A 72,089-nucleotide genomic window follows, 5' to 3' on the forward strand; every position below is an offset into this window, starting at 1 on the left:
GCCGAAGCCGGTAGCCTTGCCCATTTACAACCTACAAACATCCCTTATCCTGCTTTTCTATCTTCTGCACCTGGCTCTGCTCCTTTCCTTCTGGGCCTTTATTAGGGGGAGGTAACGAAATTTACGATGAGGCGGTCCGGGTCTTGAATGAAAAGTTGACATGAGATTATGATGGAAAAGTGGGAACCCCTCGTTCGTAATGTTTTGACATCAGATATTGTCGACGATTCCTGTGTACACCAAATATTTATTGTTTATGACACAAAGTTTTGGGAATGTACTAACATGTGAAGAATTCGCCTAAAGGCCAAAATTTAGTATATAAGGAGCAACCCTCTTTGTACAATTCGAACAGGCTCCTAGTTACTGCCCATGCGTAGTTTCTGTGACTTCTGTGTCCCTGCAGTAATAAACCTTTGGTCTTTGACGCCACCATCGAGAAGCCCGTGTTTCTGTTCATTTGTGCACCAAGGCAGGTGGAACTCCGGGGTCTTTGGGTGTTGTTCCCTGACACCTCTGGACGGAACCAAAAAGTCCAGAACTCCAAAACCAGGGTTGATCTCAGGGTTGGATGCCCACCAGGGTTGATCTCAGGGTTGGATGCCCACCAGGGTTGATCTCAGGGTTGGATGCCCACCAGCGTTGATCTCAGGGTTGGATGCCCACCAGGGTTGATCTCAGGGTTGGATGCAAACCAGGGTTGATCTCAGGGTTGGATGCCCACCAGGGTTGATCTCAGAGTTGGTTGTCCACCAGCGTTGATCTCAGGGTTGGATGTCCACCAGGGTTGATCTCAGGGTTGGATGCCCACCAGCGTTGATCTCAGGGTTGGATGTCCACCAGGGTTTGATCTCAGGGTTGGATGCCCACCAAGGTTGATCTCAGTGTTAGATATCCACTAGCATTAGTCTCAGGGTTGGATGCCCACCAGGGTTGATCTCAGGGTTGGATATCCCCAGGGTTGATCTCAGGGTTGGATGCCCACCAGCATTGATCTCGGGGTTGGATGCCCACCAGCGTTGATCTCAGGTATGGATGCCCACCAGGGTTGATCTCAGGGTTGGCTATCCACCAGGGTTGATCTCAGGGTTGATGCCCAACAGGGTTGGTCTCAGGGTTGGATGCCCACCAGCGTTGGTCTCAGGGTTGGATGCCCACCATGGTTGATCTAAGGGTTGTATATCCGCCAGGGTTGATCTCAGGGTTGGATATCCACCAGCATTGGTCTCAGGGTTGGATGCCAACCAGGGTTGATCTCAGGGTTGGATGCCCACCAGTGTTGATCTCAGGGTTGGATGTCCACCGGGGTTGATCTCAGGATTGGATGCCCACCAGCGTTGGTCTCAGGGTTGGATGCCCACCAGGGATGATCTCAGGGTTGGATGCCCACCAGCGTTGATCTCAGGGTTGGATATCCACCAGGGTTGATCTCAGGGTTGGATGTCCACCAGGGTTGATCTCAGGGTTTGATATCCACCAGCATTGACCTCTGGGTTGGATGCCAACCAGGGTTGATCTCAGGGTTGGATGCCCACCAGTGTTGATCTCAGGGTTGGTTGTCCACCGGGGTTGATCTCAGGGTTGGATGGCCACCAGCGGTGGTCTCAGGATTGGATGCCCACCAGGGATGATCTCAGGGTTGGATGCCCACCAGAGTTGATCTCAGGGTTGGATGCCAACCAGGGTTGATCTCAGGGTTGGATATCCACCAGCGTTTATCTCAGTGTTGGATGTCCACCAAGGTTGATCTCAGGGTTCGATATCCACCAGGGTTGACCTCAGGGTTGGATGCAAACCAGGGTTGATCTCAGGGTTGGATGTCCACCAGGGTTGATCTCAGTGTTCGATATCTACCAGGGTTGATCTCAGGGTTTGATGGTCACCAAGGTCGGTCCTAGAGTTTCTTGTGGCCCTCCACACTAACCACCCAGTTTAGTGGGTTCTATTACAGCCCACCTGGAGCACATCAAATTATATTCAATGTCACAAGTGTTTTCAAAGGGCTTTTTCAGTGCCAGTTAGTTTTTCGAGTCCCTGAAGCAGTGGGTCCTTTGTATGTAAGACTCTACATCTTTAGCACAATATTATTGTCCCCCACACCCTCCTCTAGATCTATGCATCTACCTGTGCATGGCTTATCTGCTCTCTTTCCAATTGTAACAAACAAATGTCCCTCTGGGGAGGATGGGGTGGGGTACAGTAACAAAGAAAACCCCAGAAAGGCCTGCAGTAGCAGGAACAACAAAGCAATTTATTTATAACAAAGCAATCTCGTGTAATGTCAGGCACTTCAATTTAAGATTGTTACCTGAAATGACTGAGATTATACCGTTATGTGATATTACCTAATTAAGACTCGTTCAGGTAAAGATCCAACTGCAGAAGCAACAAACCAAACACCAGCAACTGTTATTCGCATTAGGCATGATTTTGCAGTGTGTTTATATTGCTAAGTGAGCCGTTGCGGCATAAATGGATGGTAGGACAAATGTCGGCCTATAAGTAATGGTTAAAATTCTGCAAAGGACATATTGCATAATAATGCATTATTTCGCTTTTTTGGGGGTAGGCGCAGTTTTCACGTATTAATTTCCACTAACACAATTGCACAGATTTCGCAGTTTCCTAGTTTGAAAGCTACAATATGCTCAGGTGCAAGGCAGGAGTCTCTGCCGCTGACGCGCCATCCCTATAGACATAAAAAGGGATACCCAGGATGAGCAGTGTAAAAAGGAACAGAGAAAATAGTGCCTCCAAGGGTGTTTGCACTGATTCCCCACTCTACGTGTCCTTGGTTGGGCCTCACTGCTAAAGCTGATGTTCCCACAGAGAGGTGGAATAGTTGGGTCCAGGGGCAACCTTTTTCATAAGTCACCTGAAGGTGACATATCTCCAGCACATGCTATGTTCCTGTCCTCCCCTTTCCACACAATCCGTTGAGGATGTGGTAGGTCTGCATATGGGAGAGGCACCTTGAAGAAAGCATGACTATGGGACCCAACTCCTCACAGTACTCTAAGGAGCAACGAGCTACCTAAAATTAAGACAGGATACAAGACTTACGGTCTTCACTAACACCAGGGGTTCTGTAAGTATTGACTGCACAAGACCCCAAACGTGCATGCTTTAGTACACATGCAAGTTTAAAATATTTTTCGGGTCCTGAAGAAAGCCAATCTGACCCTGAGGCACAAAAATATGGCTGAAACATGTCGACCCCATCAAGGATAAGTAGGAGCAATTTAATATCCAACAACTATCCACCACTATTTTTTAATATTGACCCAGAGTCCTACAAATATAATCACAACCTGTGGAAAGGAGTCTCGAGCCAAGTTGATCCTTTTCACCTCACGCTGACACACACATACAGCCACAAGATCACGCTGTCAAAAAAAACCAGCTCTGCTGTAATCAGGCATTGCAGCACACCCTGGAAGCACTCGGCATCCAGCGTGTGAACCCAATGATGAAGCATATCACCTACTAGGTAGGGGAGTGAGGGTTCTTCTAAACACACCTTGTATTTTACAAATCAATCACACTTTGGAGAACAAAAAAATAAGGTTGCTGTAAAGACATCAATGATATAGGTTGAAGACTCGTTCTAGTATTGTTGAGTATACTCCCATTTCCACACACTGGGAGGCAATCCAAGAGATGCTCCATGAGGTAACAGAGCTCCTGGACATAGGCACTGGGGAGGCCAAGGCCCTAGGCATAGTCAAACATGAGAAGCGCACAGTTTACAGGGCACGCTTTGCTAGCCCAGCATTGCTCCACACTAAGCACACTATCACCCTTCACTGGTGATGGCCTCAACCCCAGGTTGGAGGCTTGACATGGAGTGGTACAGATATGTTGGAAGGCTGAAGGCTAAGCCTTATGCTTTGATGAGGACCGGCATATCCGCAGGTGCCCCATCTCTCCTGTGTTGGACGCCCTCCACGACCACTTCCTCCTACTTACCCAGAATGGCAATTTGCCTCCATGAATTCTCAGACCCCCTCCTCTATCCAGATTCCCAGGATGTACCCCCTCTGGTACTCTCTCTCCCCCTAGCCTCGCCACTGTTGGCATGACTATTGCCCATCTAAGACCCAGCCTGGGCACTAACAGTGACGCGTTTCGAACAGCACCCTGGTCTCCGATCCCCTTTCCAGCCTCTCGTGAATATGTTTCCCCCTAGACACACGGTCTGCACGCGCCACCATTGAGCCACCCGTGTAACCCAGTGGCACTCCCAGCCCCCCTGTTGCACACAGAGGCCCACATACTGGATTTCTCATCCACCTGTATACTACAGCTGATACATGGACACTCAAGAAAACACTGCAACTCTTGACCAGTCAATGTGTTATTACTGATTGTTAAAAAATGCAATAAAAACACTTGCTAAAAAAAGTCACCTGAAAAGTTATAAACCTGATAAAAGAAACCCACAGAAAATGGCTTATAGGACAAACCAAGGGACAGAGGGAAGGCGCTGGTAGCACAAAATGACTGCAAATTGCAACTCTACTTATGCAACCAGTATTTTACTTTGGAAACTGACCAATGTACTAATAAGTTGGCTTATAAAATGCAGATTTGGATCGGGGTTGGGAGGATGACCTGTCTAAAGAAAATTCATATTTAAAGTATCTGCCCCGATAGGATTCCTCACTCTTGTCAGGTGTCCCATTGCTATCTCATAGTCCAGTGTCTAGCTGGTGAGGTTACACCCTGCCAGACAGCTGCAGAAAGTGAGGCAGAAGAATGGCCACACAGACTGGGTAGGTCTTCCCTCCGATGTTGGCATGAAACTGAAATGCTGGATCAAGGAGCCAGTACAGACACATACATATTAAAGAGGGATGGGTTAAGCAACGAGCCCTGTGGAACCCCACAAGGCAGGACATAAGGGGTCGATTTAAAACAATCCAGGGTCACAGTTTGTCTTCTTTCTATCAAAAAAGACGATAGTAAGGACAGTGCCAGACCCGTAATCCCTAAATCTTCCAAACGCTGTTGCAGCAGTTTATGATCAACAGTATCAAACGCTGCAGACAGATCCAGGATGATCAGGGCAGCAGCACCACCTCTATCCATCACTGTCCTAATCTCCTCTGTAGCCTTAATCAAGGCAGTCTCCGTACTGTGTTCCGGCCAAAATCTGAATTGGGAGGAATTGAGTAAATTATTTTCTTGGACAAATTGAGCAAGTTGTTTATTCATGATTTTCTCCACTATCTTAGCTGGAAAAGGCAGCCTGGCGATAGGACAGTAGTTGCTTGGGTCAGATGCAAGTTCCGTTTTTTTATCAATGGAATGATCGATGCGTCCTTCCATAAAGCAGGGAAAATCTCCGAGGTGAACATGGTATTAAAAATTTCAGTGAGGATAGGACTGACCTCCTTAGCTACATCTCTCAGTACTGCGAAGGTCAGGGCTCCAACAGGGAGCTAGATTTAATTTCCTTAATACAATTTTCCACCAGCTCACTAGATACCTGGGAGAAGCCCTTAAACATATTTTTGCCAGGATTAAGGTTAGGGGTTTCCTCAAATAACTCATATGTGAGGGCGGTCCAACGGAATAATAGATATTATTAATGTTATTAACTCTTTGGCAACCATGCCATCGCTATATACACAGACAACACTCAAAAGGTCCAGGAACAGCACAAGACTTTCCTTTCTGTGAAAAAGAAGCTTTGAGAGATGAACCTCAAATGCATGTTAATATACCCAGCGAAGCTTCCAGTCATAGCAGCTGGCAAATCACTTTTTTTTAACAATGTGAGTAAGAATGGTCCTGGCTGGATATGTCTGACTGGATGCTAGCACATACACTGGGCAGTCCAGACTCATTCCTTGTTCGTACATGAGGGGGTTTGAGAGGATGCCTCAGGGGAAGGAGCGGGGGCAGGCATGATTCACGTGGAATGGCTCACATTGTCGTCCAAGAAGATGGTACCATAGACTCCACCGCAGTTGAACACATTGCTCGATATGACCCCCCATTAGTGGCGGTTATGCCAGGTCTCCCCCACGAACCAATGGCATGGTGCCTGAAACCATACTGTTGTAGCCTGGAGAGCCCCTCTCTGCTCTGCTTGTTGTCATCTTTATAAGTTATGGGGGGACTCATTTATGAGGGTTTAGTGCAGGGCAGCACCGCAAGGAATGCAGCACACATAGAAAAAGGAAAAAACAAGACATGAAAACATGTCTCCTCGTTGCGCCTCCCTATCATCACCCCTGGGGTGGCTTTAGAATCGGACACATTCGCAGGTTTACAATTTCTCGTAAATTTGGGAATGCTTCAGATTCCATGGGTGTTGCATGGGAACACCCACAGCAACACCCATGGAATGACCCTCTCACGCAGTGTTCTGCGTGAAAGGAGCACATATTTACAAGGCCATGAAAAGCCACGTATAGTGACTTTATGTGGCCATGTAAATATGCCACGGCACATTGCGTCACTGGAATATCAAAACATTGATGTTTTGGTGCCGCAAAAGTTCTTCAAGGGGCCTCATTAATGAGTCCCTGAATGGTATGCCATGCCAATTCACCTTCATCGTCCTTAAGGAGGGATCCTTGCTCTCAGGTGTACGAGTTGGTTGGGGCACATATTAAGTTGGAGGGGCGGTAATTTTGCACAGAGATATACCGCAATGGGATGGATTGGGATTCACCAGTCCCTGGCCTCTAGCCAGGATATGCTACATGTTACATGTGTAAATACTGATTATTGCTCTCTGGGCATAGTTAGTCCTGGGAGCATTCTTCTCCTTATGGGGGCGCATGGTGTCTTACACTGTTGTATGTTGGTTGAAGGGGTGGACACTAGGGGTAGATAGTGGGCCCCCCTTGGGGTGACTCATGTTAATGTCTGTTGGGACTCTGGGTGTAGCATTGGTCATCTTGACACTTTGAAGCAATTGGACTTGTATGCAAAAGCACTTATTTTATACATATTCGGGTGACGGTGTTCACTTTAGGTTTTCTAAGTTGACCTTCTATGCCAACATATTATAGGGGGGAAAATTGATTCACATGTACGCTTACAGTCACAATGGTTAGTCCAGGCACATATAGGTTTGTATGTTGGAATGTGAGGGCTCTGGGTACCTACAAAAAAAAAAGTAGTGTCGTTCCTGAAGCGGAATGCTATTCATATCGCATGTCTACAGGAGTCACACTTCTCGGACATAGGGACATAGAGGCCTGCAAATTGGCTAACAGAAGGAAAATCAGCTTTATTTGACTAATTATTCAGTAAATGCCAGGTAAGTCCTTATTTGGATAGCGCCTGGATCCCTTTTGATCTGACCTATGTGGAAGCCGATGTTGAGGGGCAGTTCATACTGATATTGGGGAGACTCAATGGTGTAGACATAGCCCTAGAAAGTACTTATGCACCTAACATAGATGATGGGCAATTCTTCCCCAATAAATGTTGTCTCACCAGCCTTAAAGGGCCCAGTGGTCTGGGCTGGCGACTTCAATTGTGTCCTGGATGGTGAGCTTGATAGAAGCCCTCACCTCCTGCATGCCAAACCTAAAATGACACGTTCCCTACAGGAGACAGTTCCTAATTTGGGATTCTGTGATATATGGAGGGCCACCCACCCTACAAAGACAGAGTGTACCTGCTATTCCCCTACTCACAGCAGAGACAGTAGATTGGACTGTTAGCCATTTCAAACACAGACCTACATTAGATATGGTCAGTCCAAACATGAATAAGCACCCTTTACATCATTTGTGTGTTCTCCTGTTAGTGTCAATATGATGTCAAATATTTAATATGAAACGCCCCTCCCAGGGTCAAATGTTTTTCCACTGCTTTCATCTCACAGCCCAGAAGGGCCTTAAGTCAAACATCATTGCATTTTCACAAAGGCTAATATTCAAGTGTTACTGGAAATATATGTTTCCATCTCCTTTGGTGAGAACTGTTAGGGGTCAATATTTGCTCATTTTGGGCAACACCCTTAAATGTGAATGTGAGAAATTAAAAAATGCATCAGTACTTAGAAAGCATTTCTGACTCAACTCCCAAAAGAAATCCAGGTCTGAAAGGGGCGAGTTGGGTGTGGGCGTAGAAGAGGCAATAAGTACAGGTGGTACAGGTGGAACAGCCCAATGCTGACTCACATCACAACCAGGCTCCAAGCACCAGGTGAGTATATAGCTCTCTACCTCCTCTGTGAACTGTTGCACACACTATAGTTTTATTTTAGAGCTTTAACTACGGCCAAAGAGGTCATGACACCAACTCCCTAATGTCTAGGCTGTGCTGGGACCAGAGTATCATTTTCCTGGAGTGTCAGTCAAATATACTTTTATTTGATTTGTCAGTCAGTCAAATATACTTTATATGATTTCATTAAATAAAAATCATAAAAGGGTGGGAAAACCACCATAGATAAAACATGCAGAAGTATACATTGTTGTTATTATTAAAAAAAGGTATAAAAAAGGCAATATTTTAAGAAGAATTAACATGTAAACAGGGCAGTCAAGGGATTTCAAAACCAAATGTTCTAGCGCTGCTTGAGTTGGTTAGCAAGTGTTGAGTTGGCCAGTTATTTTGCCGCATTTTTTAAAAAGTTTCTGGTTATGCAGTACTGTGGGATAGATGAGCCACTGCAGGTTCTCATTTGTTCCTTCCTAAAAAAAACTCCTGAAGGCCCATTTTGCGTGTTACTATTAAAGCAGGACAAATGCATATTAGATGCAATAAAAACTCGTCCCAAGCTCCGCACAGGCGGCAGCCCTTTGATTGCCATGCGTATTTCCATTTAGGAGTTAGGTCCTTTGATGGATAAGACCCAAGCCTTAGTAGCATGAAAAAGTGCTTTTTCTGATGCGGGAAATGGTCTAGCAAACAAGGTTGGGGTTGCAACGTCTGGTATGTCTGTATCACGGACCAGGCGTGTCTTTTTTTTGCTAGGGCTGTTTTATCTAAAGATAACGAATTCTGTTTTATGGCTTTGTTAACCACAGATTTGAAGCCGGGGTATGTAGAGACTGTGAGCCAGGGCTCCTCTAACTTCAATGCCAAAAGCGAAGCCTTCAGAGCTTCGAAGATTGAATTTTTGATTCTGGCTTGCTTTTCAATTTCTATCCAACAATAGAGGGCGAGTGTGTGCTCCATTTCTACCCAACAATAGTGGGCGAGTGTGTTCGCCTGGAGTGTCTTATTCCTTGATGATCTTGGCTGTGCTAAAGGTAGAAAGTCAATTCTTCCATTTCCTCAATCTTTTGCTTCCTAATGAGAGTCTCCTCTCTCTCATTTCCTGTGGTAATTACTCTGCGGTAGGGAGATGCCCTTCTCTTGTTTCCTGTGGTTCTGGCTGTGATTTGAGAGACTCCCATCACACATTTCCTGTGGTTCTCGCTGCACTGCAGCGATTCGATCCTCTCCTCCTCTCCTGTGGCTCTGGCTGTGCTTTGGGAGACTCCAATCACAAGTGGCCTTCTGTCAATGGCCCTGGCACTTTTTATTTATTTAAATGTATTTTATTTATTTTACAAATTAAGCGCTGCAAGGCAAAGGGATCAGCTAGAATACATTCTGGGATGTGAATGGTGTTAATATGATTCAAAACACAATATCCTGTCCATTTGTTCTGTAGGGCAAACAGAGCCTTCAGAGACTGGAGAAGGTCAGAGATATTTTTGTTCCAGCAAAGTGGATGCAGGAAAGTTTCTGCTGAATTAGTTAATCGATTTACTGATAAAGAAAAGAACATAAATCACCTGAAAAGAGTGTTACACATATTTTACAGCACTTTACAATTTATAAGGAAATTGCTAAACCAGTTGCATACAGGTGTGTTGGTGACTAAGAAAAGCGATGATGGTAAAATAATGATTGTGAATGGCAAAGGTGGTTATTGGAGCATTGGAGCTGGCCGGTCTGCCCAAGGAAGAGATATCTGCCAGGGTGCAGGCCTAGTGGGCTGTGAAGGAAGCCGCCACTGAAGGGGCTGCCTTCTCAGCAAGGAAGGTTTGTTGAGTGGCCACCATGTTTAAATCACACACTCAGCAAACTATTCACATTGGGAAGACTCCCAAAAGGCTAGACGACCATGAACTGGTGGCAGTTTGGAAGGTGGACTACCAGGTTAGAGGATTATCCTGGCGGAGCAAGCTAGGACTCTTCCGCTGTACATCTGGCACTTCTCTGACTTGAACCAGAGCAGAGAAGCTGTGTGTGTGATGGAGCGAAATGCACTGGTCATTTGGAGCCCTCAGTGCTTCATTTAGAGGAGAGTGATTTAGGGCGATAAGATATATTTGGCAGATGGCCATGTGCCCTCTTCACTGTCACCCACCTCTATTAGAGATGGGGAACTGCTAAGTTTCCAACACAAACGCTCAGCCAACTTGGAATCAACATTCTGGCATCCCTCTGGCGGAAAATCGCCAGTTCCACAAGACAGGGCAGGAGAAATAAAACAAAGTCCAGGATGCTCCGTGAGAAGTCTCCCGACCCATCACAGATATTTTGGTATTGTTGTCCAAACACAAACCAAAAAATGCTGCCAACATGACAAGCAGACTGGCAAAGATGGATTATTTTCACCAATCTTCAAGGATCTTTAAATATGGAGGCACCAAAGTGGCTCGCGGATGAAGGGCCCTAGGGAGCCCTCCTCCCAGGGTCTCTACGATGCCCTTACAATACAGCAGGGGTGGCTCTAGGCTCATGGTGGCCCTGGGCAGGGAACGTGGATAGGGGGCCCCGGAAGAGGGGGTCCTGTCGGGGCGGAGCGCGGAGGCCAGTGAAGAGGGGGGGGTCAGAGTGTTTGGAATTGGAGCAGAGCCAGAGGCCGCCAAATCCCTGCCAGGGACCGCCACACAAATATGTATCCATCCTCAGAGGAATATTATATTAAGGATATATATTGCCGTGGTGGCCCCTGGGGTTTGGTGGCCCTGTGCAGGTGCACAGCTTGCATATGCCTAAGGCCGCCCCTGCCTACAGTAAAGCACTGAACGTCATTGCACACCAAAGACTTGTAAACATGGTGAAGAGTTCTGGGTCAGGATCCAGCTTGGTAAATTGGTTTATGTACAGGCTGATGGGAGGGGTCTGGCCATCATCATTATGGTGTACAGAATAACAGGGGGGGTCAGAGGGATTCGTTCTGGATCGGTCGCTCTTCAATACACCGCCGTTGGAGAGGAGCTGGCAAGTGAGCTGAGTGGAGTTGTAGGTGCCTTTGTACAACAAAGTCAACTGTAAAGCCACCCATGTAGGCTGGTGAAGTCTTGAGAGTCAGGACAAGCGAGAGGTTGGGTCTCAAAGGTAACCAAATAGGAGAGGGATGCTGGAAATCATGAGATTAAATAATCTGAAAGCAGTGCTTAATTTGAGCCGGTGGTTGCCTGTGGGGGCCAACAGAGCAAGAGGGGGGAAATAACCAAACCAGAAAAGATGGAAAACCCGCCACAAAAGGAGAAAGCAGAGAGCTGCAAGAATGAAACGAGGAGGCATGGAGTGTCTGGGAGTGAATTAAATAGAACAGAGGTGGGATAATACTATGTATGCAGCCTTAGTATTCAGAGCACCAACATATATTCCCAGCGGTGTAGCTAGGGGGGGAGGTGGCGGCACTATTGTGAGGGCGGCCGCCGTACGGCACTGGCCCGTTGTGGCTGCCTTTATAATTTTTTGGGGACACTCAGAGTGTCCCCAAATACATTATAAAGGCCGCCGCAACGGGCCAGTGCCGCACGGCCGCGGTTTGAACTGGCCACAGGGCACGCATCATGTCAATTAGGCCGGCCCAGGTGCAGTTGTTGACGCATTCTCAGATTGGCCCGACCATAACTCCGAAGGAGGACGCCTGACGTCAGATCCTGCATCAAGAGAGCGCAAATTAAATGTTGCAAGGTCGGAGGACTTACTCTGGTGCGGACTGGCCGGGCTGCCCACTGGTTTGCAGGCAGAGGCGTAGCTAGAGCTTGTGGCTCCCAGGGCTATCCTTTAGATTGCCGCCCCCCTGGGGGGTTGCTGGGGAAAAAGGAAGTCGAGCACCTGAAAGAGGTCCGAGAGACACGTAGTATTGCCCCTAATAGTTACCTTGATCATGCAAGTTACATGCACATGCATGACACAGTCCAGGTCTAGACAGCCCCGTCCCCAAAATAGTGCCACCTGTGGCGGACCGCCCCAACCTAGCTACACCGCTGATGGAAAAGCAGAAGGAAACCCAAAACTTACATCAGTTCTACCTACCCTGTTTTTGACATCTCACTCGTAACAACACAGCTTGTGCAGGACCCTTGTCCCCCGTCCCCCATCTGCCCCATCCATGACCTCTCAAAAAGGGGGTGGTGATGAACAGAGTGTCTGAATTAAGCAGACCACTCTTACCCAGTCAAGAGATCAGGGCTTGATCCATCACCGTTATTTAGCTCACTGCATCACCCCAGTTCAGAACCTGGCTTTTTGCAAATTAGTCTGACCCAGTGCCTCATGGGAACAGGGAAGACCAAACTACCGAGCCAATTCTTCACCGGAAAGGAGACAAGCTTCCGGGGACCGGTTTCTGGCATTTCAGCCGTCGTCGGCCCGGCTTGCTTGAATCCTGGTGGTGCAGTGAGCAAGGGACTCATGTCTGAGTATACCCTGCCACACTTGTGGTGGCCAAAAACGATTAAAAAAGGGGGTGGTGATGAACAGAGTGTTTGAATTAAGCAGACCACTCTTACCCAGTCAAGAGATCAGGGCTTGATCCATCACCGTTATTTAGCTCACTGCATCACCCCAGTTCAGAACCTGGCTATATGCAAATTAGTCTGACCCAGTGCCTCATGGGAACAGGGCAGACCAAACTACCAAGCCAATTCTTCACTGGAAAGGAGACAAGCTTCCAGGGACCAGTTTCTGGCATTTCAGCCGTCGTCGGCCCAGCTTGCGTGAATCCTGGTGGTGCAGTGAGCAAGGGACTCATGTCTGAGTATACCCTGCCACACTTGTGGTGGCCAAAAACGATTCAAAAAGGGGGTGGTGATAAACAGAGTGTCTGAATTAAGCAGACCACTCTTACCCAGTCAAGAGATCAGGGCTTGATCCATCACCATTATTTAGCTCACTGCATCACCCCAGTTCAGAACCTGGCTATATGCAAATTAGTCTGACCCAGTGCCTCATGGGAACAGGGCAGACCAAACTACCAAGCCAATTCTTCACGGGAAAGGAGACAAGCTTCCGGGGACCGGTTTCTGGCATTTCGGCCGTCGTCGGCCCGGTTTGCTTGAATCCTGGTGGTGCAGTGAGCAAGGGACTCATGTCTGAGTATACCCTGCCACACTTGTGGTGGCCAAAAACGATTCAAAAAGGGGGTGGTGATGAACAGAGTGTCTGAATTAAGCAGACCACTCTTACCCAGTCAAGAGATCAGGGCTTGATCCATCACCGTTATTTAGCTCACTGCATCACCCCAGTTCAGAACCTGGCTATATGCAAATTAGTCTGACCCAGTGCCTCATGGGAACAGGGCAGACCAAACTACTAAGCCAATTCTTCACCGGAAAGGAGACAAGCTTCCGGGGACCGGTTTCTGGCATTTCAGCCGTCGTCGGCCCGGCTTGCTTGAATCCTGGTGGTGCAGTGAGCAAGGGACTCATGTCTGAGTATACCCTGCCACACTTGTGGTGGCCAAAAACGATTCAAAAAGGGGGTGGTGATGAACAGAGTGTTTGAATTAAGCAGACCACTCTTACCCAGTCAAGAGATCAGGGCTTGATCCATCACCGTTATTTAGCTCACTGCATCACCCCAGTTCAGAACCTGGCTATATGCAAATTAGTCTGACCCAGTGCCTCATGGGAACAGGGCAGACCAAATTACCAAGCCAATTCTTCACTGGAAAGGAGACAAGCTTCCGGGGACCAGTTTCTGGCATTTCAGCCGTCGTCGGCCCAGCTTGCTTGAATCCTGGTGGTGCAGTGAGCAAGGGACTCATGTCTGAGTATACCCTGCCACACTTGTGGTGGCCAAAAACGATTCAAAAAGGGGGTGGTGATAAACAGAGTGTCTGAATTAAGAAGACCACTCTTACCCAGTCAAGAGATCAGGGCTTGATCCATCACCATTATTTAGCTCACTGCATCACCCCAGTTCAGAACCTGGCTATATGCAAATTAGTCTGACCCAGTGCCTCATGGGAACAGGGCAGACCAAACTACCAAGCCAATTCTTCACGGGAAAGGAGACAAGCTTCCGGGGACCGGTTTCTGGCATTTCAGCCGTCGTCGGCCCGGCTTGCTTGAATCCTGGTGGTGCAGTGAGCAAGGGACTCATGTCTGAGTATACCCTGCCACACTTGTGGTGGCCAAAAACGATTCAAAAAGGGGGTGGTGATGAACAGAGTGTCTGAATTAAGCAGACCACTCTTACCCAGTCAAGAGATCAGGGCTTGATCCATCACCGTTATTTAGCTCACTGCATCACCCCAGTTCAGAACCTGGCTATATGCAAATTAGTCTGACCCAGTGCCTCATGGGAACAGGGCAGACCAAACTACTAAGCCAATTCTTCACCGGAAAGGAGACAAGCTTCCGGGGACCGGTTTCTGGCATTTCAGCCGTCGTTGGCTTGGCTTGCTTGAATCCTGGTGGTGCAGTGAGCAAGGGACTCATGTCTGAGTATACCCTGCCACACTTGTGGTGGCCAAAAACGATTCAAAAAGGGGGTGGTGAATGACAATGGTTGGCAAAATGACTTATAGGCAGGAATTGCTTTAGATTGTTATATAGGCAGGGTGAGACTTGCCATTGATTGAATGTATTCAACATTTATGAATTGTTAGTCATTTTTCCTTTTCTTCTTTACTTTCTACAGCCCTGATGATGTCCCTTGTGGGACGAAACGCGTAGGCTGTATTTTGATCATCATTTGAACTGGCTGTATTTTGATCATCATTTGAACTGTGGCTGTATTTTGATCATCATTTGAACTATATATTTTGATAAATCATTTGCATTGTGAAAATAAAAAGAAAGAAGAAGCAAGCTTGCAGTGAAGAGTTTGTGTTTGGACTGATTATGTCTACATGTGACTATTAAATTATTATAGTGATGAAATAAGATACTCCTTGGGTTCTGTATATAATTCTCAGTATGAACCAAAGCATGTATACATTAGAGTTGCTGGCATGCATCCAAGAGAACTGAAATGTGCCATAAACTATCACTACTGACAGTGCCATCATGCCATCTAGATCATTTTACCATGCTCAGACCACTGTGAAATTTAGGGTCAAGGACATATTTAAGACCATGCAATCAGTCATGGGCCTTCAACCACATTTTCACCAGCATACTAACACCCTGAGTTCCATTCATTCAAACTGCACCAAATTTTTCAGCTGGCCCACTCACGATCCTTTACATATCGATCCAATGGTCAACCTTTCATCAAGCAAGTCCCACCATGCAGATGTCAACATCAACAGTTTAAAACATTTGAACAAGCTGAAGTAAAATGTGTGGCTGGTAGAGTATCCCTTAAATCTTTAATTTATTACTTGTCCGATTAGCCTCCGCGCTGCTTTAATTATCCATCCTATTACCACTTTTTATTCCAACCATCTCCTACCTGAGTTGTTTTCCATCGACTTTGTAGGTCTCTTGTTTTTTTAATTGAATACCCCTTCAATTTTTTTTCCAATAATTTTTGTTAAAGCTTTTCAACATTTACTTTATCAATACAATAAGTAAACGGAGAGAGAGTGTGCACATTCAGCAAGAATCGAATCATAATCAGTAAGTAATCAATTATCAAACAGCACACAAAAGACTCACTAAGCAAAACCAGAACTACAAAAAGCATCTGAGCGAAATTGATACTGTATTAAATAACTGTAGGGGACATTAAAACTCAATTATCAAACCATGGACTTTTGAGACTACATACATGAATAAAATATGTATAAAAAAAAAGACATCAGTACAATCCCCATTAGAGTCTAATATATACCTGTGCAAAGGATTCGAGCAGCCTGCCCGTATAATATAACCAATATCAAAACTAATCTGATCATAAAGTGCTGTACTCGTACAGGTGTAAGCAGAAAGATCAATACGGTGCAAAAACCATGCCAGCATTTAGGCTCAAAAGCAGGTCATACTACGCAAGGATCCGGGGCCAGCCAGAGAGCATAAACCTAATCCAAGAGAGTCCCCCATATTCTTTTTCCCTTCTGCCTGGACCTTCTTCCTTGGTGCTCATACAATGCGATTTCTAAATTCAGGATAGACAAAACGAGCCTCCTGCCATTGCTGAAACGTGTGAGGCTGTGGATCGCTGATGTGATGCACATACAAAAACAGCCATGGCCACATATATTAACCCCTTGGCCGCGGCAGTAATTCCGCTGCGGCGCTGGGGGGGAGAGATCTCCTAATTGACAAAGCGTGGAGCTTTGCCATCTCTGCATTACAGAATCTTTGAAAATTACAGGCAACATTGGATTGTCAAATAGGGGTGTATGAAAATTAAGATCTTCACAGCAACAAAATCTCTTTTTGAATTGCTTCCAGATTTGAAATGCCGTTAGCATAATTTTGAATTTAGTTTTTTTGTAATAGCTCGGTTCGATTAGTCTCACCAAGCATTGCCGCGCTTCAGCCCCCACAACCATTTCATAAATAGGATACGTAAATTCGTCCGTTATAAAATCTTGAAAGATTAGAGTGCCCATAAGTCTTAACAAACTGCCCAATAATATAGCCGAAAATTCGGCATCCCCCAGCCTCCCCTTATCCTGGGAAGCGTACACCATTTAAGGGATCTTCTAGCTCTCCTATAGCCCTAAAGAAACCTGGGCTGCCCTAGCGTGTCTCCTGGAATCCCCCAGCCCTGTCACTCACAAACCCAGAAACCGCAATACACAACCTAGCAGAGGCGGCTTGAAAGATTAGGCAAGCAAATACCTACTTTCTAAAGGTGGTATTTGCAAAATCAGAATATTAAAATAAACTTCACTAAAAGATGAGTCAAGGCATACTAAACTTGAATTTCTACCATGTTCTCTGAGTCGGTTAGGATTATGAAATGTAATAATTCTAACAGCCCATTCTGGCCTATGGAGAACCGGTAGCCTTGCAATAGTGAAAAACGAAATGGACTGTAATTCACTATTAGGACATGCCACACACATCAGGGCTTGTCCTACCTTATACTTACAATGCACCCTGCCTTTGGTTCTGCCATAGGGGTGACTAATATGAAGAAAAGGGAAGGTTTAGGGACTGGCAAGTGGGGGCACTTGTCCAGTCAGCATGACAGTACCAGACTGCACGCAGGCTATGCAATGGCAGACCTTAGACACATTTTACAAGGCTGCTTCTGTGGGTGGCACAACCAGTGCTGCAAGCCCACTAGCAGCATTTGGATTTACACACCCTGGGAACACTCAGTGCATTGTACTAGGGTCTGACAAGTAAACCAAATAGTCAATCATGGAATCACTAATTAATACATTCATTTACAGTAGGGAGCACTTGCACTGTGTCACTGGACACCAGTGGCACAGTGCCCAAAGCATCTAACACCTACAAAAACACATGAGGCAACAGCAAAAATTGAAGGGAGACCCACGCCAATGATGCCAGGTCTAATAACCACACTGTGCAGGAAGGTGCAGTTGGCGCTTTGACAGCTGCGTTCTGCATGTTAGGCGCTTCAATTAGCCTGACAGACCGCCGCCTTAAACAGCTGCAGCACCACCTGCTAGACCAGGATTTAACTCCATATCTGGCAGACGGCAGATGGCTTTGGTGGTCCTACAGCAGATGGCTAATTACACCATCCGCTGTAGGACTGCCAAAGTTGTAATAAGGCTCTAACAATAATGCTGTATTTTGAGAACATACCTTGGTCTCGGGTGAACATTAGTGTGGTTAACATTGAAAAGTTCAAACAATACACATTTAGATATAAACAGATCACACTTAATGACAGCTCCTGCAGGGAAGGAATAATCAGGGCATTTGATAACATATGGGGATTGTTTCTGGACCTCAACAGAGTCAAATGATGACACTTCCCTTGTCCTCAAATAAATGTTTACTTTTTTTATTTTTATTAAAGGTGTAAAGTTATGCTGGCTGTACAATATTATGTAGCATATTTGCTCATATATTGAACCGTATGTTCAAAGAATAATACAATCAGGTGCACAAAAATCTCCTAAAAATGAACTGGGTGCTACGAGAACTTAGTGAAACAAATTAGAAATCATAGCAGCACAAAGCAGAATGGTACAGCATGAAGGCGCTTTATGGACCCCAGAGATGAATTTGTCTTGTCTGCTGTATGGCTGCTGGTAAATATACAGAAGAATATGGATGATCACGTTTGGTGTATTCCTTGTCACAGAGAGGCTTGCTGGATCTCCCCTCTTTTAACATTTGTACCGCTTCAGCAGGATGAAGCTCCTTACAGTTCTTCTATTTGGATTCAGTATCTTTGGAGGGGTGTGGACAGATCCTGCATGTGACCCAACACCAGCAAGTAAGAACCTGTCTACTTTTAGTGCACCATATTTGTATTATTATTCTGATACTTTCTATTAACATATGAAATTTAAAAATCATGTTATCAGCATGGTTCTCAAGCCAAAACAGCAAGACACAATCAAACCTATTCCTGTGGCAAGATTGTAATTTCTAGCAAATTGGTTTTGATGTGTCTTGCATTCATGTGACTGTTGTTAGTATTTGCTTGTACTGAAAATTCAATGTTCAATTTCTAATTTGTTAGGATATTTGACTAAAATGTTTGCCAGTTTATAATTAAAAGTGTTTATCAATTAAAAATCAATGTCACAATCAACACCCAACATTGGCTGCTTTGACATATGTAGGTTACCAACCTTCTGAACAAAGTAATCCTAAAATCTAGGCAAAGCAATACACGTACAGTTCCTTTTTCAGACACTAATGTCAAAGTTTTGCTATGTTATTAGTTTATTACTGAGTGCACACATGCTCCAAAGAGCTTCTGAGGACTAAATAGTTGGCAAAACCACAAAACAGGGCATGCATTGCAGTGAGTAGTTCCTTTGCTGAAAAAAACCTCTGTCCCAGTCAGACTGGCTTTCCAAAATTCTGAAATAAGCAAATTATTATTATTATTATTATGCTGTTTTATTACGCGCTCAATTACTCCAGAGTATCCTGGCACGAAAATGAAAAGGAGAAACAGAATACAAGCAGAACGATGAGACAGATGGCCTTGGTGGCTCAAAGGAGGGGTCAACAACTCCTTTTTTACTATTTCATTACTACTTTTTTATACTTTCTCCTTTACTAGAAATGTGCAATATGGCCAATGCCGGCTAAATGTGCTTCCATTCCTTGATGCCTAATAGTGCATGCGCAGTTAAATTTTATGGGTACTGAAGCAAGTGAGTAGATAGTGTGAAATACCAGCATATGCACCATTGGCATAATGTACACAGTCGTGACTACTAGACACTGCCTGGATTCTACTTGAGAAATAAAAGAGACCCAATTTTTAATAATTCTCAAGGGAAAGAAGCCTATTTTAATAACAATAATAATTTGTGGATCCAGGGATATTTCTTGGTCCATTAGCAAGCCACAAGTTCACCACTCAGGAAACAGGAGGAGGACACATCCCAATGCTTCTGGACAAGTTTCTTCCATCCATTCAGATGGTGAAGCCACGACCACTAATACCTGTGTTATTGAGAGGTTTATCTTTAGACTCTTCTCTTTCATCCACTGGACTGTAGATACCAAGCATTTTGCAAAGTTGCTAGATTTAGTTGTACAAACTGAATATCATCAGGGTAGTTATTAAAGGACCATACTAAATAAATGGAACAGTTTTATTAATGATCACAGATATATACATTTACCAGACAGTTTAGAGCACTACTCCATTTCATGCCTAGAGATGGTTATTTTACACTACTGAGGTTCCATGAAGATAACTTGTAAATAGTCAAGGAGAAAAAAATCATCAATTTCAATATGATGCATCTCTCCAATACAACCTTGTAGTTTCAATGTGGGGGCGGATGTTGTCTGTCTCTCACTACCTCCACCAATAACCACATACACAAGACGGATCTATGACAGAATTTCGACAGACAGATTTTCGACCTACACAAATATCGGCGTAATTATATCGATAGCAAAAATATCGACGCCCTATGTACAACATGGTAAGTACCAAAATATCGAAAAAATAATATCGATGTTAAAAATATCGTTGTCAAATATATCGATTTTTTTTGGATTTAAAATAACATAAAAAATACTGTAAATAATACTTATTAATTACTTAAACATATTTAAATATATGTAATAATGGTAAAAAAAATAATAATACATATTTAATTAAAAATATAATATTTAAAAATCATATATAATATATACTTACTTAACAATAATTACTATTCCCACTCCAGTGGGTGCAACAGTAGGGAAAACTGACCCTGAACCCTAAAAATACCCCTTTACCCAAAAACCTAAAACTGACCCTGAACCCTAAAAATACCCCTTTACCCAAAAACTGAAAACTGACCCTGAACCCAAAAAATACCCCTTTACCCAAGAACTGAAAACTGACCCTGAACCCTAAAAATACCCCTTTACCCAAAAACTGAAAACTGACCCTGAACCCTAAAAATACCCCTTTACCCAAAAACTGAAAACTGACCCTGAACCCTAAAAATACCCCTTTACCCAAAAACTAAAAACTGACCCTGAACCCTAAAAATACCCCTTTACCGAAAAACTGAAAACTGACCCTGAACCCAAAAAATACCCCTTTACCCAAAAACTGAAAACTGCCCCTGAACCCTAAAAATACCCCTTTACCCAAAAACTGAAAACTGACCCTGAACCCTAAAAATACCCCTTTACCGAAAAACTGAAAACTGACCCTGAACCCTAAAAATACCCCTTTACCCAAAAACTGAAAACTGACCCTGAATCCTAAAAATACCCCTTTACCCCAAAAACCAAAACTGACCCAGAACCCTAAAAATACCCCTTTACCCAAAAACCCCAAACTGACCCTGAACCCTAAAAATACTCCTTTACCCAAAATTAATTAATATTACAATTAAATTACTTCCCACCCTATTCCCCTATAAACCCACAACCCGCTCTAGTAGTAAAACATATAATTTAGTTAAAAATATACATAAATTATCAATTAATTATTCTATTAATCAATTAAAATAATTCATTGCCAATTAATATTTAATAGCAAAATAAATTAATCATTAAAAAATAATTATTTAATTACAAATAAATTACTTCCCACCCTATTCCCCTATAAACCCACAACCCGCTCCAGTAGTAAAACATATAATTTACTTAAAAATATACATAAATTATCAATTAATTAATCAATTAATCAATTAAAATAATTCATTGCCAATTAATATTTAATTGCAAAATAAATTAATCATTAAAAAATAATTATTTAATTACAAATAAATTACTTCCCACCCTATTCCCCTATAAACCCACAACCCGCTCCAGTAGTAAAACATATAATTTACTTAAAAATATACATAAATTATCAATTAATTAATCAATTAATCAATTAAAATAATTCATTGCCAATTAATATTTAATTGCAAAATAAATTAATCATTAAAAAATAATTATTTAATTACAAATAAATTACTTCCCACCCTATTCCCCTAAAAACCCACAACCCGCTCTGGTAGTAAAACATATTATTTAATTTTATATATTTTTTATTTATAAAAACATATTAAACACATATTATAACAATTAATTTAAATACTTAACTAAAATTTCTAACACATATTAGTAAATCGAAATTACTTACATCGATATATATGCTATCGATATAAGTAATTTCCTTAGGGTCGATATTCTGGCCATCGATATTCTGGACATCGATATTCTGTCCCATCGATATTAGCAACTCGATATAGGTGTAAGTCGAAATTAAAAATTCGATATTTTGACTGTTTACCACACAAGACTACAAGGAGCATTGGTAGAACAAGGCAAGGGGAAAGGGTTAAGAGAGTAAACAGTTACACAGGACTGCATCAGTCTGGTTTGTAATTTCTGCTGGGTACCGATGGCTGCAGGTTGCAGTGGGTATCTTAATGCAATAGGAGCTGTCTTTATTAACCAGCAATGAAAATCTTGCATCTACCTGTGACTGTGAATGATACACCTTATTGATATTGCTGTGTTGCTAGCTCTCTGCATTTTTATGTGGAACTTATTTCTAAATCTCCAGGTATGTCACTATGCACTCTCTGCTAAGATGATGTATAGTTGCTTCCTTTGTCACTTATGTATCATAATATATAAATAGAATTTCCAACATGTCTTAAGAATCCATCTTTCCGTCATAGGATAAACCTCAAGTGCAATGCAAAAGTCTTACAGTCTTTAGAAAAGTTCAAGTTAAATATTCTGAATAGTTCAAAGTTTGTTTTCACGATACACATCACGACATTCAGAGTCCTTCGGTGTATTTCCCAATATCATGCAAAACAGCCTCCAAACACCCAAAACCATTATAGAGTAAGCTGGGCATGTTTGCCTTGCTTGCTCCCCTGGTGCACGATTATTCTGGGTAGTTACACCCCGACTCTCAAGGTTCACTGTCCAGCATTGGTGCGTTGTGAGAGCACTGTCCAAGTTCCAGAAGTGGCTCAGGTGTTTGTTGCAGGTCAGAACACACTGTAGTATCTGATCTCTGCAAACGTCTCAGTACCGCTTTATCCCAAGGCAATCATTGTGACAAGTGTATGAAGCATAACTAGTGGAGCATTGTGACAAGTGTATGAAGCACAAACAGTGGAGCATTGTGACAAGTGTATGAAGGACAATTAGCAGAGCATTGTGACAAGTGTATGAAGGAAAAATAGCAGAGCATTGTGACAAGTGTATGAAGGACAAATAGCGGTGCATTGTGACAAGTGTATGAAGGAAAAATAGTGGAGCATTGTGACAAGTGTATGAGTGAAAAATAGTGGAGCATTGTGACAAGTGTATGAAGGATAAATAGCGGAGCATTGTAACAAGTGTATGAAGGAAAAATAGCGAAGCATTGTGACAAGTGTATGAAGGACAAACAGTGGAGCATTGTGACAAGTGTATGAAGGAAAAATAGTGGAGCATTTTGACAAGTGTATGAAGGAAACAGCGCAGCATTGTGACAAGTGTATGAAGCACAAATAGCTGAGCATTGTGACAAGTGTATGAAGGAAGAATAGCAGAGCATTGTGACAAGTGTAAGAAGGACACATTGAAGAGCATTGTGACAAGTGTATGAAGGACAAATAGCGGAGCATTTTGACAGGTGTATGAAGCACAAATAGCTGAGCATTGTATTGTATTTGTATTTGTATTTATTTTATTTGTAAAGCGCTAACATTCATCCTGAAAGGACATCACGGCGCTGAGGAAAAGTTGCAGGTGATTTGACTGCAGCACTAGTTGAGAATTATTGATCTGGCCTGGGGAAGAGGAATGTTTTTAGTTGTTTCCTAAATGAAAGGAAGCAGTCAGTTGTTCTGAGTTTAGGGGGTGACTCGTTCCACTTTGTTGCGGCAATGTGAGAGAAGGCCCACTCTCCCATCCTGACAGTCCGAGCTCGGGTGATGGATGCTCTTCCTGACGTCATAGATCGTAGGTTTCTAGAGGGTTTATGAAATCCGATCATGTCATGTAGGATGATGGGGCCTGTATCGTGGAGTACTTTGTGTGAAATATACAACAGTTTGAAAATGGCTCGTTGTCGCATTGGAAGCCAATGAAGCTCACGCATGCAGTTTTTGGTTGAGTCGTATTTTCTTTTATTACAGATGGCTTTGGCAGCGGCATTCTGAACCATCTGTAATTTGGAGAAGAGGTAGTCTGCCATTCCCATAAACAGTGAATTACCGTAGTCCAATCTACTCATCAATAGTGATTGGACTAGTGTTTTCCTGCAATCTGTCGGAACCTAGGGGAAGACTCATCTAAGCATCTTCAGAAGGCCGAAGCCTCTGCCGCAAACTATGGAAACATGGGATTTCATGGATAAGTCCTTATCCAGTGTTATTCCTAAATTTTTGGCTTTGGTAGTAGGATTGGGAGGCAAGCCCAAGTCGCTCGGCCACCAGCTGTTGTCCCAGACCTGTGTGCCTCTGCCGAACAATAGAATTTCAGATTTGTCAGCATTTAGTCTGAGACAGTGGTCCTGCATCCAAGTTGCCAGTTCAGTCAGGCAGTTCGTCAATCTAGTTTTAGAGTCATCATTTTCATCAATGGTGACCATCAGCTGGGTGTCATCCGCATAGGAGCACATTTCGACACCCCACTTTTTACCGATGGTTGCCAACGAGGAGACGAACACGTTGAACAGAGTTGGGCTCAACGACGCCCCCTGGGGAACTCCGTATTTTATAGGTCGCGGAGGGGATGTATAGTCACCCAGGCGAACTGATTGGGTTCGATCCGCTAGGAACGATTGTAGCCATCCTAATGCTTTGTCTTGAATTCCTTTCTCTGCCAGGGTGTTCAATAATTGATGGTGGGGTACGGTATCAAAAGCCGCTGATAAATCAAGGAGTATCAGAGCGACTGTACTACCTTGATCCACCTTGGTCCTAATACTGTCTGTCACCGCTAAGAGTGTAGTTTCAGTGCTATTGTTTGTCCAGAACCCTGTCTGTGAAGCGTCCAGCAAACCGTTAACTTCCAAAAATGTGGAAAGTCGTCTGTTGACCAACTTCTCCAGGACCTTTGATAAGTAAGGTAACTGGGATATTGGTCTGTAATTGGCTGGATTGTTAACGTCTGCCCAGCCTTCTTTACTAAGGGGGTAACTAGGGCCTGTTTCCATGATTTTGGGAATTCGGCAGAACTAAGAGAGAGTTTAAGTGCTCTAGTAACTACTGGGCATATTACAGGGGTAAGCTGGGAGAAAATGTGATGTGGACATGGGTCAAGTGGTGAACCAGACTTGACCTCAAGCATGACTTTTTCTACCTCCTCTTCTGAAAAAGGGCTAAAACTGTGACAGATGGTATGTGCAACGGTTGGTACATATTGTTCGGTTTTTTACGTCCTTAGTTTTGGAAAGGAGGCATAGATGGTATCAATTTTTTCGCAGAAAAAATCATTGAGCTTGTTACAGTTCTCCTGTGAGGGAGTAAGATGTAAGGAGAGATTGGTTGGGTTGCATAATTCTCTGACAATTTTAAAAAGTTCTTTTGATGAATTTTTATTCTCGGATACTCTGCGTGTGAAGTTGATGGAGCAAGGATTCGCACGTAAAGCGACTTGCTCTTACTCATGAACCTCGCCTGACTTATAATCATATTAATCCAACTGTCCGTCATTTATTTAGCATTTTCCCCAACACGCGGGTGTCCCCGAGAGGCTTGCCTGTGTGTCTTTTCATCCCAACAATGCTTGCACTAAGGAAATGGCTGCTTTGCAGAAATCCAGTCTGCGCATGCGTCGGTCATACTCATGTGATGTGACGCACTCGCATTTTGGAGGGACTTTATTGCTCATGCGCACTGTTGCAAATATGGCCGCTTGTCTCTCACCACGCTCTCTGCTTGCCACCGCTGCTTCCGCCTATCTGTCTTTTTGCACTAAACTTTAATGCTATAGATATTATAAAATAAGGGGTGTGTTAAAATCTATCACGGTATACAGTGTGATAATTTTTATGTATGATTCTAATTTGTTCTCGCTTACTTTTCATGTACCGCGTCTCTGGGGGCTGGGGAAAACGTGAGCTGCGCCATACTTGAAGCTCTTCTGAACCCTGTCACGTGACATGAGAGAAACCCCACTGCGCAGAAGCTAAACCCAGCCAGCTGGCTCCTGAAGCTCGATGCGCCTGAGAACCCACCTTGAAGACACGGCATTTTTCCTTGACTGTGCAACAATGTATCTGTAACATGCTCTCTCTCATTGTCTTCTGTATTCCTATGCCTGGGAACGTGAACCCAAGGGGCGGGTATGCAAAATTTAATAATAATGATGTGAACACTGAATTCTAGGAGGTGACAATGACCAAATCACCTCTCCTGACCAATCATAATGTGGGAAACTGTCACTTGCAACATTAGTGGGTGGTCTAAGGGTCCCCAAACCGTATAACTGGCCTAGTGTAGCATAGAGAATTTGTCCGACTTGTCCGAGTAGCAGACCTGTCACTGACCCTATGAACTCTATAGGTGATCAATCTAGAGTGCTGCGGAGCACTCTGTCCATACTTTCCACAAACTCCTAGGGGTGGAAATAGTCCTCCTATCTAGGTAATTATCAATCTGTGGGTTTACATCTTCCTAACTCTCTCTCTCTTCTCCTCTTAATAAAGCACTCTTGCCTGTGATATTGCTCTATCACCTTTGAATGCAAGTTATATGCAATTGTTTATTTAGAATTGCTCCACTTCTCTCCCCACCTGTAGGGTATTATCAAATTGTCGCATTATATTAGTGTGTTCCATTTTTTCCCTTCCCTTTAGCATGGTTGCAGTGAACTTAGTAAGAATAGCTTAAGTAGCCTAGTTTAAATATACGTTTTAGATCCTGTTCATGTCCCAGGCCCTAGTATAAATTTACAGTGAATAGCTCTGTTTCTAATACCCTTACCCTGTAGTGTTCACATTTACCCTAAATGGTACTTGCCCTAATCCATAGTTATATTGTGGCATTAGTTCTATTGATTGATGTGTTACTTTGTATTTGGCTTATCATCTTGGCATATTCATTCTGAAATTTCTTGATAAATCTTTAAAACTCATCAGGTGTCTGTGGTCATTTACAGTATAAGGTGTGGATAAATGTACTTGGTATATAAAAGGTTTTATTCCCTTTAGGAATCTTGTCACCTATCCACTGCTAGCTCCTGATCTGTCAGGAGTAATGTGCCTGTGGTAAGTCAGGTACATGAATAGTAAGTGGTGTAAGAGTCACCCCCCGAATTACTCATAGTAGCGTGTAAGAAATCACCCGGTTCACGCAAACTCAGTCCTCCTATGCACGCCAGGGCCCAGTGCGTGGAAATTGGTAAATTTGTGACCCGGGTGACCTGCGCGCTCTATCAAAGTAACCCTTTTTTGCCTTTCTGATCGCTCTGTGATAGAGTGTTTGAGCTTTCCTGAAGCTGCCTTTGGTCTCATCTGTCTTGGATACTCTCCATTTATGCTCAAGGGAGGTGCAGTTTCTTTTTAAGAGTTTAAGCTCAGGTCCGTACCATCTCTCTGATTTTTTGTTGCCTGGTTTGTGACGGGATTGGGTGGTCGAACAATGTTCAAGTGCATTTTTAATGTTATTATGAAGGAGGTCTATTTCTTCATGAATATTAGTACTTGTACAAGAGGGGTGTGAGAAATGATTACTGAATTTATCAAGTGTGAAAGATTTCCAATTTCTCATGTTTGCTGTGAATGCACTGTGTTTTTTGGTCTGGGGGATGGGGAGATTAATGTGGAAGGTGATCATATAATGATCGGTCCATACCAATGGGGTTAAAGGGTCGATGTCAATAGATTCGATATTAGAGAATATCAAATCTAATGTATGTCCTGCAATGTGTGTTGGTTGATGGACTCTCTGAGATAGCTGCAGGATAGCCATGTCTTCCACTAATAGGTTCGTCAAGGAGCTAATGCTGTTGTCCAGATGTATATTGAAATGTCCAAGGAGGAGGATGTTCTTGTTCTTCAAACAGACAGGCATGATCTGTGTGAGTAATTGTGAACTAAAATTTAATGTGCAGCCTGGGGGATTATAGATTAAAATGCCTCTGAATAGCACATTGGTGTTTATGGACACCATAAATGCCAGAACTTCATAGTTTTCAACCGGTACGATACTCTCTTGTCTGCATGAAAGGTGGTCTCTGAACAGTAGAGCTACACACCCACCCTTTTTCTTGACTCTGTTAACATTCAGTATCTTATAGTCTGGGGGAAGGGCTGTGACTATATCTGGGATATTGTGGTCATCAAGCCATGTTTCAGATAAACACAGTAAATCAGGTTGATGTTCATTAAGAAGGTCCCAGATGTATGTGGAATGTTTGGGTAGTGATCTTACGTTTGTATAGATGCATTTAAGAGGAAATGTGGGTAGATGTAATTTCACAGGGTTCAGTGTAAGGGTACTTTCCCATCTACAGTTGTAACAGCTAAATGGGCCGTAAGTATCCATCGGACCCATGTGAGCACAATCGAATGTATTTGTGGTCGTCTTACCAATCAAATCCAGCAGTTCGCGGCTTGTATAGGTAATGTTTCCACTCGAGTCTGGTGCCTCCCTGATGATTTGGGCAGGGGTCGTGGCCCCTGTCCCCGGTCGGCCGCGGACGGGCGCAGACGGGCTTGGCTTAGGCGCGGCTTCGGCGCGCAATCGTCGCGCCCGCTGCGCTCGTCTGCTGCGCTTCCGGTACATGCACATATTTATGTGGGACTACTAAGGAGGGGGCGTGGCCTTGAAGTGGGCGTGGCCCAGTCAGGACGTGGGTAATGGCGCTTGTTGTCAGATCGGCGTTTTCGCCCTTTCCAGCGCTCGTTAGCTGGGCAAAGGGGGGTGCCTGCACACTTTAATCGTGTAGCAGGAAGGTGAGTGAGTGTATTTTAAAAAAGAGCTTTCCAAATGCAATTTTTAAAAAAACAGAACAAAGTGACAAGTGTATGAAGGAAGAATAGTGGAGCATTGTGACAAGTGTAAGAAGGACAAATAGCTGAGCATTGTGACAAGTGTATGAAGGACAAATAGTGGAGCATTGTGACAAGTGTATGAAGGACAAATAGGTGAGCATTGTGACAAGTGTATGAAGGAAAAATAGTGGAGCATTGTGACAAGTGTATGAAGGACAAATAGCGGAGCATTGTGACAAGTGTATGAAGGAAAAATAGCAGAGCATTGTGACAAGTGTATGAAGGACAAAAGTGGAGCATTGTGACAAGTGTATGAAGGAAAAATAGTGGAGCATTGTGACAAGTGTATGAAGGAACAATAGCGGAGCATTGTAACAAGTGTATGAAGGAAAAATAGCGAAGCATTGTGACAAGTGTATGAAGGACAAATAGTGGAGCATTGTGACAAGTGTATGAAGGACAAATAGCTGAGCATTGTGACAAGTGTATGAAGGAAAAATAGTGGAGCATTGTGACAAGTGTATGAAGCACAAATAGCGGAGCATTGTGACAAGTGTATGAAGGAAAAATAGCAGAGCATTGTGACAAGTCTATGAACGACAAATAGCGGAGCATTGTGATAAGTGTATGAAGGAAAATAGTGGATCATTGTGACAAGTGTATGAAGGAAAATAGTGGAGCATTGTGACAAGTGTATGAAGGAAAAATAGCAGAGCCTAGTGACAAGTGCATGTAGGACAAACAGTGGAGAATTGTGACAAGTGTATGAAGGAAAAATAGTGGAGCATTGTGACAAGTGTATTAAGGAAAAATAGCGGAGCATTGTGACAAGTGTATGAAGCGCAAACAGTGGAGCATTGTGACAAGTGTATGAAGGAAAAATAGCAGAGCATTGTGACAAGTGTATGAAGGAACAATAGCGGAGCATTGTGACAAGTGTATGAAGGAAAAATAGTGGAGCATTGTGACAAGTGTATGAAGGAAAAATAGCGGAGCATTGTGACAAGTGTAAGAAGCGCAAACGGTGGAGCATTGTGACAAGTGTATGAAGGAAAAATAGCAGAGCATTGTGACAAGTGTATGAAGGAACAATAGCGGAGCATTGTGACAAGTGTATGAAGGAAAAATAGTGGAGCATTGTGACAAGTGTTTGAAGGAAAAATAGCGGAGCATTGTGACAAGTCTATGAACGACAAATAGCGGAGCATTGTGACAAGTGTATGAAGGACAAAAGTGGAGCATTGTGACAAGTGTATGAAGGAAAAATAGTGGAGCATTGTTGTGACAAGTGTATGAAGGAACAATAGCGGAGCATTGTAACAAGTGTATGAAGGAAAAATAGCGAAGCATTGTGACAAGTGTATGAAGGACAAATAGTGGAGCATTGTGACAAGTGTATGAAGGACAAGTAGCTGAGCATTGTGACAAGTGTATGAAGGAAAAATAATGGAGCATTATGACAAGTGTATGAAGCACAAACAGCGGACCATTGTGACAGGTGTATAAAGGAAAAATAGCAGAGCATTGTGACAAGTGTATGAAGGAAAATAGCGGAACATTGTGACAAGTGTATGAAGGAAAAATAGCAGAGCATTGTGACAAGTGTATGAAGGAACAATAGCGGAGCATTGTGACGAGTGTATGAAGGAAAAATAGCAGAGCATTGTGACAAGTGTATGAACGACAAATAGCGGAGCATTGTGATAAGTGTAAGAAGGAAAATAGCGGAGCATTGTGACAAGTGTATGAAGGAAAATAGCGGAGCATTGTGACAAGTATATGAAGGAAAAATAGCAGAGCCTAGTGACAAGTGCATGAAGGACAAACAGTGGTGAATTGTGACAAGTTTATGAAGGAAAAATAGTGGAGCATTGTGACAAGTGTATGAAGGAAAAATAGCGGAGCATTGTGACAAGTGTATGAAGCGCAAACAGTGGAGCATTGTGACAAGTGTATGAAGGAAAAATAGCAGAGCATTGTGACAAGTGTATGAAGGAACAATTGCGTAGCATTGTGACAAGTGTATGAAGGAAAAATAGTAGAGCATTCTGACAAGTGTATGAAGGAAAAATAGCAGAGCATTGTGACAAGTGTATGAAGGAAAAATAGTGGAGCATTGTGACAAGTGTATGAAGGAAAAATAGCAGAGCATTGTGACAAGTCTATGAACGACAAATAGCGGAGCATTGTGACAAGTGTATGAAGGACAAAAGTGGAGCATTGTGACAAGTGTATGAAGGACAAATAGCTGAGCATTGTGACAAGTGTATGAAGGAAAAATAGTGGAGCATTATGACAAGTGTATGAAGCACAAACAGCGGACCATTGTGACAAGTGTATAAAGGAAAAATAGCAGAGCATTGTGACAAGTGTATGAAGGAACAATTGCGTAGCATTGTGACAAGTGTATGAAGGAAAAATAGCAGAGCATTGTGACAAGTGTATGAAGGAAAAATAGTGGAGCATTGTGACAAGTGTTTGAAGGAAAAATAGCGGAGCATTGTGACAAGTCTATGAACGACAAATAGCGGAGCATTGTGACAAGTGTATGAAGGACAAAAGTGGAGCATTGTGACAAGTGTATGAAGGAAAAATAGTGGAGCATTGTTGTGACAAGTGTATGAAGGAACAATAGCGGAGCATTGTAACAAGTGTATGAAGGAAAAATAGCGAAGCATTGTGACAAGTGTATGAAGGACAAATAGTGGAGCATTGTGACAAGTGTATGAAGGACAAATAGCTGAGCATTGTGACAAGTGTATGAAGGAAAAATAGTGGAGCATTATGACAAGTGTATGAAGCACAAACAGCGCACCATTGTGACAGGTGTTTAAAGGAAAAATAGCAGAGCATTGTGACAAGTGTATGAAGGAAAATAGCGGAACATTGTGACAAGTGTATGAAGGAAAAATAGCAGAGCATTGTGACAAGTGTATGAAGGAACAATAGCGGAGCATTGTGACGAGTGTATGAAGGAAAAATAGCAGAGCATTGTGACAAGTGTATGAACGACAAATAGCGGAGCATTGTGATAAGTGTATGAAGGAAAATAGCGGAGCATTGTGACAAGTGTATGAAGGAAAATAGCGGAGCATTGTGACAAGTATATGAAGGAAAAATAGCAGAGCCTAGTGACAAGTGCATGAAGGACAAACAGTGGTGAATTGTGACAAGTGTATGAAGGAAAAATAGTGGAGCATTGTGACAAGTGTATGAAGGAAAAATAGCGGAGCATTGTGACAAGTGTATGAAGCGCAAACAGTGGAGCATTGTGACAAGTGTATGAAGGAAAAATAGCAGAGCATTGTGACAAGTGTATGAAGGAACAATTGCGTAGCATTGTGACAAGTGTATGAAGGAAAAATAGTGGAGCATTGTGACAAGTGTATGAAGGAAAAATAGCAGAGCATTGTGACAAGTGTATGAAGGAAAAATAGTGGAGCATTGTGACAAGTGTATGAAGGAAAAATAGCAGAGCATTGTGACAAGTCTATGAACGACAAATAGCGGAGCATTGTGACAAGTGTATGAAGGACAAAAGTGGAGCATTGTGACAAGTGTATGAAGGACAAATAGCTGAGCATTGTGACAAGTGTATGAAGGAAAAATAGTGGAGCATTATGACAAGTGTATGAAGCACAAACAGCGGACCATTGTGACAAGTGTATAAAGGAAAAATAGCAGAGCATTGTGACAAGTGTATGAAGGAAAATAGCGGAACATTGTGACAAGTGTATGAAGGAAAAATAGCAGAGCATTGTGACAAGTGTATGAAGGAACAATAGCGGAGCATTGTGACGAGTGTATGAAGGAAAAATAGCAGAGCATTGTGACAAGTGTATGAACGACAAATAGCGGAGCATTGTGATAAGTGTATGAAGGAAAATAGCGGAGCATTGTGACAAGTGTATGAAGGAAAATAGCGGAGCATTGTGACAAGTATATGAAGGAAAAATAGCAGAGCCTAGTGACAAGTGCATGAAGGACAAACAGTGGTGAATTGTGACAAGTGTATGAAGGAAAAATAGTGGAGCATTGTGACAAGTGTATGAAGGAAAAATAGCGGAGCATTGTGACAAGTGTATGAAGGGCAAACAGTGGAGCATTGTGACAAGTGTATGAAGGAAAAATAGCAGAGCATTGTGACAAGTGTATGAAGGAACAATTGCGTAGCATTGTGACAAGTGTATGAAGGAAAAATAGTGGAGCATTGTGACAAGTGTATGAAGGAAAAATAGCAGAGCATTGTGACAAGTGTATGAAGGAAAAATAGAGGAGCATTGTGACAAGCGTATGAAGGAAAAATAGCGGAGCATTGTGACAAGTCTATGAACGACAAATAGCGGAGCATTGTGACAAGTGTATGAAGGACAAAAGTGGAGCATTGTGACAAGTGTATGAAGGAAAAATAGTAGAGCATTGTTACAAGTGTATGAAGGAACAATAGTGGAGCATTGTAACAAGTGTATGAAGGAAAAATAGCGAAGCATTGTGACAAGTGTATGAAGGTAAATAGCAGAGCATTGTGACAAGTGTATGAAGGACAAATAGCGGAGCATTGTGACAAGTGTATGAAGGAAAAATAGCAGAGCATTGTGACAAGTGTATGAACGACAAATAGCGGAGCATTGTGATAAGTGTATGAAGGAAAATAGCGGAGCATTGTGACAAGTGTATGAAGGACAAATAGCGGAGCATTGTGACAAGTGTATGAAGGAAAAATAGCAGAGCCTAGTGACAAGTGCATGAAGGACAAACAGTGGTGAATTGTGACAAGTGTATGAAGGAAAAATAGTGGAGCATTGTGACAAGTGTATGAAGGAAAAATAGCGGAGCATTGTGACAAGTGTATGAAGCGCAAACAGTGGAGCATTGTGACAAGTGTATGAAGGAAAAATAGCAGAGCATTGTGACAAGTGTATGAAGGAACAATAGCAGAGCATTGTGACAAGTGTATGAAGAAAAAATAGTGGAGCATTGTGACAAGTGTATTAAGGAAAAATAGCGGAGAATTGTGACAAGTGTATGAAGCGCAAACAATGGAGCATTGTGACAAGTGTATGAAGGAGAAATAGCAGAACATTGTGACAAGTGTATGAAGGAACAATAGCGGAGCATTGTAATAAGTGTATGAAGGAAAAATAGTGGAGCATTGTGACAAGTGTATGAAGGAAAAATAGCGAAGCATTGTGACAAGTGTATGAAGCGCAAACAGTGGAGCATTGTGACAAGTTTATGAAGAAAAAATTGTGGAGTATTGTGACAAGTGTATGAAGGAACAATACTGGAGCATTGTGACAAGTGTATGAAGGAAAAATAGTGGAGCATTGTGACAAGTGTATGAAGGAAAATAGCGGAGCATTGTGACAAGTGTATGAAGGAAACATTGCGGAGCATTGTGACAAGTGTATGAAGGAAAAATAGCAGAGCATTGTGACAAGTGTATGAAGGACAAATAGCAGAGCATTGTGACAAGTGTATGAAGGAAAATAGCAGAGCATTGTGACAAGTGTATGAAGGAAAAATAGCGGAGGATTGTGACAAGTGTATGACGGAAAAATAGGGGAGCATTGTGACAAGTGTATGAGTGAAAAATAGTGGAGCATTGTGACAAGTGTATGAAGGACAAATAGCAGAGCATTGTGACAAGTGTATGAAGGAAAAATAGTGGAGCATTGTGACAAGTGTATGAAGGACAAATAGCGGAGCATTTTGACAAGTGTATAAAGGAAAAAAAGCAGAGCATTGTGACAAGTGTTCGAAGGAAGAATAGCGGAGCATTGTGACAAGTGTATGAAGGAAAAATAGCAGAGCATTGTGACAAGTTTTTAAAAGAAGAATAGCGGAGCATTGTGACAAGTGTATGAAGGAAAGATAGCGGAGCATTGTGATAAGTGTATGAAGCACAAATAGCGGAGCATTGTGACAAGTGTATGAAGGAAAAATAGCGGAGCATTGTGACAAGTGTTTAAAGGAAGAATAGCGTTGCATTGTGACAAGTGTATGAAGGAAAAATAGCAGAGCATTGTCTCAGGTGTATAAAGAACAAATAGCGGAGCATTGTGACAAGTGTATGAAGGACAAATAGCGGAGCATTGTGACAAGTGTATTGGTGTCTCAGTAGTGAGATATCTGTGCACAGTGCATATCTGTATTAAGAAAGTCCTGTTTGTTTCTATGTACCACCCTGTATCCGATAGGCAGTGACAAAAATGTATTTGCTTGCTCTACATCGAGTTTTTAAAGTAAATACTAAAGACAAGCAAATAATGTAACTAGAGCACCTTTTTAGTGCTAGACACACCAGGATTTCCATGGTAAACCAAACAAATAAGTTCATGTCTAAGACCTTTGAGCAGCACAAGCAGATCATGTCTCACCACATTTCCTTCTCTACACTCAATTCACTAGAAACTTTGTAATCCAATTTCCAAATTCCTACTTGAAGGCCACCCCTTTTTAAGATACTGTTTCACTTTCACCATTTGCTAAACTTCTACACACATCTTTTCAAATCAAATCAAATCAAAATCCACTTTATTCGATTAATAAAAATCTCTTTAAAAACATTTTAAAAACAATATCACATAAAAATCAGTTTGTCTGTATACCATGCGTACAGAGATGATGCCAGAATTTCATAGATTTGCTGCCATTAAAGAACAATTTCAGAATTATATCAATGTATACCTTTCAATGTAACTCAGTGTGTTAGGTGATCCGGCGTCGTTTGGACTGCCAATCTAGTCTTCCTACTTCGAATAGATGCAACAAGGAAACTTGCAACACAAAACATGACTACCGGAATTAATTGTAAATAGGGTAGTGCTGGTTTAGACTGCGTAAAACCCTTGTTTTATAACAGTGGAAAAATAAACTTTGACCGACCCGCAATATAAAAGGGACAAAAGAACATTAAATGCATCTTGTCTTGGAGAGAGTGGTCATCACACTTACAAGGTGCAGCATTCTCCGGCCTACTCCACCCCTTCAGATCACTTAATAAAAAATAAATCTGATTAAATCAAAATTTCGTTAGCAGCCATCGGTGAATGGAAATCGTTACAATAATAAGATATGGTTGAATGGATAGGGACGAAATAAGCAGATAATTGGCCCTTACCATCGGTTTCCTTAGTTCTATTGCTTCCCTCTCCAGCTCTCTAATCTTTATGAAGTTAGTTTTAACCCAGTTTAGGTCAGCTTTTATCAGACCCTCTGGGTTTGTATAAATCTCTGGACGCCCCAGAATCCTAGATGTTGTTTTAATAAAGGACAACCACTGGATTTCCTTAACTTTCTCTAACTTCATACAGTCCCTAAAGATCTTATGGTTTAGGGTAAGATTGGGGTTCAACCAAGTTCTAATCCATAATAGAATAGGAGCCATGTTAATTATGTCTGAGATATATCCCATACCCAATTCAAGGTGGACCGCAAAGGTAGCCGATGATTGGGGAAGGGCTAAAAGGGCACGGAGGAATTTATTTTCCTCTCTGGATGAAATCAGGTTGTTTATAGCCCCATATTGCAGCCCCATACCTTACAATTGCGATGGTTTTTGCTTTATATATGGATAAAATCGCTTCACACGGTTTGCCCCCCAGCCTCTTAGCAAAGCCTAATGTTGCAGCGGACGATCTTCTCACAGCTGTTACTTTAGTGGAAAGTTGTGGGACCCAAGACCCATTGTCGTCAAATACAACCCCCAGGTACGTAAAGACTTTCACTCTAGAGATTGCAGATTCATTGCAGTAAAAATTTTTGATACTGTTCTTTCTTGAGCCCAGTCATATAACGTGCGATTTTCCGCTGTTAATCACTAAGTCCAATGATTTAATAAAATCCCCAAAATCCATTCATATTCGGACACTGCACCACCACTGCTGCCACAACACACTCATGCTGATCCCCCACAGCTTCACCATCAACATACATTTCCAACAATCCGGCTACGTAGTCAGCTTTAACATCGCTGCCCCCAGAAATATGCTGAATCTCAAAAATGAATTCTTGCAACCTAGCAAAAACGCCTCACTGATCTCGAAGAAGCCTTACCAGATCCGACCCCACCCATCATATCAAAGGGTTGTTATCCATGAAAAAACAAAAGGTTTGCCACGTAAAAAATGTTTAAATTTTTCAACTACCCAAACACAAGATATTAACTCTTTTTCCATTGTGCTATAATGTACTTCAGCACCTCGCAAAGCTCTGGACATAAAAGCAACATTCCCTTTTTTCCGATTTGCAATTTACCTGAAGGCAGCCCCCAAACCGATAGAACTTGCATCCACTGTCACAAAAGTTTCACCTTTGGATCAAATGTTTTGAATGCGGGAGCTTGAGCAATCAATGTCTTAGCCTTGTCAAACACATCATCATGCGGCTCGGACCACACAGCACCCCTTTCTTCAAGATGTTTCTCAATGGCTCCACAGAGATTGCATAACCACTCACTAACCTTGCATAATACTCTCCTAATCCAAGGAAAGATCTCAACAATCTTGATCATAAGGTCTGATAGCATTTGGTATAGCACTCATCAAATCCTTCTTGGGAAGAATCCCTTCATGTGTGATTCGATGACCCAAGTGATCTATTTCTTTGACTTAAAACTTGCACTTATTTTTACAAGTCACCATTTTTTTAATGCAGCCGAAATCCACTGTGAACTGTTTGAGGTTCAATAGTACCTTCAGCACACAACATGTCCAAATGTTGTTTAAGTTGTTGACGCACACCCAAAGGTACCATACGGACTTTGTGTTGTATAGGGACAGCCCCTTTTTTTAAGCTGAATACGGTGGGAAACCCCTTTCTCCTGTACCACGTTATCTGCAAATACTGCATAATATTTTTCAATAATACTTTCCACTTGAGACTGTTTCACATCCACATGGCCCAGCGTCACATCACGTAACACAATGGGATAATCTGTACCTGGACACAGCATCACACCCAGTTTTCTTAAATCATACCACCCAACTATATCCTTACCCTGGATCGCCACATATTTTTTGGTTTGTATACTATTATTTTATTTATGAAGCTTGTAGAGCGCGCGGCTACCTCCGGACGGAGGTGTCCCGGCGCTGTAGACTGTAGGCTGGAAAGAAGGGGCGAACTTATGCAGAGGAAAATAACCAGGTCTTCAGCCGGCTACGGAAAAGGGATTCAGATGGAATGAATCTAAGGTCTAAAGGGAGACTGTTCCAGAGTTTGGCCGTCATAACGGAGAAAGCTCTGCCACTCATTCTGGAGCAACGGAACCGGGGGACTATAATGAGACGTAAATTGTTAGACCGCAGGGATCTGACCGATTGGGAGAGTACCAGTCTCTTTCGTAGATAACCTGGTCCTGACCCATTAAGGGCCCGAAAAGCAAGAGTCCGCATCTTGAACTGGATGCGGCTGGAGATAGGGAGCCAGTGTAGCTCTTTGCGGTAGGTTGCAACCGACTGACGGTAAGGGATGTTACCAATCAGCCTCGCCGCCTCATTCTGAATGATCTGTAGGCGTTCGATTTGATACAGGGGGGGCATAATCCAAGTGTGATGTTATTAGGGCATGAGTAACCGTTCTGCGGGCATCCACGGGCAAGTATGGGAAGATCTTTCTCATCATGCGTAATTTCCAAAAACAGGCTGCAGTAACCTTGTTTATTTGGGATTTACACGAAAGAGCATCATCAAACTGGAAACCCAGATTGCGAACAGTTTGAACAGGAATAGGGGGGGGGGATTGAGCACAGTCGGCCACCACACGGTAGGAGGTATTGTGTTTTTTTGGTTAAAAAACAAGATCTCCTTATCGGTGTTGAGTCTAAGATGGTTCGCAGTCATCCAGGAACATATTTCGCCAAGGCAGTGGCGGAAGCTGGCGAAGCAGGAGTCAGAGTGATCTCTAAAAGAGAACATTAGCTGTGTGTCATCAGCATAAGAGATCACTCTGACCCCACACGACTCAACCACCCTAGCCAGAGGGGCCAAATAAACATTGAAAAATAATGGGCTCAACGCAGAGCCCTGCGGAACTCCACAAACAAGGGGCTTACTCTCGGATTGAAAAGGTCTAAGGAGAACCCTCTGTGTTCGGCCTTCAAGAAAGGAGCTGATCCACGACAAGGCGGTACCACCCAATCCGATCTGCTCCAAACGATCCAAAAGTATTTTATGGGACACCGTATCGAAAGAGGCCGACAGGTCGAGGAGGACCAACATGGCCTCCTCGCCCCTGTCCACACACTCTCGAATGGTCTCAAAGACCTCCAGAAGTGCCGTCTCAGTACTGAAACCAGTTCTGAAACCTGACTGGGAATCGTGTAGTAAAGAATTGGTCTCCAGGTAGTCCGCGAGTTGAAGTTGTACGGCCTTCTCCAAGACCTTCGCTGGTTTAGGGAGGAGGGAAATGGGGCGGTAATTACTAAATTGCGCCGGGTCCACATCCATTTTCTTCAAGATGGGGACCAGCATGGCCTCCTTCCAGGCCGTTGGAAATTAGCCCGAATGTAAAGAGGAGTTCCAGATAGAAATGAGTGGCTCGATCAAAAGGGGAGCTTGGCTACTCATGACCATGGGGGGGACCGGGTCTAAGAGGGAACCAGATTTGCACTGAGTGAGCAGTTTAAGTGCAGACTCGGTGGTAAGGTCTTGAAAGGCTACCAATGATGGTAAGGTATAATCTTTGTTCTTGACAGTAGGAGGGAATAATGCAGGAGTTAGGGCAGCTGGAAAGGAAGAAGTGATTTTCTCAATTTTGTCTTGGAACAAATCTGATAAACCATTACATAAGGTCTGGCTAGAGAGGTTCTGTGGTGTCATAGCGGGAGGTTTGACAAAGTCCTTTACAATATTAAAAAGAGTTTTTGCAGAGTTCTCTGCGTTTTTAATTTGTAGGGCAAAGAATTCTCTCATTGTGGACTTTTTTAGTTTGATAAACTTCTTTAAAGCAGATTTGTAAATGCATTTTGCCTCTGAGTCATAAGAGAGTCGCCAGCTGCGTTCTAATTTTTTGCAGCGGCTTTTTTCCTCACGCAAGGCTGGGGAAAACCACGGAGCAGAAGGGTGGGATCTAGCAGAGGAGACTGGCAGTGAAGGGGTAGTAGCCTCGATGGCAGACAGTAAAGCTGAGCTAAACTGAGCAACGCTTACATCGATGTCTCCGTTAAGCGAATCCAAGGGGCACAAAAAGACAGGCTCTAAAGCAGTGCAGGTAACTTTATGCCATTTTCTCCTGTAGTCCCTCCCAAGTTCCACCGGACTCGGTGCAGGAGGAAACAAGATGTCGAACAGGAGAACTACGTCCCTGAAATTCAAGTTTGCCCTCAAATTACCCTAACATATCTATATCCTAAATTGGCAAACGTTTTAGGGTTTACATCTGACTGTCAAATCAATGTGTTTCTACTAGCTTGTAAAACTGAATTCAGAGAGAATAGTAATCGGAAAACCTGATTCAGCCATTATGTCAATGGCTACATCTCCTATATGTACCCTCCCCACTGGAGCTTTAAAACCAGCATTAATAGCCTAAACATTATAATCCTCCTCATTAGCATGCAACGTAAGAACTGACAGCCACATGCATTAAGCTAAAAACCGGTCGCAAACGGGCAGATTCTCAGAATCTGCCCCTTTGCGACCGGTATGTTAGCATTTGGGATGCATCATCCCGAATGCAAAAATCGCAATTTAACTAATCTCTAAATTGAGATTCCTTAACCCCTTCGATGCGTGTTACAAGGTCAACTCGTCATGGGCGTTACCTGCGCTGTGCGTGTGACGAGTTGACCTTGTCACGTAACGCGAAATTTTCAAAATCGCAGCGCTCAGCGGGAAAACCGCTAGCGCGCATGCGGTTAAATTGCGATAGCATTTAAGGAATCCCAAATTGAGATTCCTTAAATGCAATGCATCAAAGTAAAAAAAATTGTGATTTCGCTAATAGGAGTAGGAAATTACCATGAAGTTCAACTTCATGGTAATTTGCTAAAATTTTGAAAAATGCACTTTTGCGCATTTTTTAAAGTTTCGTGTTATGCACACACATGCCCTTAGGGCATGTATGTGTGCAACATATGTGCATCGGTCAATTTCTGGGGTGTCACAGGGTGTCCTTTTGACACCCTGGCACCCTTGAAATTGCATTCTCAATTTGTGATTCTCTAATTGAGAGTCGCAAATTGCGAATGTCTTTCCATTCATTCCTATGGGCCTTTAGGTCCATAGGAATGAATGGGGAGGGATTCCTTAATTGCGACTCGCAATTTGCGAGTCGCAATTAAGGAATGTTTAGAAATCGCAAATTGTTCAGCGATTTCTACATGCATAGGCATTTGCGATTTCTTAATTGCAATTCCTTAAAAATCGCAATTAAGAAATCGCAAATCCCTACAATGATGCATGTGCCTGTTAGTTCTCTAAATCATCATTAACATCTTCCACACTATTGATTGTTGCTCCACCACTGAACTTTACACTTCTGCAGACTTCCTTCTTGGTTACATTGAGTACATTTTTTCTTAAATCCTCGACGCATGGGATTATTGCTCAGATGAGATTTAGAGCCAAACCTGAAACATGTTGGATTAGACCGAAAACCACATGCTTTTGTTATTGGTTTCTTTCTTATTTGAACAGCGCAAACTGGTTAAACTGCCTTAACCTCCCCCAATAAGTTTAGGAATCTGGTTATATTGTCCAAGGCGTAGACTTGTATTCATATGAAATCAGGTGACTCACCACAAACCATTACAAGAGGAAAGTATTCTCTTTGGATAAATATAATTAATTCACAGCATCAGACTTTACCGACATTGACATGTCAAAAGGCAGAAAGTCAAATAGGCATGACATTACATGTGAACTTCCGCTACCCTTACACTAGAATTAAAATGTGGCCGACTCGGCCAGCCCACTCAGCTGCGCACATTGTGCCAGCAGGCCCCAAAGTGCTACAGCAAACAGTTGTATATGACAAGTGTAAAGCATTGTACTTGGATATATCATTATACACAGCTTCAGATTTTGAGACATCCACATATCAAAGGCCTGAAGCTAATAGGGCAAGACATTACACTTGAATTTCAGCATGGCCTTGCCCTTAAATTTGGCCGACTCAGCTGACCCACTAAGCTGCGCACATTGTGCCGGCAGGCCCCAACGCGCTGCAAACAGTTCATTACTTGAAATCCAGGGCACCGCCTACGACACTGGCCCTCCGGGGTACCTGATCAAAGGCAACCTCCCCAAAATATTACTCAGTCCATATGTTGCAGGTTAGGGTAGTAGGGTCCATTACCACCGGCAGGTCAGTCCCCTCCCCACCCCTAACCGACACCTGCATTTGGCTACAGCTAAACAATCGCCACTGCCAGATTCAAGGAAGGGAACTGAGGAGGAAGGAGCTTTGTCACTGCCTGTGCCATGCTGTGAAACACTCTCCCTCCACCTCTTACAGCCATTTCAACCCGGCTCTCATTCAGGAAGGAACTTAAAATGTGGCTATTCAGCAACTCATGGCTCCAATCTCAGCGTGCTCAGGTTCAGCAAGTGCCAAGACACCCACAGGTATACGCGCTATATACATTTTTTTAACATAACATATCAAGCTAAAACATGTCTCCTGCTTTTAACTGCTAACTCGACTTTGTCATTTAAACCAATGTCCAGCCCCAAAATCAATTTTTAATACATACACCACCTCTACAGCTGGCCTTTCGAGTCCTAAGGCAAGATGCTGCATATTGCAAGGTAGGCTGTTCAGTTTTGTGTTTTAACCCCTTGCCCGCGGCCAGAATTCCGCTCTTGTGCGGCACATTCCGATCGCGGGCGTGATCACGACGTCCGGGAGCCGTCATCAGCACACGAGCACTGTGTGCCATGACGGCTCCCGGACGTCATCAGCATGGAAGGGGTTAACAGTAAGACCCCTAAATTGTTGTTTATACTATGAAAGGTAAGTAGCCCCATTGGCAGTACTGAGTTACACGCTGATAACTCAGCTGTGCTAACTTCCTAATGGTACTACTAAAGTTGGTACTTGAAGGTATCATTAAAACCATTACATTAAACCAGACTTGATGCCCAAGTCAAATTTAATGTAACTTTTGTAAACAAGCAACTTTTAGAAAGTTGCCATTCTGTTGTCCAAGTTGATCAGCAGGCCATTCACAGATGCTGGCCACAAGACAGCTTCTGCCCTCCTGGGGACAGGTGTGAATGACTCCCAGGAAATGACGCAATAGAGGCCTGCCTTTGAAAGAGATGTTACCTCTCCCTGGCACGAAGCTACACAGGGTGTGAGTCCAAAAGATGAGCTTAAAGTGGAAAGGCGCTTCTGAAAGGCAAATAGTGGATACACACTAGAGGGGCTGCTTTTTTGTCCTAGTAGACAGGTTGGCATCGGAGATAAAGAGGGGAAAGCAGTTGTCAAACTGTTTTCCTGTGGACCTGTAGCCCTCAGGGTGACACAATTCTAAAATGGGCTACCAAGCTCCACACTCCGTGAGAGGTGTTCTGCCACCTTGGGAGCAGGTAGAATATTGCATTGTGCCAGATGGCACACATTGCAGGAGGTCATCATCAGGTGCAAGGGAATATGGTAACCCATTGCCTAGTAACAGTTGCATCCCGTGAGGGCACTTTCTGGGCATAAATGTGGCACCCCGGGCACGCAGACCTCTGATCACGTATGCACTGGAGAGAGGACCAAATAAGGACTGCCCTGCTTTTTCCTAGACCTGGCAAAGAGAGGCTGCACTAAAGAAGGAATGCATCTGCTGATCTTGGGCTTCTAAAGGTAGGACTGTGCCTGTGGTGCCCGGCTTGTGAGAATGTCGACCCCTGAGCCCAAGACAGAAAAGGCAAATTAAGGAGGAAGTTAGCTGTCTCCCATCAAAGTAATAGAACCTCACCGTAGCAAGCTAGTAGCCACAAACTTGTGACCACCAGTGACCACCGACATACAGCTTGGGAGGCCAAGTCCTGATGCTCAAAAGTAGCACCGAGTCTGCTGGACTCGAGACAGTCATCAGGATTCAGTTTCATTGCCCAAGAAGGACCGTAGCCTTCACCAAAGGGACCCGCTGGTTTTGTTTTGACAGGAATCAGTGGTCCCTTGGAAGCTGGACTTTTGCTGGACCTAGGAGAACTTTGAGGGACACCAACCCTTGTGGCCAAAGTCATCTCACCAAGACCGTGGGCCAAGAAGTATCCCCAAGAACCCCCTTGTCTATTGCTCAGTATCCTTATCAACTTATACCATCTTCAGAATCCTGTATCCCTTGCATCTGTACCACTCCATTGATATCTGTGACGGTTCGCCCATAGAGCCTGACACTGAACTTGAGACTGCTTTGGTGACAAAGTAACTGTTCTACAAATCTTTATTGGCCCCCTTTACTCTGCCAGAGTTTGTCGCCTAAACCGGGCCAGAGTACAGGAATACAAATGTATACAAATTTTACGAAGTTTCCCCTAACTACACTACTTACCAAGGCTTGTTTAGATTTTGAATGAAAAGCTGTGATTTATCTTTTACTTAAAATATATATTTCTACAGAACTCTCTGATTGATTTTGTTCATTTTGCAGTCTAAAAATTATTCATAAAAAGAAGAACTATTTTATAAATTGATGTCAGATCTCTTTTGTGTGACTTTCTTCTTTGGTTGTTTCGAATGCTTTACACCTCCTCCTTTGTTTAAGCCTGATTGCTCGAAGTCACATCAACCCATGATTGAGATAAGGTTGAACAAACGAGCATGACTGGACCCAAGACAATGTTGTGAATGTATTACATGGTGAAGTCGCACAACCACACCATAATCCTCACCGCTGTCGAAAAATGACATAAGACGAAGGGTGGTTTTCTAAATCTTTGTACACTTGTGTGGTTTGTATTGATTCCCTTCCATTGCATCTCTTAGTTTAAGGTATTTTATCATCTTAGGCTATCTCTTTGATATTTGATTCCTCTTGAAATATTATGAAAATGTGTGTCGGTTCATTACATCTCTGTTACCTCTTTTTCATTCAATATTACCTTACTCAGCTTGACTGAATATATTGGCTACCTGTAAGGGCATAATGATATTTAATGTTGCTTTTGTATATTAGTAAGAGCAATGCTTAATTTATAACAGTAGTTGATGCTGGAGGACACTGAGATTTATTTTTGCGGAACAAGACTTATTTTACTTCAATCAGACAAAAGAGTGAAAGGCAGAAAAAGGGAGAAAGACAGAAAACAGAGAAAGATAGTGAAACCATGACGACGGGAGAAAGCAGGGATGAAAACACCCGCAAGAGTAAGACAATGAGACAGGAAGTGTAGTGTGTAAGCAAGAGGTGTGAGGTGGAATTGGAACCAGGCAGCCTTGGTGTTCTACAACCCAAGCATTCAGCAGCAGCATTGAAGCACCGGCAATAGCAGCAGCCCGTCCATATGGGCTAAGAGGCCACGCCCCCACCTTTTTCAAGGCAAGGAGAGTGTCTGTCAGGCTGAAAAAAGGTCAGTCAGCCAGGAGCTAGAAATAAACAAAATCTCCTGGCTGCCTGAGCTTAATTTTGTCAGGCTGAGGATTTCACATTCCTGTTGGTGTGACCGCCTCAGCCTGGCAAAAGGGCCTTGAGGCCCTCCCCCTCGTGACAAGAGCGAGCATCACTGATTGCATCAGACCTGGGCTCTTCAAGTTTAAGCCCTGAAGTGCCTGTGGCCAAGTGTCAATCTCTGACACCTCATCACAGAGTGGCAGGGCCACACCAGTCGCACTGGGCGCTGACCTATGGAGGGGTGCCGACCTCAGGGTTGGGCGCCGTGTTTAGGAAACATTTATGATTGGAGAGATGAGGGGCACTTTTGTCCTGTCGTAGTGAGATTCAGAGGAGGTGTTCATGTGGGGTGGGGGTGCCAAAAATTATTCTCACAACGGGCGCCACCGGCGCCAAAGCCAGCCCTGCAGAGTGGTGTGGGTTCAGCAGTCTCACTGACCCCTTCCCACTCTGTGACAGGTGAGGGACTGCTGCCTTCCCTCATTAGCTTGGTCAGCCAATGAGGGAAGGCAGCAGTCCTAACCCTCCTGGAACCTTGCTCGACTTCACTTCCAGAGACCTGCAGTGAAGGTCAGTTTTAGTGTTTGGTGAGTGCATGCCTGTAGGTATGTGTATTTGAGTGAGTGAGTGTTGTGAAGGGGTGTGCGTGCATGTGTGTATGTGTGTGTGTGTGCGTGTGGGTGAGAGAGTATGTATGTGTACATGTGTGGCCCCCCTGACCCATCCCTGCTAATAATACCGGATGCCACTGCTGGGCAATTACTTTTTTCACAAATTGAGCACTGATTAAGAGCCTAAGAAATCTAGGAAGTCATTACAACTTCATTGAATTTTTAGTAATTTTACCATTTCTTCCAAATTGTAAATGTTAAGATTCACTTTTCTAGTGGGCACATTTCATATGGGAACTTGATAACTTCACTTTGCATCAACCATAACTAGTTATAGTCAATAGTAAGATATGTGGTGTACCCATGGAGACATACATATACAAGGCTAGGGCATAACTTACCCGGTAGTGTGGTGTAAGAAATGCATGAGGGCTGGAAGTGGACATCTTGGTGGCAAGGTTGCTTTGTAAAATAGTCTGATAGCTTTTGCAGGTGGTAACAACACCCTCAGTCTGAACTCATATTTAAGGTAAAATGCTAATTCTGCCTATCTGTAATTTATTTTGAGGCTCTACTGCATTTCATTTCCTTTTTAAGCTGAAGATTTGGCACTTAAGGGTACAGCTTCACAAAGTAGCCAATTTGCATACTTCGGGCTGCCGTCATATGCGATTAATACCAAACGCAATGGTAAGTATGCTGACAAGACCTGCTCTCACACCAATGAGGAACCAAATCCTTGGTGGAGATTGGACCTGGGACACAGTCAAGCCATCGGATCCGTTGTGGTGGTGAACAGAGCCGACTGCTGCCCCGAGCGACTCAAGGGGGCGGAGGTTCGGATCGGAGACAATGAGAACAACAACAACCCTGTGTGAGTCCTGCTAACTTGTTTAGATGACTGCAGTGTGTGTTGTTCCATTACCTTGCACAGAAGAACGTATTAGGTTGGCATGGAGGGCTCTAAGGTTGGTGGTAGTTTACCTTATACAGGTTCGATGTATAGTTTTGTGAAGTGCATATTGTAGGAATATCATTACCTTCTTCCACTTCTACACACTGCACAAATTTACCACTGCCACCTCACACCTTGAGATCCAAACATCTACTATGACCCCTTTGTGAAATAGAGTGGTCTAGTGATGTTGGTTTGTCAACCTGCTTTCCATGTCAGCTTCTAAGATGAACATTTGTGCCTCACATTCCACCTGTCAGATGCTATTTTTCAAGGTACAACAACAACAGTGTCACATTACTATAGAAGCAATAACAAGATGTATGTTCTTAATTGAAATGTGAAAGGGATCCACATGCTCGTCAGTGGAAGCCTTAGAATATATGATCCCTAAGTGAGATCTCAGAGAACTGGTGGTGATCCACCACATGAAGCTGTTGTCTTTTAATATAATGCAACCATAGGATCTTTACTACACTTATCACGTGCTCATGAATCCGAAGATGCTCTTAGCTGTAAGTCCTTTGGGGTGGTTTGTGTATTGTACCAACTATACACATGTAAACAAACTCATGCAAAAAGATATATATTCATCTCCATTTTATGCTTTGTTCAATAGCACGCAGCGATGCCCAATAACTCTTATCCTTGTTGACACGCTTATTTTTTCAGGCATCAACACTAGGTTTTGGAAGACCAACCATCCATTATAATCCAATCAAGATTCAGTACATCTTCCCATCCCCTTTGTGAAGACAAATATGTCATTTTAATGTGGCATAAAAAGAAATCAAGGTGCTTCTGTAAACATTAGACTCCTATTGTCTGATTTCACAGGTTGAGGATAATTTAACACATGGCCTTTAGTAACCCACCGATAATTCTTTCTTTGGGTTTGATATACATTTAGGGCCTGATTAGGCGTTATTTATTGCACCTGATAAATAAAGTACCACGGGGTGCGTTATTCGTCAGGTGTGATAAATAACACCTTTTACAAGTATATTGGGAATAACATGCAGATTTGGGGATTTACTGCACCAAAATCTGCATGCTACGGTAAATAATGTGTGGCATATTTTGTTTTAAAGTCAGAGCGTTGTGCTACGCCAAATTTGGCAACACAGCACTCCGACATTAAACGCAGGGATGTGCCATATTCACAGGAATATGGTGCACCTCTGTATTTCCCCAGTGCTGGTGAAAAAAAAGCTGCCTAGCCCCAGCACAGGCACCCGGCCGCCATGTTGACAGGGTGCCTGCACTGCAGGGGCAATTGTTTATGTGCAGGAAGGGATACCTTCCTGCAGTTAAACAATCAATATTGGCAAATTACTCTTGCTATAAGTGCTGCAGAATGCAGGGCCGGAGAGGGAAATGCAACCAGCCCTGGCAGATTGCAGTTCGACCGGCCCTGGGAGCGGGGGTGGAGGGGTGCTAGCAAGAAGCACTGCTCTCGCTTTTGTTACAGGGGGTCAATATTGCAACACTGCTGCAAAACTGGTCCCCAGTGATAAAACCAGCCCCCACAGGCACAAAACCGCCCCCTACCCCTCTGACCCACGAGGAAAATGCCCGGTGCCCCTTACGGCCAGTTCGGCCCTGATTGCACACCCCTTAACTGCAGAAGAAAGGGGTATATGTACAAGGTGGGGTTAAACATGGGAAATTGTGCTACATCAAAAAAGTAACTCCAGTGGCGATAGAGGCTTGTACATATTCCCTTGTATATTTTCCCCTGATAAATTTCAGCAGGTTTGACCTGCTGAAATTTAACAAAGGTTATGTTATTTAAGGCATCCGATAATTATAGGAAGCGTTAAATAAAACTAAACTCATAATTCCATCCCAGGCATAAACAGGGGTTTACGCACTGGACTAAATTAATCGCCCAACCTGTAGTCAGGCCCTAAGTGTAGAATCCGGGACTGCAGGGCTTTAAGAGATGGTACCCCATTCTCTTATCGAAAAGATGCGTTACAAACTACTGAGTCATATTCCAAATTCTAACTTGGTTACACTATTTATGATTTGCAGTGGTATTTCCATTCCTATAACTCAAAGAGTTGTCGGGGATCGGATAGAAAACCAAAGTAGTAAAATAGTTCGCAGTAATGGGTCCAATTCACATAAAAAAATAGACATTTTGCACCTTTCGTATGACTGTCACGTGCCGGTTTGCAACTTTTTGGAATTCAGCAACATTCTCTGGGGTATACCAGCTTAGCCAGGCGCAGGTTTCCAGGCCTAAAAATGAGAATGTCATGTGACATGTTCCCTGAGCTCTCATTTCCCCTGTGTGGAGTTGTACATACTGTAAAATCCTGCCAGGTAGAAATGCAGAGTTTAGTGTAATTTGTACAATGTTTTTCATTTTCAGTTTTTTTCCCCCACAGGTAAACCTTTTTTCCCCCTGGAGAAGCTGCTTCTCCTACACACCAAAGGCCCATTTACAATATTTTGACACATGGCAGCGCAGCAAGCCTTCCAGCTGTGCTGCCGTGCGTAAAAAGAAAATGGCTGGATTGCTCCGTATCAACAAAATACAGAGCATTCCTGTCCTTTTCCCATGCCCTGGCGGAAAACGAGCTTCCATGCGCCAACGTAGGCACCCTTGCACCATAGTCCTAGGGTGCCTGCGTTGTACGGGTGATTGTAGCCAAGTCCAAAGATGGCTGCCAACATTTCCTGGTTGAAGTGTTGGCAGTCAATGAGAACTCTACAGATCTCGGCACGAGCTGGTTATTATTCGGGAGGGCTTTGCGATCACACATATACAAATTTGGATTTCCTTTAATTTCTCACAAACTACTGAATGGATTTACACCAAATCTAACTTTCCGCCAAACTCAGTGTAATTCCATCCAACGGTTCAGGCTGTAGTCATGTTCAAAGCTCCTATGAGACTTAACATGAGAAACACACTTTTGTTGACCCTCCTCACCCTTTTTCTCTGCCCCCGCTTGATGGATCACCCCGAAACTTTCCATGCCCAACTAGAATCACCGGTATACTTTTGGGGAAAAAGTTTGTGAAGGCAAGTCAAACCACACTTTTCCTATTGAAACATGATCTTAACTGTAACTACATACTGGCAACTGCACACACACACGCTGGACCGGGACAAAGTCACAAGTTCAGGCTGACAGCGATGGAGACCAGGCAGGGTACAGGGACCCAGTTAGGTCTGCTGAACAAAGTACCTTAATCCTGGTTGTGGAGTGCTGTGTGGATCTGCGTTAAAGATGAGTCGCACAGTTGAGGTGATGGGTCGGTTCCGAGATGCGACGAGGCTGTGGTGTGAGGTCCTGATGCTTTGACTTCTATGATGCTGTCAACGGGACTTGCAAGTGGAATTCCGGTGTCGCAGATGCGAGGTGCGGCAGAGACGATGCGTCAGTTCTGATCAGCTGTGAAGCTGTGATGCGAAGTTCCATCATCGTCATTGAGGCTGCCCTCGATGAGGGATGCAAGGGGCTTGTGCCTGGTAAAGCGCCATGCAGCGGCGGTTCTGAAGGCGATGCGTTGGTCCCAGATGCCGGAGGCTGCAGTGAGGAGGGTCTTTTGCGACGGGTCCAATCCATGCATCGCTCAGCAGAGAAGATGCGTTGGTTCAGCTGGCAAGCACTTAGGCCCACTTCCGAGGGTCCAGGACTGTGGAGCCACCACTTGGCAGAGTAGACTCCCAGATGATAGAGTCCAGGTTCAGGGGGTTTAACGTTTTTTTATGTCCCTGAGAAACCAGATCTGGAGGCCAGCTATTTGGCTCTTAGAATTGCTCTGGGTTCTGGGGTCAAGTGATGCAGGTCTAGTTGTTCTCACCCAGGCAAGAAGGCAGCAGGCCAGTTGGTCAGCACAGCAAAACAGGAGTTCAACAAAGCAGAGGTCCAGAAGAGCGGCCGTCCTTCAGCAGCACTGCAGTCCTTTTTCCTGGCAGAGTATCCACAGGTCTAGAACAGTAATGAAGTGGTGGTGTCTAAGGTCCAGTACTTATACCCAGTGGTGCCTTTGCAATGGGGGAGACTTCAAAGACAGGCCTTTGAAGTGCACAGAGGTTCTTCCTTCCTTCCCTGGCTCTAGACTCACTGCAGGGAGGTATACATCCCTTTGTGTGGGGACAGGACACAGCCAATTCAAGTGTAAGTGAGGCGGAGTTCACCTCCTCGTTCCCATCCTTCCAAGTTGGCCCTTTCAAGTCACACCTAAGCTCCCATTGTGTGAGGCTGTCTAGGGGGAATACAGAAAGCCCACCCCAGACAGGAGATCAGAGACAGGCAGCAGGCACCAAATGGCTAAAGTAAGAAAATGGCAGCTTTCTAAAAGTGACATTTTCAGAATTGCTAATTAAAATCTTACTCCATCGTAAGTTTGGATCTTTAATCATGATCCCAGAGACACCAAACTTGAATCAGTACTATCTTCCCTTTAGGAAATTATTCTTATAAAATGTTCTAAGGTAATCCCAATGCTATCCTATAAGAGATATAGGCCTTGCTGTAGAGAAAAACGAAGTTAAGACTTTCTCACTACTAGGACATGTAAAACTTAAAAGTATATGACTGGCCTTCCTTTTAGATGTATTGCAACATGCCTTCAGCGTTATCTATGGCCTACCTTATGGATTACTTTTATGTATAAAAAGGGAAAGTTTGGGCCTGGCAAAAGTTGGAATTTGCCAGGTCGCCATGACAGTGTAACCTGCAAACACAGGGTCTGCAATGGCAGGCCTGAGACATGGTTAAGGGGCTACTTAGGTGGGTAGAACAATCAGTGCTTCTGGCCCACTAGTAGCATTTAGTTTACAGGCCCTAAGCACATGTAATGAACTGTACTAGGGACTTATAATTTATTTAGGCATTTGTATATAGCTCGTACTTTACCCAGAGATGTCACAGAGCTTTACAATAGAGCAAAGTATGTTAGATCAGACATTCCAGGTAACATGGTAGAGGTGACAAAACATATAACTACTACAGTTACTCAGAGTGAATGGCTACATATTACAAAATATAAATTCTCTAAAAATTACACATTACAAATTAAAGTTGGAGTGATTAGGGTTACATATTTCACAGTCGAAGCAGAAGGTCGAACCAGTTCTCTAGTGAGGAATATCAAACAGTCAGAGTCATTGAATTATTGATAACAGTGTCTTTGGGAGAGAAGAGATTTAAGGTCCTTTTTGAAGATGAGAAATAGGTGGTAGTGCGAAGGTATGGAGGAAGCGAGTTCCAAATTCTGGTTGTATTTCCTGAGACAGACTGCGTCATACTTCTTTCCCATTTGAAAGTATGAGGTTTGAGCACTAGGTTTTCGCCACTATGTGAGAGTCTGTATCCACCTTAACATTTTTGTTTGTTAGCTAGGTAGCAAGAGGTAGAAGTATGAATGGCTTTATGTGTGATACAAGCAGTCTTATATATTGACCTGGCCAGCAGGCATCTATCAGCATAGGCAAGATATGGTTTTTTCTTTTGGCCCCATAGATGAAGCGCTGTGCTGAATGAAGGATGAATTTTAAAGGAGGAAGGTGGATCTTGGAAAGGCCTTAAAGGAGTGAATTTCAATAGTCAAGTCTGGAGAGTACCAAAGATTAAACAATGTTTTTTTATGTCTTGTTCAGGAATTAAATGTCAGATACCCCTAGGAAGGTGTAGTTGGTAGCGTGCTTTTTGATTTGGGATTGGAGGATAAGGACCTTATTACGACTTTGGCAGTCCAACAATGGATGGTGCAATTAGCCATCTGCTGTAGGACCGCCAAAGCCATGGTGCTACCGTCTGCCAGATCAGGAGTTAAATCCTGCTCTGGCAGGAGGTGGTCTAAGGCGGAGGTCGGTCAGGCAAATTGAGCCTGACATGCAGTTCACCGCTGTCAGAGCGGCAACTTCACATGCCACACCGTGCAGACACTGGAGGTGCAAATCCAGGGTTGGACCACAAGTGCCCGCCCCACATGCACCCCTAGATCGAGGAGCGGCAGGAGTTGCCTCTCCGCAACCCATTTCATGGCAGGCTCACCGCCCTGAAAAGGGCGGTGAAAGTGCAACTCCTAATATGCCTGGCGGTGCTCCTGACCACTGCGCCACCACCACAGGATCCTGGATACCCGGCAGATGCAGCGGTTCTCTAGCGGTTCAACCCCCATACTCCTAATACTGCAGGCCGGCCTGCAGTGTGGCGTTGGTCGGACCTCCACCACAAGTATGTACTTGTGATAATGCTCCCAAGTCTCTTGACCAGGATGACTCCTAGGGATTTAGCCCTGTCAACTATGGTAGATGTACAGTTAGAATCCTCAGAGTATCCATCTAAAATTGTACAGCTAGTGGGGAGTTTGAGTTTGAGATAAGAAGGAATTCAGTTTTCAGAGGATTTCATTCTAGGTGGTGAGATGTCATCCATTCTTGAAGAGAGTTGAGGGTGGTGGTGAGGAGTGAAATGTCATGTGTTGAGGACACCTTGAGGTAGAGTTGGCTGTCGTCAGCATAGAACAGCTAAGAAATCCCACATTTTTGTAGTAGTTCTGGAGGTTCCATGTAGAGATTAAATAGGTTGTGAGCAAGGACTGAGCCTCGAGGGACACCATGATCAACAGCCTTTGATGTTGAGAGACAGTTTTCAATTTTGATCATCTGAGTTCTGCCCATGAGGTATGATTCAAACCATTTAAGAACTATGTCTTGTCTTCAAAACCCATTTGATGTTTTAGTGTGTGGAGAAGTGTGTAATGGTTTACAGACTAATAAGTAAAAAAACATGCCAATTGGGTATAAGCCAATGTGACCATGTTGAGAGGAGAGAGCATATACACCTTAGCACTGGTTAGTAGTGGTAAAGTTCTCAGAGTCCTAAGGCCACCAAAAATGAATTCAGCAAAAGATGTGAGGGTGACCCTGAAGAAAGGGACATTTTCCAACAGGAGATAAATGGGGTAGGATCATAATAGAGCCAGATGTCAGTAGAAGAAGGTGGTGGCTTGGGAAGATCATGAGAAAGCCAAACATAGTGAAAGAAGGAGGTGACTAGGGGAGGACCATAATAGAAACAGACTCAGTGGGAAAAGGAGGTGACTGGGGGTGGGTCATAATAAATCCAGAAGCCAATTGAAGAATGAAGTGACCGTGGAATGAGGTTGGGGGAGAATCATGATAGAGACAGTCGTGGCTCACTGGTTAGAGGCGGCAGACCCGGAAGCAGAGGACGGCCCGGGACCAGGGTTCAATTCCCGACGAGGCAGGGTCGTGGACTAGGGTCAGCAGACTCGATAATTCTCGCCTCAGTGCCTACTCTAACCAGGGATCACACTCGGCAACTCTGGGCATTAGCTTGCCTCATCTCCACAACGGCCCCCCACATACGCTGGGGATGCCTGGTTTCACCTTGGAGATACCCAGTAGGGACCATCTCACAGGGAAAGCCAGGACGGGTTCCCCAGCGGTCTACAGCGTGGAAATACCCCATGTGGGGTAATTCATGCACTTTACAAGACATCATTACATTACATTACATTACAGTTCAAGGAGGAGGTGACTGGGGGTGACCATTACAGAGCCAGGTGCCAGTGCCATACCAGCCAATGGCGGAAGAAATTCTGATGGTAGCTTCTCGCTTGGATGTTTAACTTTATGCAAAAATTGAAGAATTCTCTGTTACCCCACAACTCTAACCGCTTAACCGCGGCGGCAATTACGCCGCGGTGCGGTGGTTTAATTAAATGGGCGGGGCCGCGTCGGCCAAGGGACGTGTGCAGCACTATGGAGGTAGTACTAGCGACGGCCGTTGGCCTACGGGCACATCGAAGGGGTTATATCAGGTTCGACCTCTTCTCCTGGCAGCTAATGGAATCTCTTTCATTTGAGCGGCTAATTTGTCACAATCAGCTGAATAACTATGCTATGTGATGGTACTACTTAATATTGACACCAACAATATCAAGATAGAAGAATATGCAGGGCAGAATATTGAGAGACAAACATTGAAAGGTAAGTGCATAGAGAGAAGTATATATTTACTAATCCCAACTCCACATTGATGAACCCTGAAGATATATGTCCTGTTTAGGTACATATATGTGGAGTTAGGTATAGATAATCTAGACTTCCCGGTCGATATTTTATTTTCGTTATTATGTCCTCAATATTATGCCCTATCAATGCAGTAGTTTCGATATTCAGGGTGACCTCCGTGCTATGTATGGCTGGCGAGGAAGCTTCAATAGATTATGCCTGAGCATAACTAATACACTATCTTAAAGTGCATCCTAATTTCAAGATCTGATGTTCTGTATGTGGGAATGGACATAAGTGAAACTACTTACCTAATAATGCCTTCTACTTTTGTCTCTGGTTCTACAGGTGTGGCACCATCACTGACCTGACTGCTGGATCTGTTACTACGCTCTGCTGTAAAGGGATGGCGGGCCGCTACGTCACTGTCGTAATCCCGGGCCGCAGCGCATTCCTCACCCTGTGCGGAGTGGAGGTTTACGGTGTTGTGCCGCAGAAGCAGCAGCCAAATGTGTGTTGGTAGCGAAGATGAGCTCCTGGTCTCATGGGGGCTGATTCACAGAACTAACTTAAGACAAAATCCTAAACTTACTACTTTTGGTATTCACAGAAGTTAGGATTTTGTCTTAAGTTTGTATTAAGACAAACTCTAGACAGACTTAAGACAGACTTAAGACAGAATCCTAACTTAAGTCTGTCTTAAGTTTGTCTTAAGACAAACATAAGACAAAATCCTAACTTCTGTGAATACCAAAAGAGTAAGTTTAGGATTTTGTCTTAAGTTAGTTCTGTGAATCGGGCCCATGATCTCTCTCTCTTATCCACCAAGGAACTACTGTTACCTTATGCTCAGCTAAGACTCTTTGTCTTTCCCTGATATAAGACACTGCTTTTACATGTCACTCAGAACAGCCAATACTTTCACCTCCCCCACAGATGACACTACTTTTACCCTTCCCTCGTGTAAGTCACTATTTCTAGCTTTACTTGGCATATGCATTACTTTTTACCCCTCCCCAGAAAATCCAATAGTTTTATTTTTCGCTGAAATAAAGCACAACTTTCCCCCTTTCCCAGATAAGCCACCTATGTGTATCTATCCCTGAGATAAGACACTACGTTTGCCTTTTCTCAGAGAGGCCACTACATTTAGCTGTCCCTGAGAAAATACACTACTGTACTTCTTCCTCAGATACGCCACTACCGTCCCTGAAACAATACACTACTTTTACTTCAAATAAGACGCTACTTTTAACTTTCCTTGACATAAGGCACTCCTCTCACCCTTCCCAAAAATAGACCTTTATCTCAGATGGGAAACTACTTGTCCCCTACATCAGTTAAGAAACTACTTTTATCATTCCCTCACAGACAACACTACTCATCCCCTTAGTGATAGGATAGCCATGAAGGTTAAACACCACAGGTGATTCCCTCCATGGACAACAAAGCGGTTATTTCGTATCCAGTGACGACTGTTTCGCGACACCCAGGATCCAACAGACACCCAAGTTTCCTCACCTTTGGGTTTTCTTGGCTGTACTTAGTGGTGCAAACATCTTGTGCTGAAGGAGAATGTTGCCCCCCCCCCCTGTTGGCATGGACTACTGGGCAGCGACACAATCCACAAACAAGTTTCAATATTTGTATCCCTTTCCTCTCCCCCCTCTCTGCCTTGGAACCCTGTCTGCTGGCACAGTGCCAGGCACAGCACCAGTGGGCATGCAGGTCTGCTGATACATACATCAAGCTGTGATTGTCTGCTCATCTGTTCACTGCCTTGTACAGCTCATATGCCTTACTCTGTATGTACATGTTGCTAGAAACAGTGTTGGTGCATAAATAATTATAAGACCCATGCTTGGGGTACTTATTAAAAAATCAATAGCTGTGGGACTGAATTTAAATAAGGGGTCATTTCCGAAGAAGTGTTCAACCATTGAATACCCTGTAACAAGACAAATAAAATAACCCCCTTTGCTGTATCATTGTTGTATGTATTGTAGTAGAAGGCACTGGTGTGGGCCAGGTCTGTGGCTTCAACTTCTTCTCATGACAATGCTCTGTTTCGACCCTTCAGTTTTGAGCCCTGTATTCTGCTGATAGTACCAGCTGCCTGTTTCACCCCTTGTGCATGGACACGAGGGGTCGTCTGCTGTGTCCCTTTGTCACTACAGTGCTGCTGGTGCACAGAGTGAGCACAGATCAGCCTGCGCAGGGTAGGGACCTGCTTCCTCTGTGCCCCCTTATGAGAGAGCCAGCGCTATGAAGTGTGGGGTGAGACAGCGCTATGAAGTATGGGGTGAGACAGCGCTATGAAGTGTGGGGTGAGACAGCGCTATGAAGTATGGGATGAGACAGCGCTATGAAGTGTGGGGTGAGACAGCGCTATGAAGTGTGGGGTGAGACAGCGCTATGAAGTGTGGGGTGAGACAGAGCTATGAAGTGTGGGGTGAGACAGCGCTATGAAGTGAGGGGTGAGACAGCGCTATGAAGTGTGGGGTGAGAGCTCTATGAAGTATGGGGTTGGGAGACAACCTATGAAGTGTGGGGTGAGAACGCTGTGAAGTGTGGGGTGAGACAGCACTATGAAGTATGTGGTGAGACAGCGCTATGAAGTGTGGGGTGAGACAGCTCTATGAAGTATGGGGTTGGGAGACAACCTATGAAGTGTGGGGTGAGACAGCGCTATGATGTATGGGTTTGGGAGACAACCTATGAAGTGTGGGGTGAGAGCGCTGTGAAGTGTGGGGTGAGACAGCACTATGAAGTGTGGGGTGAGACAGCGCTATGAAGTATGGGGTTGGGAGACAACCTAAGAAGTGTGGGGTGAGAGCGCTGTGAAGTGTGGGGTGAGAATGCTATGAAGTGTGGGGTGAGACAGCTCTATGAAGTATGGGGTTGGGAGACAACCTATGAAGTGTGGGGTGAGACAGCGCTATGAAGTATGGGGTTGGGAGACAACCTAAGAAGTGTGGGGTGAGAGCGCTGTGAAGTGTGGGGTGAGAACGCTATGAAGTGTGGGGTGAGACAGCAATATGAAGTATGGGGTTGGGAGACAACCTATGAAGTGTGGGGTGAGACAGCGCTATGATGTATGGGTTTGGGAGACAACCTATGAAGTGTGGGGTGAGAGCGCTGTGAAGTGTGGGGTGAGACAGCGCTATGAAGTATGTGGTGAGACAGCGCTATGAAGTATGTGGTGAGACAGCGCTATGAAGTGTGGGGTGAGACAGCGCTATGAAGTGTGGGGTGAGACAGCACTATGAAGTATGGGGTTGGGAGACAACCTATGAAGTGTGGGGTAAGAACGCTATGAAGTGTGGGGTGAGACAGCTCGATGAAGTATGGGGTTGGGAGACAACCTATGAAGTGTGGGGTGAGAATGCTATGACGTGTGGGGTGAGACAGCTCTATAAAGTATGGGGTTGGGAGACAACCTATGAAGTGTGGGGTGAGACAGCGCTATGATGTATGGGTTTGGGAGACAACCTATGAAGTGTGGGGTGAGAGCGCTGTGAAGTGTGGGGTGAGACAGCGCTATGAAGTATAGTGTGAGACAGTGCTATGAAGTGTGAGGTGAGACAGCTCTATGAAGTATGTTGTTGGGAGACACCCTAAGAAGTGTGGGGTGAGAGCGCTGTGAAGTGTGGGGTGAGACAGCACTATGAAGTGTGGGGTGAGACAGCGCTATGAAGTGTGGGGTGAGACAGAGCTATGAAGTGTGGGGTGAGACAGCGCTATGAAGTGTGGGGTGAGACAGCTCTATGAAGTATGGGGTTGGGAGACAACCTAAGAAGTGTGGGGTGAGAGCGCTGTGAAGTGTGGGGTGAGACAGCACTATGAAGTGTGGGGTGAGACAGCGCTATGAAGTGTGGGGTGAGACAGCGCTATGAAGTGTGGGGTGAGACAGAGCTATGAAGTGTGGGGTGAGACAGCGCTATGAAGTGTGGGTTGAGACAGCACTATGAAGTGTGGGGTGAGACAGTGCTATGAAGTGTGGGGTGAGACAGAGCTATGAAGTGTGGGGTGAGACAGCTCTATGAAGTATGGGGTTGGTAGACAACCTAAGAAGTGTGGGGTGAGAGCGCTGTGAAGTGTGGGGTGAGACAACGCTATGAAGTGTGGGGTGAGACAGCGCTATGAAGAGTGGGGTGAGACAGCGCTATGAAGTGTGGGGTGAGACAGTGCTATGAAGTGTGGGGTGAGACAGAGCTATGAAGTGTGGGGTGAGACAGCTCTATGAAGTATGGGGTTGGTAGACAACCTAAGAAGTGTGGGGTGAGAGCGCTGTGAAGTGTGGGGTGAGACAACGCTATGAAGTGTGGGGTGAGACAGCGCTATGAAGAGTGGGGTGAGACAGCACTATGAAGTGTGGGGTGAGACAGTGCTATGAAGTGTGGGGTGAGACAGAGCTATGAAGTGTGGGGTGAGACAGCTCTATGAAGTATGGGGTTGGTAGACAACCTAAGAAGTGTGGGGTGAGAGCGCTGTGAAGTGTGGGGTGAGACAACGCTATGAAGTGTGGGGTGAGACAGCGCTATGAAGAGTGGGGTGAGACAGCGCTATGAAGTGTGGGGTAAGACAGCGCTATGAAGAGTGGGGTGAGACAGCGCTATGAAATGTGGGGTGAGACAGCGCTATGAAGAGTGGGGTGAGACAGCGCTATGAAGTGTGGGGTAAGACTGCTCTGCGCTTCACTGGTCAGATTCCTTAGTTCATAGTAGATGCACTTTGTAAATTCGCCTCACTCTATCTGCCCCTCTTTCTCTTTACATTTTCAATCTATTATTAACAGTTCAAAGAGAAAATACATATCCAACAGATCACAAAGAACACACAGACAAGCAATTTGATTGCATGATTAGAAATGTGCCTTTGCAATTATTAAAAATATTCATCTCTAAGTAAAAAAACGAAAATACACAAAACATATAGAAACAAAAACAAATGAAAATGAATCAGGTAAGCAGCCAAAATAAACACGAAGACCATCCTACATAGATGAAGTTATCCATGAAGATCCAAGAAGCAGCCAATATGTCATCGTGTCTGTTCGAATTTCCTCTTTGACACATTATAGATTTTCTCAGGATGCCAAGTTCACCACTAAGGGAAGATAGGCCTATGGTGAGGTGAGTGGTTCTCTGGAGGCTCGATTCCCAAATATAAATCATACATTTACCCCCACTGAATTTTTTTAAAGAATTGTAGGGGCTCTCTAGGAAAGCAGCAAATTTAGCATTCAAATTGCTTTCGGTTTTTCCAACTCAAAAATACAGAAAATCAGCTTTCCAAGACATGGATGTCTTAAAAAGGAATCATATAAAAAAATGGCACCACTCAAAGCTGATCATAAAATATGTTACAAACAAATGTACTTGTGTGTGAAGTGATATTGGGTTTTACCTCAACGACTCCTAATGAAATGGTGGAAATCACTGTGGAGACCCTTATGAGAAACATAGGGTCTGATCACAAATATGACAGTTATATTACAAGTGCATTAAGATGATGGATTACCCATGGAATACTACAGGTTTAATGAATTCCTAGTGTTCCCCGTTATGGAAGCTGCCTACAAGGAGTAGAACATTACAGGCCAACCCTCAGATGAATTTAACAATCAATGCCCAAATAAGCCTCATCCCCGAATCGGGCAGAGGTCCTCCTGCAGCTGCCAGGTACAGACCCCTCTCCCACATTATCATGAATGTGAAGATCCTGGTAAAAACACTGGCTCACAGCTTACAACATGTAAAACCAAGCCTCAGACGTGATTTTCAGATGGACTTTGTGCTGGAGCGAGCTTCTGGAAATCATACCAGTTTTTTGCAAACACCGCCTGACAAATTAAAGGGATCCCAATGGAAGGGCACTGGTTTCATTGGACGCTGAGAAAGTGTTCACTCGTGTCAAGTGGGGATTCTTGTTTCGAACTTTGGAATGAGCAGGCAATGGCCATGTCTTTATTGCCAGAGTGAAGAGGTTACACACAGATCCCAGCACCAAAACAGACAGTGCGGTTTCCTGTCAGACACCTTCCTTACTGTGAACGGTATAATACAAGGATGCCCCTCTTGCCTCTGCCCTTTTTAATTGCCCTGGAGCTGGTTGTGGTGCCCATATGAATGAATACATGGTTGCCATGTGTAGACCCATGGACGTCGATTCATCAAAATGTAGCGGAAGTGACATTACATGCCCTTTGACCTATTCATGATAGTACATGATCCTTGACCTGATGAAATAACAGAAGGTAACATCACACGAAATACAACTTACTAATAGTACGCGGTGACACTGTTCTGGGCTGGTGGACTTAAATGCGGCTCTGGCCAGTTGTTAGGGGTAAAGTGTAAAGTCCTACAAATGACATACTCTCAAGTTACTCATTTTGAGAGGTATGACAACCCTTATTTTGCTAAAACTTTACCATAAAAAATTATATTCTTGCTGAGACCCTCAAAAAGTCATCCCTCAGTCTAATTATTGTCAACAATAAATTTGAATTACATCAACACTTCAGTATCAAACGACACCTGGTTACAGATTGAGAAGCATGCTGTGCCCAGTTGTGAACATGTGCAGAGCAATACAAGACATGCTTGGCATTTGCTCAGAATCAGATTACAAAAACCTGCAAAATGCAATGCACCAACCACATAACAGCCAATAGCATAAAATATGTGGTAAACTTGTAATGTTTAATTGAGCAATTCCTTTCAAACTGTGCAGGCTAGCTAGATTAAGACCAGTCTGAAATGCTTCAGTGAAATTCCTCTTCACAGGATATGTTGTCTGATTCAAAAAGTGAATGATGCAGCTCCCTGCGCATGACATCACAACTATCAAGTTAGCCTTATTAATTGCGCTGTTTTGATCAGCCAAAAAATAATATTGGTCTAGTGGCTTTCCCTAATAATTTATAGATTCGCCTACGTTTTAATAGGAATCATAAGAAAAGCAGACCGGTTGAGAGCTATGCATAGAGTCCGGTTAGAAGAAATGCACAAAGTAGTATACAGTCCTCTGAAGTAATACGGGAGCCTCGTGCTGGTCCTGTTCTAAACGTGACAGCATGCCACCCGCACCCATTTCAATTATGAACCATTTGGAAAGGAATAATGCAACACCCTAAACCAAAAACATAACGCTCATTTGAAAAGAATTAACATTACAATGCTCTAAATATATGACGGTGCTTAACAAACAAAATGATGTGCGATGCTGTGTGCCCAGGGCATAAACTGAGCAATGGAGTGTGGCATATACAACCCAGTTAAAGAGTGGAGAGCCTCGGGCTTCAAACAGGGCCTCCTCCTGGGTGCCGCACCAGTCAACCCCCGCCTCAACACCTTCACAGTAGGTGCAGCGACACGTGACCAGTGCATCGCTATGTCTCTTTTGGCCACAGCCACCGCCGTGCCCAATAGGCGCTTGTCCATCCTGGAACAATCCAGGCCGTCAAAGATCCCAGCAGCATCCGCAGTGGGTCATGGGGAACCTCCCATCCCAGGGCTTGTGTGAGTTCCCACTCCACCCCCTTCCAGAACCTCCCTATTACCGGGCAAAGCCATACCATGTGGAAAAAATCAGCGGGGTTGAGCCGCGTTTCGGGCAGTCTGGGAAGGGTCGCAAGCGGGCACGGAAAAGTCGCTCTGGGGTAAGGTAAGCTGCGTGTAGGTAGTATATCTACACTAGGCGTAGCCTGGAGGACATGGTCAGGGTTCTGGGCGCCATAAGGGCATCTCTCCAATCCACCTCCTCCTGGGGGCCCACCCATTCCTCTCACCGAGCGCGCAATTTATCTAAGGACGCGGGGCCATTATTCACTAGGGAGCAATAGATGCGGGACACTCCTTCCTTGCCTAGGTTCCCCATCATCATCTGGGCCTCCAACGGACTGAACTCTGGGAGGGAGGTCGGCAAGGGGAGATGCGCGTGGATGGCATGGTGCAGTTGCAGATATCGGAAGTGCTGAGCGTGGGGAAGGGCATGGCGCTGCTGTAGGTCTGAAAAGGATCGAATATGGTCCCCCACCCAGACATCTCCGAGGACAGAGATGCCAATCAGATCCCAGCGGCGGAATCCATTCAGGGATAAAACTTCTCTGAGCCAGGTACCATGCCAAAGCGGTGTCTGACGAGTGAGTTTAGGGTCCCACCCCACGTGGCGCAGGGTGGCACGCCAGGCCAGGAGGACAATCCTGGTGATTTGCACTATGGTCTGCGGCATCGGGCTGCCGTATAGGAATGCTTGGATTTGTGGGAAGTCCGTAGCCTCAAGCTCTACACGGTATGCTGGGTCGGACCAGCCGCCTGCATACCAGTCATGGATGACTATCAATTTTGTGGCAAGGTAGTAGTGATAGAGGTGGGTCACCCCAAGCCCCCATCGAAGGGGGGGATGCGGCTGTGCGCCAGGGATATGCGCGGTCGTCTGCCTCCCCAGAGGAATCGGGACAAGGTCCCATCAAGTTCACAGAACCAAGTGCGGGAGAGGGGGACGGAGATGTTTTGTAGGATGTAAAGGAAGCGGGGGAGGACCATCATTTTGAAAAGGGCGCTTCTCCCTAGGGGGTTGAGGGGAAGGGTTTGCCTTTTTTTAAGATCCGCCTTCATCCGGACAACCAGGGGCGTGATATTCAGTGCCCACTCGAGTTCCGGCAGGAGGGCCTCCCATATCCCAAGGTACTTAACCGAGTGGTGCCTGAGGTGAATAGACGACTGCCAGTCATAGCACTCCCTGGAGGGATGCAGCGGGACCAATGTGGATTTGGCCGCATTGAGCCGGAGTCCGGAGACCCTTTCGAAGGCAGCGAGAATACGCAAGCACCTAGGGCCTGAATTCGCAGGGTCTGTCAGATATAGAAGCACGTTATCAGCGTAGAGGGCTACGCCGGATGATCGTCACCAGGGCCTCCATTGCTAGCGCAAATAGGAGTGGGTAGAGGGGGCACCCTGGCCCGTACCTCTGCAGATCAGAAAGGCCTCAGAGAGTTCCCCATTGACATGCACCCGGGCCCTGGGGTTGGCATAGAGGACCCTGATGAGGTGGCGGAACAAAAGGCCAAAGCCCATCGCCTCCAGCACGTCCTGTAGGTAGTCCCAATTCACCGTGTCAAAGGCCTTCTCGAAGTCGAGGAAGAGAAGGGCCAGGTACGGGGATAGGCGGGCGCGATGGGCCAAGGCCAGGTGGAGGCGATGGATACAATGACGGGTACCCCTGGCCGGCATGAACCCGCACTGGTCGGGATGGACCAGGTCATGCAGGAGAGGCTGAAGCCTCCGGGTCAGTATCGTGGCAAAGAGCTTGATCTCCGTGTTAATAAGCGAGATTGGGGGGTATTCCGCACAGCTCGTGGAGGGCGGCTGGGTCTTGGGGATGACCAGTATCGTGGCCAGGTCCGACTCGGGGGGAAAGAGCCGGTCTCCGCCACATGCCGGAAGAGGACCAGTAGTCGGGGAGCCAGGATATCCCGGAAGGCAGCGTAGTACTCCTGTGGATACCCGTCAGGGCCAGGCGTCTTACCAGGGTGAAGGAGGGGGATGGCCTCCAGAACCTCGTCCAAGGTAAAGGGGCGGTCCAGGGCTTCCGCAGATTCACGAGTGAGAGAGGGCACCAGCCCCGTCCAACAGGGTGGTCAGGGGCGCATCTGCTGGTCACACCGCATAGAGGCGTGTATAGAAGGGCGCAAAGGTTCCGGCAATGGCCGCGGAGGTCACCTGGAGGGTACCGTCTTGTGCACGGACCTCTGAAATAATGCAATGAACTTTGGGGTAAGAGACCAAGTTGTGGAGGAGTTTACGATTTTTGTCCCCCCATCCGTATATCTGTGCCACCGACGACCGCCAGTCTGTCCCTGGCCCATGATGCACTGGGCCAGGGACAGACTGATTTGCATATAGCCAGGTTCTGAGCTGGGATGGGGCAGTGAGATAAATAACGGTGATGGATCAAGCCCTGATCTTTGGACTGGGTAAGAGTGGTCTGTTTAACTCAGACACTCTGTTCATCACCACCCCCTTTTTGTAAATCGTTTTTGGCCACTATAGGTGTGGCAGGGTATACTCAGACATGAGTCCCTTTCTCACTGCTCCATCAGGATTCAAGCAAGCCGGGCCGAAGAAGGCTGAAACGCCAGAAACCGGTCCCCGGTAGCTTGTTTCCTTTCTGGTGAAGAATTGGCTTGGTAGTTTAGTCTGCCCTGTTCCCATGATGCACTGGGCCAGGGACAGACTGATTTGCATATAGCCAGGTTCTGAGCTGGGATGGGGCAGTGAGATAAATAACGGTGATGGATCAAGCCCTGATCTTTGGACTGGGTAAGAGTGGTCTGTTTAACTCAGACACTCTGTTCATCACCACCCCCTTTTTGTAAATCGTTTTTGGCCACTATAGGTGTGGCAGGGTATACTCAGACATGAGTCCCTTTCTCACTGCTCCATCAGGATTCAAGCAAGCCGGGCCGAAGAAGGCTGAAACGCCAGAAACCGGTCCCCGGTAGCTTGTTTCCTTTCTGGTGAAGAATTGGCTTGGTAGTTTAGTCTGCCCTGTTCCCATGATGCACTGGGCCAGGGACAGACTGATTTGCATATAGCCAGGTTCTGAGCTGGGATGGGGCAGTGAGATAAATAACGGTGATGGATCAAGCCCTGATCTTTGGACTGGGTAAGAGTGGTCTGTTTAACTCAGACACTCTGTTCATCACCACCCCCTTTTTGTAAATCGTTTTTGGCCACTATAGGTGTGGCAGGGTTTACTCAGACATGAGTCCCTTTCTCACTGCTCCATCAGGATTCAAGCAAGCCGGGCCGAAGAAGGCTGAAACGCCAGAAACCGGTCCCCGGTAGCTTGTTTCCCTCCTGGTGAAGAATTGGCTTGGTAGTTTAGTCTGCCCTGTTCCCATGATGCACTGGGCCAGGGACAGACTGATTTGCATATAGCCAGGTTCTGAGCTGGGATGGGGCAGTGAGATAAATAACGATGATGGATCAAGCCCTGATCTTTGGACTGGGTAAGAGTGGTCTGTTTAACTCAGACACTCTGTTCATCACCACCCCCTTTTTGTAAATCGTTTTTGGCCACTATAGGTGTGGCAGGGTATACTCAGACATGAGTCCCTTTCTCACTGCTCCATCAGGATTCAAGCAAGCCGGGCCGAAGAAGGCTGAAACGCCAGAAACCGGTCCCCGGTAGCTTGTTTCCTTTCTGGTGAAGAATTGGCTTGGTAGTTTAGTCTGCCCTGTTCCCATGATGCACTGGGCCAGGGACAGACTGATTTGCATATAGCCAGGTTCTGAGCTGGGATGGGGCAGTGAGATAAATAACGGTGATGGATCAAGCCCTGATCTTTGGACTGGGTAAGAGTGGTCTGTTTAACTCAGACACTCTGTTCATCACCACCCCCTTTTTGTAAATCGTTTTTGGCCACTATAGGTGTGGCAGGGTTTACTCAGACATGAGTCCCTTTCTCACTGCTCCATCAGGATTCAAGCAAGCCGGGCCGAAGAAGGCTGAAACGCCAGAAACCGGTCCCCGGTAGCTTGTTTCCTTTCTGGTGAAGAATTGGCTTGGTAGTTTAGTCTGCCCTGTTCCCATGATGCACTGGGCCAGGGACAGACTGATTTGCATATAGCCAGGTTCTGAGCTGGGATGGGGCAGTGAGATAAATAACGGTGATGGATCAAGCCCTGATCTTTGGACTGGGTAAGAGTGGTCTGTTTAACTCAGACACTCTGTTCATCACCACCCCCTTTTTGTAAATCGTTTTTGGCCACTATAGGTGTGGCAGGGTATACTCAGACATGAGTCCCTTTCTCACTGCTCCATCAGGATTCAAGCAAGCCGGGCCGAAGAAGGCTGAAACGCCAGAAACCGGTCCCCGGTAGCTAGTTTCCTTTCTGGTGAAGAATTGGCTTGGTAGTTTAGTCTGCCCTGTTCCCATGATGCACTGGGCCAGGGACAGACTGATTTGCATATAGCCAGGTTCTGAGCTGGGATGGGGCAGTGAGATAAATAACGGTGATGGATCAAGCCCTGATCTTTGGACTGGGTAAGAGTGGTCTGTTTAACTCAGACACTCTGTTCATCACCACCCCCTTTTTGTAAATCGTTTTTGGCCACTATAGGTGTGGCAGGGTATACTCAGACATGAGTCCCTTTCTCACTGCTCCATCAGGATTCAAGCAAGCCGGGCCGAAGAAGGCTGAAACGCCAGAAACCGGTCCCCGGTAGCTTGTTTCCTTTCTGGTGAAGAATTGGCTTGGTAGTTTAGTCTGCCCTGTTCCCATGATGCACTGGGCCAGGGACAGACTGATTTGCATATAGCCAGGTTCTGAGCTGGGATGGGGCAGTGAGATAAATAACGGTGATGGATCAAGCCCTGATCTTTGGACTGGGTAAGAGTGGCCTGTTTAACTCAGACACTCTGTTCATCACCACCCCCTTTTTGTAAACCGACGACCGCCACAGCATTTGGGCCGAGTTCAGCGAGAGCTGGCGGCTGCCGGGGGGAGTCCGCGCGCCCAGCAAGAGACTGCTCTGCCTCCAGCCGCGCAGCCCGGGACTCCAGCTCCGCAAGCCGGGCCAATTGGTGTGGAGAAGTGTGGCTCACTGGTTAGAGGAGGCAGACCTGGAAGTAGAGGTCAGCCCAGGACCAGGGTTCAATTCCCGGCTCGGCGGGGTCTTGAATCCTAAAAATGTCCATGGACTCGACAATTCTCGCTCCGGTGCCTACTCGATTCACAGGTTCACACTCTGCGACTCTGGGCAATAGCTTGCTTAATCTCCACAACGGCCCCTCGCGGCGGGATGCCTGGCTTTCACCTTGCGGATACCCTGCCTGGGTTATCTCACAGGGGAATACCAGGACGGGTTCCCTAAGCAAGTGCTTAGAAACCGCTCGGTGATTTGCGCTATATAAATTCCTGTACATTTACATTTACATTGGTCCGCACGTTTGGCATGCACAAGCCCCCTTCCCACCCCGGGAATCACGACCCTCATTGGTGGAGAAGTAATGGCCTAGTTCCTGTCCCAACAAGTCCACTAGTGTGGAGTCCTGTAGGAACCCTGCGTTGAGATGCCAGACCGCCTGCGTGCCCGTCGGGGAAGAGCCAAGACGGAGGGAGGCGGGGGAGTGGTCAGACAGTCCCCTGGGCAGGATAGCAGCTCCAGAGACCAGGTGGCAGTCAGTGGCTGGAAGCAGGACAAGGTCGATAAGGGAATGAGTATGATGAGAGGCTGATGTGTGGGTATACTGCACCTTGCGTGGATTCCAGATCCGCCACATGTCGCAGAGCCCCAGGGCCGAGGCCCAGTTCTATAGAGCAGCGGCAGAGGAAATCCGGACCGCGTACGGAGTCCCGGTCGTATCGCGCTGAGGCTGTATGACGGTGTTAAAGTCGCCCCCAACCACTGTGATGCCATGCGGGAGGGAGGAGAGAACCTGTGTAAAACATCGAAGCGTCAGGGCAGGAGGGCGGGCGAGATGTAGAGATTCAGGATATTTAGAGGGCAACCCTCCACCAAGCCCGATATCGCCACATAGCGCCCCTGTGGGTCCGTGTCGGCCCTGGTCTGGGTAAAGGGAAGGCCTCTTCTGAGCAGGATTGCCATCCGTCTGGACCTGCGTGGGAACCCAGAGTGCCAGACCATCGCAAAACCATATCAGGCCAGGAAGTTGCATTGCGTGCCTAAGAGGTGAGTCTCCTGGAGAAGAAGGACATCTGCCGCTTGGCGGTGGGCCGCTCGGAGGATGGCCGTGCGTTTAATACGATCCAGGAGACCATTAACGTTCCAGGAGAGAATGTGGAGGGATCTAGTCAGTGTGTACGCCATTAAGGAAGGAAAAGACGTGGGGGACGGAGGATCTCCAGGGAGCGCACCCAGGGAGAGAGGGCCAGCGGCGCCGTGTGGAGGCAGGAGGAACCGATCGAGGGCTGTTGATGGGGCAGAAGCACTGAAGGCCCGAGCAGGGGGGAGGGGGGGGCGGGGGGGAGCGACCGCCTGCAGCTGCCCCCGTGGTGGTTCGTAGGCGGCCGAAAATAACAAAGTAGTGGATAAGAGGAGCTGTGTGTCAGGTGTGGACCCAGCCACCATATGTCGGCCGAACAGAGCTGAATCAGATAGGGGCCCGTAGGCGGCCAAAAGCAACAAACCAATGGGAGTCAACGGACTTTCAACCCACCCACACCCCCAACTCCCCCCACCCTACACTTCAAAACAGGAAGCATCTGTCGCCCCAAATTCCAATCAAACAAAACCCCCCTAGGGGAAGTTACTAAACTAAAACGGTTAGTAGAGAGCAGTAACACCAGTCAAGAGTTGGCTAAGGAGGACCCCCCTCCATATTTGAGGATAAATGCCAACAGCTTTAACCAAAAGAGCTTCAAAGACAGGTGTGATTCAAGGTAGCAGTGTCAGTCTCGCAGAAGACAGGGAGGATGTGATGTGGAGGGGGAGAGGAATACAGGGCAGGAGCACATACTAGGAGATCGTAGAGAGTTCAGGGCCCTCTCCCCACAAGGGATCGCCATGGGCAGGCAGCCCTCCAGGCGGTGAGCGAGGCTCAAGTTGCTGGGCCGAGCGGACCCAGCAGGCCGGACCCGGCCAGAAGATCAGGCAACAGTTGACTTCTGGTCAGACCTCCAAATCGTCCGGAGAACCATGGTTCACTGGGCTGCCGGACAAGTCTGAGTCCGACCTTGGCTTCCGCAGGCCCACGCCCAACTCAGGGGCCCCATCCATGACAATCAAGGAGGGGGACAAAGCGGAGGAAGGGGCACCCTGGTCCATGGGAGGAGATGGGGCCCACTGGGACCCCCTTCCTGGCAAGTGAGAGGCCCCCTCTTGACGGCGGTCCCGCCTGCGGAATCCGGTCCGGCGCGGCCGCGGCCTGGGCCCCTCGAGGTTTAGCTCGGTCGTAGGCCTCCGGACGGGGGATAGGGCTTGCCCAGGCAGGAGGGGGCGCTCCTCCGTAAGCCAAGTCCATACTGCCTGCGGGCTGTCGTGGAAAAGGACCTTAAGCCGAGTCGGGAAGAGGACACCATATCGCAGGCCCAGCACCCTGAGCTTTTGCTTGACCTCTTCGGAGGACCTCCGCTGAGATTGGACCTTTCAAGAGTAATCTGGGAAGACCATTATCTTAGAGTTTTGAAAGATCAGTGGGCCCAGGTCTCTGGCGGCCCCCAGGATGGCGTCCCTGTCTCGGAAGTTGAAGATGCGAAGAATGATGGACCGGGCCAGGGCCCCAGGAGGCGGCTTGGGCGCAAGCGAGTGGTGAGCCCATTCTATCGCAAACCAGGGGGAGAGCTTCTCTGCAGGCATCCAGGAGCGGATCCAGGTTTCGAGGAAGATGGCGATGGGCCCCTTCTCCACTCCCTCCCGAAATCCCAGGAGGCGCAAGTTGTTCCTGCGCGCCCGATTTTCGGAGTCCTCCGCCCTGCTATGGAGCTCCGACGTCAGCGTCTGAAGGCGGGCCGCCTGGGTTTTGAGGGTGGTCAGGTCGTCCTCCACCATGGAAATACGGGATTCCGCTGTGGTGATCCACGCCGTGGCGTTACGGAGGTCCTGTCGGATGAGGGCCACGTCCACCCTTACTTCCCCAATCTTGTTTTCCACGGAGGCCTTGGACGTACTGATCGCTTGGAGGATAGTGGATAGATCCCCCCCTCAGCCCCGCGTGCGGGCGGGGGGGCCAGTGCTGGATTCCTGGTCTGGTTTAGTGAACTGGTCAATCCGCATCTGGGCCGGGGGGACCGGAGTCTGCATGGTTTTCCCCCTGCCCATGATCGCAGCGGGCCAGATGACAGCACTCAGGGGATGGTCCCGCCTCAAGGACCCAGTCCAGATGGTCGAGCCTCCAGGCTACTCAAAGGGGGGGTGGGCAGAGTCCCTGGGATCCGGCAGCAGCGCGACAGTCCCGTTGCGGGTACGGTCTCCCAGGCCTCTCCCCGCAGCGCAGGCAGCAGGATCCAAGGGGCAGGTAGGCAGGGGGAAGGAGGGGGGAGGTGCCTCCCTCCGTGCAGCGAGAGTCAAGTCAGGCGAGGGGTCCCCCGGCGAACATGCAGGAAGGGGCAGCGGCCTAACAATAATCCCGGCCGGCTCCTCAGTTGAGGAAAGCAGGGCCCTACAGACGCACTTCACGGGTCGCGGTGGAAGCCAGAGTTCATACACCACCAACGCCCGGGTGTGGGAAAAAAAGTTCCAAGTTAGGCAGAGGGGGAGGGTGCGGCGCCCACACTTCTCTTTTAAATGTATGCTTTGGTTGGAGCAGCAGAGCTTAAAGATCTGTCAAATAAATGCACAGTGCTCTACTGACGATTTAACAGGAATTTTAAATATAATGATGCCTTCAATCAATCAGCATTTGTAGAGCGCAGCACTGTCACCCCTGGGGGGTATCAGGGTACTGGGGTGCGAAGTCTCAGAGGAAAAGCCAGGTCTTGAGGAAATGGTGGGAAGAAACAAGCAGAAAAGGGAAAATCAGAGGGCAGAAAAAAAGCAGAAAAGGTAAACAGAGGGCAGGAAAAAGAGTAGAAAAAGCAAAACAAAGACAGAAAAGGGCAAAAACAGAGGGTAGAAAAACGAGCAAAAAAGGCCAAACAGAAGGTAGAAAAACGAGCAGAAAGGCAAAACGGAGCAAAAGAAGGCAAAATGGAGGGCAGAGAAACGAGCAGAAAAGACAAAATGGAGAGCAGAAAAACAAGCAGTAAACGAAAACAGGGCAGAAAACAGAGGGCAGAAAATAGGCAGAAAAGGCTAAATAGAGCATGAAACAAGCAAAGGAGGGCAGTAGGTAAACAAGCAGCAGAGGGTAGCGGACTGTGGGCAAGCTGAACAGGAGAACTCGCAGGGGAGCTTGGACACTGACCTGCTCAATGGGGTCGTGCTGCAGCCTCCATTTTGATTATGGGGGAGGGCGGGGGACTGGATGACGGGAGGAGGGAAACGGTGGGAAGAGGGAACAAACAAGCAGAAAAAGGCGAAACAGAGGGCAGAAAAGGCAAAACAGAGCAAGAAACAAGCAGAGGGGGCACAAACAGAGGGCAGCAGGTAGACAGACAGCAGTGGGTAGCGGACTGCAGGCAACCTAGACAGGAGAACTGTCGCAGGAGGGCTTGCACGAGGATCTGCTCAATGGGGTCGTGCTGCAGCCTCTAATATGTAGATCCTGGGGAAGGGTGGGGCGTTGGGTGGTGGGAGGATAGAAATGTTGGGAAGAGGTAAGAAGCAAACAGAAAAAGGCAAAACAGAGGCCAGAAAAAAAAGCAGAAAAGGCAAAACACA

At 45.5% G+C, this 72,089-nt stretch overlaps 1 protein-coding gene across 2 annotated transcripts; it reads left to right on the top strand.

The window, feature by feature from the left end:
* Positions 1-8,121: 8,121 nt before the first annotated feature.
* On the top strand, positions 8,122-55,335 carry LOC147724837 (fucolectin-5-like). 2 transcript variants are annotated; one of them, XM_086966330.1, is made up of 4 exons: positions 8,122-8,175; positions 18,443-18,531; positions 46,429-46,705; positions 55,143-55,335. In XM_086966330.1, the coding sequence occupies exons 2-4, from the start codon at positions 18,447-18,449 to the stop codon at positions 55,315-55,317; spliced, it is 537 nt and encodes a 178-aa protein (XP_086822456.1). In that variant the 5' UTR covers positions 8,122-8,175; positions 18,443-18,446; the 3' UTR covers positions 55,318-55,335. The 2 variants fall into 2 exon arrangements, with proteins under 2 accessions (XP_086822456.1, XP_086822457.1); XM_086966331.1 differs by having other exon boundaries at positions 8,142-8,175; positions 18,446-18,531.
* The last annotated feature ends 16,754 nt before the right edge of the window (positions 55,336-72,089 follow it).

This window comes from Lissotriton vulgaris, chromosome 4_1, assembly GCF_964263255.1.
Source record: "Lissotriton vulgaris chromosome 4_1, aLisVul1.2, whole genome shotgun sequence".
Taxonomy (NCBI): Eukaryota; Metazoa; Chordata; class Amphibia; order Caudata; family Salamandridae; genus Lissotriton; species Lissotriton vulgaris.

Coding starts and splice junctions, on each gene's coding strand:
- LOC147724837 (XM_086966330.1), top strand. CDS start 18,447: ATGAAGCTCCTTACAGTTCTTCTATTTGGATTCAGTATCTTTGGAGGG. Junction 18,532..46,428: donor ATGTGACCCAACACCAGCAA/GTAAGAACCTGT, acceptor TTCCTTTTTAAG/CTGAAGATTTGGCACTTAAG. Junction 46,706..55,142: donor GAGAACAACAACAACCCTGT/GTGAGTCCTGCT, acceptor CTGGTTCTACAG/GTGTGGCACCATCACTGACC.